General features: G+C 47.1%; 2 protein-coding genes across 18 annotated transcripts; one reads left to right on the top strand and one right to left on the bottom strand.

The window, feature by feature from the left end:
- Positions 1-12972: 12972 nt before the first annotated feature.
- On the bottom strand, positions 12973-45160 carry FKBP6 (FKBP prolyl isomerase family member 6 (inactive)). 4 transcript variants are annotated; one of them, XM_025425831.3, is made up of 9 exons: positions 45006-45160; positions 44796-44913; positions 44279-44368; positions 43349-43551; positions 42003-42122; positions 32376-32570; positions 32142-32251; positions 29928-30020; positions 12973-13455 (listed from the first exon to the last, which is right to left on the bottom strand). In XM_025425831.3, the coding sequence occupies exons 1-8, from the start codon at positions 45060-45062 to the stop codon at positions 29930-29932; spliced, it is 984 nt and encodes a 327-aa protein (XP_025281616.1). In that variant the 5' UTR covers positions 45063-45160; the 3' UTR covers positions 12973-13455; positions 29928-29929. The 4 variants fall into 4 exon arrangements, with proteins under 4 accessions (XP_025281616.1, XP_025281617.1, XP_048967019.1 ...); XM_025425832.3 differs by having other exon boundaries at positions 12973-16662; XM_025425833.3 differs by lacking the exon at positions 12973-13455 and adding an exon at positions 18452-18760.
- A 235-nt stretch (positions 45161-45395) lies between these two features.
- TRIM50 (tripartite motif containing 50) lies at positions 45396-59736 on the top strand. Of its 14 annotated transcripts, XM_025425842.3 has the most exons (10): positions 45398-45711; positions 46047-46296; positions 46408-46802; positions 50914-51325; positions 51646-51765; positions 54847-54942; positions 56539-56769; positions 56860-56882; positions 57997-58121; positions 58759-59736. In XM_025425842.3, the coding sequence occupies exons 4-10, from the start codon at positions 50927-50929 to the stop codon at positions 59346-59348; spliced, it is 1584 nt and encodes a 527-aa protein (XP_025281627.1). In that variant the 5' UTR covers positions 45398-45711; positions 46047-46296; positions 46408-46802; positions 50914-50926; the 3' UTR covers positions 59349-59736. The 14 variants fall into 14 exon arrangements, with proteins under 14 accessions (XP_025281630.1, XP_025281627.1, XP_025281626.1 ...); XM_025425845.3 differs by lacking the exon at positions 46408-46802 and having other exon boundaries at positions 45396-45711; positions 46055-46296; positions 50918-51325; positions 58002-58121; positions 58759-59009; XM_025425841.3 differs by lacking the exon at positions 46408-46802.
- Positions 59737-64496: the final 4760 nt, after the last annotated feature.

Here is a 64496-nt window from a genome sequence, read left to right on the forward strand (position 1 = left end):
ACCCTTTTCGAAAACTAAAGGACAGTTAGGATAATCATGCCTAAGTCTCAGGGCCTGGTATGACATTTGGAAAGCCCTGGCCCTGTTTTTGCTTGAGGTGGGAGTCTCTCAAAATGTCTTGGTATAATCTTGAAAAATTTCTCAGGTGAACGGTGGCTGGCTGGTGACAAGTTCCCAGGCACTGTTGTGAGCCCACCCAGCTGGCATCTAGAGGATATAGTCTCTGGACACAGAGATCCTGCCTCCTTCTCTGTTCATTGCTGGGAGGACAACCCCACTGACCCCACCTGATGGCAGACCCCCCACTGCCCCACCTCTCTGCCCAGTCCCGGCGGGGACCCCGTGAGAAGGCCCCCGCTCCCTCCTCACCGACCTTCCCAAACTGCCCGTTCACCCTGGGCTTGGGGTGTGGGCGGTGGCTGGAGGAGAATCCCCATCCCCGTCCTCCTCCCCCAGACCCCCGCCGCGCGGGCGGACACCCCGGGAGGCCCCGCGCAGGAAGAAAGGCATTTCTGTCTCGCTCTGAACCCGCCTCGGGTTTCGCACTTCCCCTCCCCGGGACAATCCCGACCTTCACCGTGGAGGAACTTTTGCAAACACACACGCGCGCGCATGTATTTTTGGAAGAAGGGGAAAAATTCCAAGAGAACCTCTGCTCGGTTAGAAATGAAGTGAAGATTATATTAAGAATGAAAGGCGAGCGGGGCCGCTGGGCGCACACAGAAGGCCCTTTCATCGCGCCCGGCCGCGCGCCGCGGGCAGCTGCCAACACAAACGCGGGCGGAACAGAACCTGCGGAGCCGCCGGCCGCGCTGCCAGGGGCCGCCCCGCCGATGCAGGCTGGCGCCGCGCCCGTTTCCGCTCTGCTGACGCGCGCGAACCGCGGGCGGCGGGGACCCCGGGGCCGGGCGGGGCTGCGGGCGGCGTCCCCCGAGCTCCACCTGCGCGGGGCCCCCGGAGCCGCCCCGAGGCTGCCCGAGCGTGGACCTCGGGCCACGCTGCTGCTGCCGGCCCGCCTGCCTCGCTGGGAGCCCGCCGCCCTCGGCTCCGGGGCTGCTCGTCCTCATCTCGGGCGCCCCCCGCCCCCCACCCCCACCCCCGCATGGGGAGCGGGAGCGCGCAGGGGGCTCAAGGCCGCCTCGTGCCTGAAGCCTGCCTGGGTCATCCCTGCGCTGGACTCCGGCAGGGCTTCCTCGAGGTCCCGTTAGTCCGTTAGGTCTGAGCCCCCCTCAGGGTCTGTGTCCCTCCCGCAGCCCTTTACCCTGGGCGAGCCTCCCCCAGCCCCCAAACAAGTTGGTGGGATGAAGAAAGAGCCGACGGGGGCAGCCTCGATGGCTCAGCGGTTTAGCGCCACCTTCAGCCCAGGGCGTGATCCTGGAGTCCCGGGATCGAGTCCCACGTCGGGCTCCCTGCGTGGAGCCTGCTTCTCCCTCTGCCTGTGTCTCTGCCTCTCTCTCTGAATAAATAAATAAATAAATAAATAAATAAATAAATAAATAAATAAATAAAATCTTTTAAAAAAGAAAGAACCCACGCCTGCCACAGGCCCCTGTCGCGCAGTGCTGGCCCCCAGTGGAAATCCTGCTGGAGGCTGGATGGGCAGTCTAATGGTTTGCCAACTGTGAACTAACTCCCATTAATGTTGGGAAAGCCACGTAGCCTCACCCAATACATTCTGTTATTTGGAATTGAAAAAGTCTCACCTAGTATCTTACCATATCTGAAAAGTAAAGCAGAGCACTTTCACTTGGTATTTATTTGTGGCCTTCACAATGTGCAACCTGCTTTCCTCTCTGGCCTTGAGTAGCCTTATGTTTGACAAGTGCTTGCCATTTACAGAGAACTTGCAGACGTGAGCGCATGAGATCAGAGGTAATCCCCACCACAGGACCGGTGTGGGATAAGGAAACAGGCTTCAGTATTAAGTGCCAAACCCGAAGTCACATAGACATAAAGGATGTCAATGAACTGCAGCCAAGTTGTCTCAGACCAGGGCACCCAGGCACGCTCCCGCTGTGCTCCTGCCCCCTCCTACTCACCTCACCTAGGACTGACTGCTCCTGAACCCACACTCGGGGTCTCCAAGGTTGTGTGGCTCTGGTCCTCCGTCTTCCTCTTTGCTGACCTGGGTGTGTGCCCACCTGCCCACCCCTCCTCTGAGCCTGCAGCCTACCGTGGGTCCTTTGGCACCTGTGCTTCTGATGCTATGGGCTGGGATCCTGCACCCCCCTCCCCCAGCTGCTCCCTCTGTGCACAGCCTGCCCTATGCTGCCTCAGATTTGCCTTTTTGAATATGTAGGGGGCAAAAGCCAAAGGTTGAGACAGTGGATGAGATTTGGGAATGAAGGCAAGAGAGAGGACACAAGCATGGGGGCAACTAGATTTGCTCCTGTCTGGGATGTCACCACTAGCTAGCCTCAGGAGCATGAGAGAGAGGAGAGAGCAAGGAGGGGTGGTCTCAGGGTCCCTGCAGGTACAGTGGGTACCCTGCTGAAGGTCCCAAGAAGGTGGTGCTGGAGAAGGAGGTCTGGGAGGTTATGAGGTAAAGATGGAGGTGAGGTCTTGAGAATCAATGAGCTTGCTCAAGGGGATCCCTGGGTGGCGCAGCGGTTTGGCGCCTGCCTTTGGCCCAGGGCGCGATCCTGGAGACCCGGGATCGAATCCCACATCAGGCTCCCGGTGCATGGAGCCTGCTTCTCCCTCTGCCTATGTCTCTGCCTCTCTCTCTCTCTGTGACTATCATAAATAAATAAAAATTAAAAAAAAAAAAAGATTTCAATGAGCTTGCTCAAGATGAACTATTCATATGCAGGAGAAGATGACCCAGGACAGGATCCCAACATTTAAGGGATTGGTAAGGGACTGGGAGAAGATGCAGGAGGGGAGGAAGGGAAAGAGGAAGATCAGTGAAGGAGGCAGAGAGAACAAGAGAGTGGTTTGTAAAACTGGCATGAGAAGGAATTTTTTTTTAAAGATTTTATTTATTTATTCATGAGAGACACACACAGAGAGGCAGAGACACAGGCAGAGGGAGAAGCAGGCTCCATGCAGGGAACCTGACGTGGGTCGATCCCCGGTCTCCAGGATCAGGCCCTGGGCTGAAGGCGGCGCTAAACCGCTGAGCCACCCGGGCTGCCTGAGAAAGGATTTTAAGAAAGAAAGGAGTGTTTGAAACTGGTGGAAGATCTCCGAGGTCTGTGGGAACCTTTCCAGAAGTTACATGCTCACCAGTCAATTCAGGGGTTGCTGAAGACCCAGATCAGAGTGGTGTCCTTAGCGTGGTGACAATAATGGGCCAAGGGGCAGGAGCAAGAGCAGACAGTGGAGCTGAAGCCTGGCTAGTTCGAGCTTAACAGACAGGAGGAAGGCACACTGGAAACTACAGGTAGAACCAAAAGAAAACAAAGGAGTCCTAAATGGAAAGACATCCATGTTCATGGATTGGAAGATTAATACCGTTAAAATGGCAACATTCCCCAACTTGATCTAGATTCAAATCCATCCCTACCAAAGTTCCCCCCAAAGCTGCTTTTGAGCAGAAATGGACAAGCTGATACTAAAACTTGTATAGAAAAGTCCAAAGAACCTGGAATACTTAAAACAAAAATTGAGGTGGGGGGGACAATGCTGGAGAACTCACAGTTCCTGATTACAAAACTTACCAGAGGGCTACAGTAATCAAGACTGTAATCATGAGGGCAGCCCAGGTGGCTCAGCAGTTTAGTGCCGTCTTCAGCCCAGGGTGTGATCCTGGAGACCCAGGATCGAGTCCCACATCGGGCTTCCTGCATGGAGCCTGTTTGTCCCTCTGCCTGTGTCTCTGCCTTTCTCTCTCTCTCTCTCCCTCTCTCTCTCTGTGTGTCTCTCATGAGTGAATAAATAAAAGCTTAAAAAAAAAAAAGACTGTAATCATGAGAATATAGACTTGTAGATACATAGACTAGTAAAATAGAATCAAGAGTTAAGAAAGAAACCCATATATATGTATGGTCAGTTGATTTTTTAAAAAATATTTTATTTACTTGAGAGAGAGAACATAAGTGGGGAGGGGCAGAGGGAGAGGGAGAGGCAGATTCCCCACTGAGCAGGGAGCCCGATGTGGGGCTCCATACCAAGACCCCGAGATCATGACCTAAGCTAAAGGTGGATGCTTAACGGACTGAGACACCCAGGTGCTCCATGGTCAATTGATTTTTGACAAGGGTGCCAAGACCATTCAATGGGTCTTGAATCATTTATTCTACAAATGGTGCTTGGAAACTGGATATCCATGTGCGAAAGAATGAAGTTGGACTCTTACTTCATACAATATACAAAAATTAACTCAAAATGGATCAACCTAAATCTAAGAGCTAAAGTTATAAAGTTCTTAAAAGAAAACAAAGGCAGATTTCATGACCTTGGATTTGGCAATGGTTTCTTGTATATGACATTAATAGCATAAGAAACAACAACAGAAGATAGGTATGTTTGGACTGCATCAAAACTCTTATGTTTCAAAGAACACCACCAAGAAAGTGGAAAGGCAATCTACAGAATGGGAGAACATTTTTGTAAATCATGAATCTGATATGGCACTCGTTTTGGAACATATAAAGAACTCTTACAACTCAGCAATAAAAAGGCAAGTGACCCAATTACAATATGGTCAAAGGATCTAAGTAGACATTTCTTCAAAGAAGATATACAAATGGCTAATGAGCACATGAAAAGATGCTTGACTTCAGTTGTCAGGGAAATGCAAATCAAAACCACAATGAGATGTTATTTCGCACTCACTAGGATGCCTGTATTAAAAAAGATGAAAAAAAAAAAGAATAAGTGTTAGCGAGGATGTGGAAAAATCAGCACACACATACGTGGCGGATGGTTCAGTCTCTGTGGAAAACAGTAGGCTGGTTCCTCCAAAATTTATACATGGAGTTATCATATGACACAGCAATTTCATTCATAGGTGTATACCCCAAAGAAGTGAAAACAGGTGTTCAAATAAAAATATACATGAATTCTTGTAGTAGTATTATTATTTATAATAGTCAAGAAGTAGAAACAAATCAAATGTTGACCAGCTAATGAATGGATGAACCAAAAGTGGTGTGTCCATACAATGGGATACTATTCAACCAGAAAAAGGGACAAAGTCCTGATACATGCTATGACGTGGATGGATGAACATTATGTTTAGCAGAAGAAGCCAGACATGAAAAGACAAATGTTGTTTGATTGCCTTTACACGAAATCTCCAGAATACACAAGTCCATAAAAATAGAAAGTAGACTGGTGGTTGTCAGAGCCTAAGGGGAGGGGGAAATGGGAATGTTTGCAAATGGCTCTTTTTGGGGTGACCAGAATATTGTCAAATTAGAGAGGATAATGGTTGGACGACTTTTGTGATGATGCTAAAAAAAACCCAAACCATGAACTGCATACTTTATTTTTTTTTAAGATTTTATTTATTTATTCATGAGAGACAGTGAGGCAGAGACATAGGTCCCAATGCGGGACTTGATCCCAGGACCCTGGGATCATGATCTGAGCCAAAGGCAGACGCTCAACCACTAAGCCACCCAGGCATCCCTGAACTGCATACTTTAAAAGAGTGAAATTCATGGTATGTGAATCATGTCTCATTTTTTCAACAAAGGAGAAATATATGGAGAGATCCTTTTGTAAAAATTGTGAACTCCCTTGGCCGAGGGGGAGAAGGGACTGGGATTGCGGTGAGGGGTGAGGATTGACTGAATGGTTGACATTTTCAAGAAGTGAGTGAGTGAAATAAAATAAAAGCAGTCTGGCTGTGGCTGAAGAGAGGTTTGGGACTGAAGGAGTGTTCTGGTAGGAAGCAGAGGCTGGGCCGCGTGCAGAGGAAGGAGAGAAGCCTAGGTGGAGTACACAGAGGATGGCTGATGACCAGCATGAGGCCAGGGCCAATCGCACAGACCACAGCCGGCCAAGGGGCATAGCCTTCCAATCCCGAGGACCTGGGGAGGGGACGGGATGGACAAAGATCCAGAAGAGGTAGGGGTGAGGAGAAAGTGGGTCCTATTTCATGCCTTATGGCCTTTACTGTCTCTGTAGGGGTTGGAGGCCAGGTCTCTGGGCCCGGAGAGTGGAGTAGGGGTGCTTGGAAGGGAAGGGGGGTTCTGAACATCAGGGCGAGGTTAGGAAGGGCCTCCTCATGGAATCGATAAAGGAACCAGTGACGCATGAAAGGCTGCTGAGTAATTCTGAGGTTGGAAATGCACCTTGGTGATTTTCACATCCGTTCCATGGAGCCTGAGTGAGGCTCTTTGTGTGCTGGGGACACTGTACTATTGATGGCTGGTAGCTATCGGCTGTGGCCATGTAGGGGTTGGCCTGCCTGGGTGTCTGCTTTACCACACCCCCCTCCACCTGTCACCAAGAGGGCCCTTTGCCCTTGCAAAGGAACATGGTTGATGGTACCCAGGCAAGTGACCCCTGGGCTGGGGAGTCGCTTTATCTCTGGGTTGGGGACTGAATGGTTAGGGCCATGAGAAGAGGTAGCTGACACTGCTGTGGTCTTCAACCTTCCTATCCAATCCCATCCAATTTCCCAGCAACTGGTTGTTGTCCACTGTGGCCCCTAGGGCTCTCCAGACACCCAAGGATGCCATCCCCTGTGGCTTTCACAAACAGCATAGAGGGAGGTAGTCCCTCATGGTGGAGAAGCAGGGCACCGGGCATGACTTCATCCATGTGCCCACAGCCCTTCTCTCGGCTGGTGACTGTCCTCAAATCTGGAGCCCACAGACCTGCCTGGGGTCTGTGCCAGCACAAACCATGGCCCCCACTTGCTTTTTGGGTGCTGTCCCCAAGCCTGCCCTCAGCAGCACCTGCCCTGCCCCTTTTAGCAGTCCTTGCACCCACCCTCCCACCCCATGAGCTCACAGTCTTAGTCACAGACAAAAAAGGGTTTTTTCCATGAAGGGTCCTTGGACCAGATTTCCTTGACATGGTAGACCAGTGCAGACCTCATTTCCAAGCACCTATTCTACATTTTCTGACTTGTCCATAAAGGTTTCATAATGAGATCTATGTATTCTTTCAACAAACTGGGGCTCGTGTCTGTCAGACGGTGCTGAGGAACAGGGAACCCAAGTCGGGGGAAATATTGTCACTGCCCTTAAGCAGCTCTCACTCCTGGGGCAGTTGGGCCAGACCACAGGATTACTGCAGTGAGGTGGGGACCCAGGCCTGGGCATTGTGGAGGTAGCGCTGTCACGGAGGTCAGGAAAGGAGGAGGTGAGAGTTAAAGTTTTTTTCTCTCCCCTTTTAGGGTTTCTGCATGTATTTTAAACTATCTTATATGTGTGATTTTGTATAAAGAAAACAATTTCTAAAAACATGAGGAATATTTGGATAATGAAGAGTGAAGTTTCTGTGATTTTATTTGATGGTTTGGGGGCTAGAAAAATTCACTCTTATGCTGAGCGGCTCCTTTTCCAGGCTTGCTGGGACCACCGATGGTAGCTGGGGACAAATGTGTCTTCACTCCCAGTTCTGCCACTGGAGGCTTGGGAGATTTGGGGGCTTCCACGTGAAAGTCCTATCTTAAACTAAGCTTTGAAAAAGGAGTGGGAGTGCAGTCTGGTTAGAGCAAGCGCAGAGGTGTGTGGCTGGAGGGGGCCAGGCCTTTTGTGCTAAATCAGGGAGTTTGAACTTTATCTCAAAGGTTACCGGAGCTACAGGAACTTTAAGCCAGGGCGGGACAGAACTAGCAGGTGGAGGAGGGATGGTGGAACCCAGACTGGACCGGGGACCGGGGAGGCTGGCTGGGAAGGTGAAAGAGGTTGGCATCAGATTCAAGCATGGTAGAGATGAAGAGTTAGGGACGATGCTAAGGACATCAGCCCTGGAGTCACGGGATGAGGCTGAGTGGGAGGAAGAAGAACAGGAAAGGAGAAAAGGTCTGGCTCAGGAGACTGGGCAGGGGACAGGAGCAGCAGCAATTGAGGGAAATGACCATCTCACCTCTGCCAGGGTGTTGAGGCACATTCTCTCTCTGTGGGGGGGGTCTCCTGAGCTGGAGTGGGGTCCTCCTAATACAGACCACACTGGACAAGTCTGAATGCGTTAGCAAAGCCTAGTCCTCAAGTTCAGGCAATGATGCCAGAGTATCCTACTTACCTACCTCACAGTTTACTCCAAAAGGTTCTTAGAAACCAACAAGAGGTTTCCCATCCGGAATTAGGATTCAGATTCAGGTAGCGCATGAGGAACACCCATTGCTGAGTGAACACCCCTCCTGGCACAGGCCCTATAGGGCGCTACAGACATATTTGGTGACTTGGGGTTAAGTTTGGGGTTCCTTCTGAGGTCACATGGCCCCTTTTCCAGAATCCCTCTTTTCTAAACCAGCCATTTGTCTGCAGTCTCCCGGGCTCCTCTTGTTTCCTGGGATTTCTCCAAAAGCAGCCCAAAGCCACACTCAACCCCAAACCCAATCTCTTCTTGGATGTGGATCTTCTGGGTGTGAACGCTTCTGGGCGGTTCCACCTTGATGTGAGTAGTGATGGGAAGGTCAGTGGGAGGGAGCTGGTAAGGGAGCAGGATGAGGAGGTGGAGATCTGGCTGGAGTCCCTCCCCACTTCCAGCTGTGCTTTTGGTTTGAAGGGAATCAAGAATATCATGTTTATAAGAAAGATAAAACAGTTTTTGGTTTATTACAATATTGGTATCATATTGTATTATCTGCTGACATTTCTTTTTCTAGAATGTTTGCCTCCAAGGCCAAAATCATGAATGCATGTGTACAAATATGCATGTGCATGTGCACACCTATGCGCACGCACACACACACACACACACACACACACACACACACGGGCATTTTTTTTTTTTTTTTTTGCTTAAGCGACGCTTTGGGTTAAGTCAGACTGCTCCTATCGTTACATCATTATGACTGAATTGACCAAAAAGATTAGAGAGGTCAAGGTCAGCTTCTTAACCAGGTGAGGAAGGAAGAGAGAACAGTCTCTCCCTGCAGCCAGCCCGGCCCGTGGGTGTGAGAGAATGAGTGTGGCTAGATGCCCCCACCCCGGAAGGAGAGCCTCAGGGCTCCCACTGGTGATGGGAGGGTCTGGGTCTCTCAGCTGGACACACACACAGCCTTCCGGGGTCTGATCTGCCCACATGCTCCTCAAACCTCCTGCTGCTTTGTGCCTAGAGCAGCTCCTGGACATCAAGTGGCTGCCCGCTGCTGCAGCCCCTCCCACCTTGGTGCTTAGCATTGACTGTGTGGGCTGCCCTTTCCTCCTTAAGGCCAGAACCAGACTACTGTACACGGAAGCTGCCGGATACCCAAGCGCAGGTCCCTTGCTGTCACCTAGGTGGGCCACAGTTTCTCTGGGCCTCCCTGGCTTGCTCTGGGAAGCATACAGTGGGTTATGTCGCCACCTATTGCTGGGTGGGTTTGCTCAGCAAAAGCCAGCCAGGGCCTTCTGGCTTGGTAGAGGGGAAAGAACTCAAATCCTCTTTTTGAGGACAGCACCTGGACTTGGGTGGGTAGAGACTGAGGTGAGAGGTTCTAGACCACCTAGTGGAAGTTCACCCAGTCCTAGCTCAGCTCTAGCCACACATCCTGGGGCAAGTTCTTCCTCCCCTGGGCCTTAGCCACCTTCCCTCCAATGAGAATCTAAAAGGCATGGGTGCTGGCAGGTCAGCACAGGGAGGGTTGAAGTAAGGAAAGCAGGGCCTCCCAGAGCTGGGGCTGAGTAGGAGGCTGTATGGAGGCCAGAGGCCTTGTTCCAACCAGTTCCACAGCAGCACTGAGGCAGGAAAGGCAGCGGTTACACCCAGGCTCTGATGGGGAAGTGTTGGCAGCTCTCGGTTAGTTCCTTTTTTGCAGGGGTAGGGGGGTGGGGGGGAGGGAAGAGAGAATCTCAGGCAGGCTCCCTGCCCAGCGTGAAGCCCAATGGGGCTCCATCCCACAACCCCAGGACCATGACTTGAGGTGAAATCAAGAGTCAGACACTCAGCTGACTGAACCACCCAAACGCCCCTCTTGGTTAGTTTCTTGACCTCCCTGAGCCATTTTCTTCCTCCCTTGGTAAGTTCACCTCAGAGTCACCCCAAGAATGAGGGTCCTGGCCAGCCCCAGAGACAGCAGCTGTCATTACTGGGACCCCACACTGCCCAGGAAGCCGTGGGGAGGCTGACTCCATCACACCTCCTGATGTACACATCTTGTGAGAATGCAAGACAAAGACATACATGAAGGTCAACACGGCTGTCTATGCGAGAGGACACGGGGACGAGAGAGAGGAACAAAACATGGGGGGGGGGGGGTCGTGCACAGATTGGTGGTGACGTGCCATGACTAGCTCTGTTCTCCACACCTCCATGCCTCCAAACCCATGTCAGTTGAAGGCTGGCTTACTGAGAGCAAACCACGTGATGTGGCTAGAGGGGGCCAGTGCCACCTGGAAGTCACCTTAGCTGCCATGTGCTGCCCACTGAGGAGCCCTTTCAGAAGTTGTTTTGGAGATTGGCAATATCCAAGCTGGTTTCCTTGTTCATCAGGGGCCATATGTCCCCTTGGCAGAAAGAGAGGATGCTGCTGTCCCACTCAGACACACAAGGTAGGTTCGGAGCAGCCGGCTGGTCTTCCTTCAAAGTCCCACCCAGTGCCACAGGCTGCCGCTGTCTCACAGTCCCAGCCCAATGCAGATGAAATGCAGCCAGTTCCCTCAGGGCTTGAGGACACTAATAACACGTGGATATGTTGTAAACTGTACAGAAGCCTCAATCTCCCAGGGTGTGCTGGCCAGAAGGGCCGCTGCTACGTGTGAAGCACACTCTTCCCGTTCTTTATTTACACACATGAATGTATTCAGACTCCATGTGTTATCCTCCAGGTTCTATCTTGGTCCTCAAAGTCACCAAGTGTCCCCGTGGGAGCGGCACTGTGATCTCTCTTACACTCCCCTTTGAAGGACTCACAGTTGCTTCCAATTTTGCCACATCCTCAACAGTGGCAGACGTGCTTTTAGCCCACAAGTACAAGTGGTTTTGAAGGACAGAGTCCTACAAGGGGGACTGCTGGGTTAAACTTTTAATACTTTCAAACGGTCTTCCCAAAAGTCTTCAAGGCAGAGTGACTATCCTCACACACCCACCTCAGGCCACCCCCCTGCTAAAGCTTTCAACAAGTCTCCTCCAAGGGAAAGCTGGGGAAAGATGGCAAGCCCGGAGTGGGGAGTGATGGGGCACCCCACACATGGGTATGCGGGCATTGTTGGGGCGCAGCCAGGCTGGGGACAGGAGAGAAGCAGTGAGAGCAAAGGCTGAGGAGGTCAGTGAAGGCTGAGGAGTCGAGACAACCCAGAGGCACTTATGAAGGCATGGCTGTGTGGCCACACCAGAGGCGAGGATGAAAGGGCAGCTGGGTGGATGCCCTTGCCAGCTGCAGAGACAGGCCGTGGCAGAGGGGCTGGGTGGGGTGCGTACATGGGGTAGGGCAGTGGTTTTGGTCTAGGCCCTCCTGGACCTGGAGGAACTAAGGAATGTCAGACCCCAGGTGATCCCAGGTCCAGATCCTGAGGCCTGGAGCAGACCTGGGAACCATCAGTAAGGTGTTTGTGGCCTCTAGAGAAAAACATGCTTCTAAGGCTACCACTCCGGTACTCTGGATTAAAGGAAACATGGCGGTGGGGTAGGGGGTGGTCAGGAGTCACCCAGGGGGACTGCTCAGCACATGGGACCCTGTAGCACCACCCTGCCCTTCCTCCGCAGGCACAGAGGCAGCACCCAGCCTGCCCCGTGAGGATTTGGTTTCTGCTCTCTGAGCTGATCCTGTCAGGAAGTTGAGGCACCAGAAGGTGTGGCACAGGCCAGGTGCCTCTTGGGTCAGGGAACATGCCCAGCCCTCTAGCCCTCTAGCCTTGTGGTCTGGTGGGGTCACTTCTGAGTGGGTGTTGATCACAGGAACTAATCTGAAATGCTCTGGGTGTTTTTTTTTGTTTTTGTTTTTGTTTTTTTGTTTGTTAAAGATTTTATTTATTTATTCATGAGAAACAGAGAGAGAGAAATAGGCAGAGGGAGAAGCAGGCTCCATGCAGGGATCCTGACGTGGGGCTCAATTCTGGGACTCCAGGATCATGCCCTGAAACGAAGGCAGGCACCCAACTGCTGAGCCACCCAGGGATCTCCGCTCTGGGCGTTTTTGAAGGGGGAGGGGGAAGACGGTGGTAATGAGAAGGGTGAAACCAAAGGACTGCTTAAGGAAAGTCCTTGGGAGGAAATCAAGAGCTTCCAGCTAGGAAATTCAGGGAAGAGATAAAGAGGGCAAAGACCACTGGATTCGACTGCCATGAGGTTGGGGCGAGATGGCAAGATGGCAAGGAAGGCAGCATGCTGGGGAAAAACTGGGGGCCACAGTGGAGAGAGCCAGTGTCGACAATACCCTTGAAGAAAGGTGGCCAGGAACGCAGGCAAGGGTCAGGGAGGGTGAAGAGGGAGGACACAGGGTCCATAAAAGGATCCTATGGCCATGTGGATGCTGCAGGAAGGCCTGAAAAAGCTGTGGAGTAAAGACGGTAAGGGTCAGGGGTCGGGAGCAGAACCCAGGAGAGGGCACTTTCGGCCTCAGCCTGCAGGGGAGACACTGGCCTGTCTGCTGGGAGTCAGGATCCAGCCCTGGGGGAGCCAAGTGCTAGAGGATTGGTAGCTCCAAGATTTGTCCTGGATTCATCCCATAGCAGCAGCTCCCCACAGAAGGGAGGATACAAGGGAGCCCCAACCCCAATGCTCAGGCATTTCCTTATTGGGTACATTGGAAAGAACTGCTCTGGCTCTAGAAAAGAAACCCCAGTTCTGGCTCCTGCTGATCCAACTGGTCTTTTTTTTTTTTTTTTTTTTTTTCCAACTGGTCTTAATGAATGGCTGTCCCTCTACCCCACCTACTGACTTTACAAGTTTAGTTGAATTCACACAATTAATTTATACTGGATCTTGCAAGGACAGGAAAAGGTTTTATTTATTTACAACAGAAACATGTGTAACATAATTCTCTCTCTAAAACAGAAAACCCTATAAAATAAACAAAGTAATCTCTATTTGTATTTACCCAGGGACATTAACAGCCGGAAAGGGGGCTGGGACTGGGAGAAAAGCCAAGGACTAATTCCATTTAAAAAAAGAAAAAAAAAAAAACTGCCTTTAAAAAAATAGCATTTTTCTACTTGTCAGTAGCTACACTTTCCCCTACTCTGTGTATGAAAACGTGAAACAGAAAACAGCACCTGTGAAAACACATTTCAGCAGCGTCAGTCAGAGATGAGGCAACGGCCCAGGGCTGTGGAATTCCAGCTCCAACTTCCAGGCGTGTCCCCACAATAGCATGCACTGGGGAGTTCTTTCCAGAAAGCCCCCTAGCCCCACTGACAGAGAACTCCAGCAGCCTGGCCGCTCTTGTCTGTAGTTTAGCTGAAGAATCTAGGATCAAACACAGCAGTTAGAAACATACCAGGACACAGCTGCCCAATGTAGAGCAATCATAATCTGGATGTTCCATATGTGCCTGCAGCCACAGGTTAGAGCACCAGAGCCAGCCCTGGGTCTGCAATGATGACCCTAGGAGAGTTTGGGGGACAGATCCCATGGTTGTGCAGCCCCTACTGGGTGGGTTCTGGGTTAACATGGTGGCCCTGAAACTTCAAATCAATAATACAGGACAGTCTCAGAAGATCAGAACAGAAAGGATTCTAAGATCATCCAGCTCAACTTCATTTTTCAGAGGAGGCCTCAAAAGACTAATTTTTGAATGCAGGTAGAGCTTTACTTATTGGATTTCTCAACTGTTCCCCAAGGAGTGACACTTCCTTAGCCATTTACAGATGGGAAAAAAGCCGATAGAGAAGCAGCTGCTTTTTAACCAGCGACCACAAACACCTGTCGTACACACTGGGGTGGCACAACCCACTCGGAATGCAACCAAACCAGGAGCCGGGACAAACCTTTCACGGGCAGCTCCATGGTACACCTGGCATCACACTGCCAGACAGACAACACACACACTGATGTGGAGAAATGGTGTGGTAGTTTATCCAGCACCAGGGGACTACAGTTCAATCCTTGAGTACCACCACACCTCCACTCTGTGCTCCTTCGTTTCTTCATCTTTACAATGTGCACAACAATACCTCCCAAAACTGCTGCAAGGTGAGTGTGAAGGTCATCTGAAGGAGGGCACCTGATGGATGCTACAGTAACAACCTACTGATGGTTCTGCAGTCTCTGCCTGCCTAGCACCCCTCCTCCCTGATTCCCTGGAGCCAAACACTGGTCCTAGAGCCGCAAAATGCTGGTACACGAAGGGCTGGGAGGCTGGTGGGCATTCCCAGCAATGGAGAATGCAGATGATGTGCGAGTACAAACATTTCATTCCCTTCAGGCAGAACAGCAGTTTCTGAGAGGAGGAGAAACTTGCCTGTGCCATTCCTCTCAATGCCCAGGCTCCGCCCCCCTGCACCGCCCCCCCCCCAGCAGCAGCAGGAGGTGGGTACAGTCCAGGGCGGGAGGAGGAAGGTTAATAAGGCTTCCTCCTCAAGCTGTGTATGTTGTTTCTCATTTAAATCTACAGAATGCTTTTTGTCGCTATAAATACTATGGCACTCCAGTGGTTAAGCCTTTGTTGGCTGGCCTTTATTACAAAGTACAGAAAAATATGGTGCCAGTAAAATTCAACTTATAAATCTTAAAGTCACCACTCCGATGGAACTCATTTTTAGTGGGATAAATAAAACACAAAAATAGAAGTACTATAAAAAAATAAGCAGGCCATGGGGGTACAGAATGATACAGGTTTTTAACATGAGGTAACGCAAAGATCTCTCTGAGGGGCCAATTTAAGGAGATGGAACTCCATGAACAGGCAGGAGAAGGGCTTTCCAGGCTATAGAATACTGACACAAAGGCCAGGAGTCAGAAACATGATTAGAGCAAATGAGAAACCTCAGAAAGCCAGTGTGGCTTGGGTGGAGTGCACAAGGGGAGGAAAGGTAGACCACGACACTGGAGTGGCAGCAAGGTGCCAAGTCACTGGGGCCACAGAAGCATCAGGCAGGACTTTTAGGTTTTACTTTGAGCACATTGGGAAGCCATCAGAGGTTCTGAGCAGAGAAAACAACTTTTTAAGAAAAGAAAGGTTATTCTAGCTGTTTTGTGGGGAAGAGATGGTAGGGGCATAAGAACAGCCCTGAGGAGAAAGCAGTCCCTTCTCACCTGGGCTCTCAGCCTGCTCTGTCCAACACACCAAGGTGGCAGCTGCAAGGCAGTGCCAGGTTCCTGGTATGGGCCTTTGGAGACTGGCAGCTTCACTTTCTGTTGGGCAGCATCTCACATCCCATTTATTCCTCCATGAACCCAAGCTGCCATGCAAGTGCAACCATTCTAAGGCCATTGTACTGGACAGGCCACATGTGGGCTCCAGTCAACAGTCCATTCCTATGCCTGACTATAATGAGGCCCCCTGCCCATGGCCACCGATGTGGGAAGCATTTGCTGTACTCTCCTAGGCATCTAGACAAGGAGAGGATGGGGGAATGACCACACAGGACGCATGAGGGCAGAAACATCAAAAGCACTTTCCTGTCCAAACCCAAGCAAAGTCCTGGAGAAACAGCATGCTGGCAATAATATCTTAAGGATCTCTGATGCAATCACACTGAGAAATGTCCATTCCTGGGACCAAAGCCAATTTGATAATCCCTCTGATCACTTGCAACTTCTACCCAGCTCAGGGCCCAGCAGGCCTTGCAATGTTCAGGCCCAGAACCTACTGGTGAATCAAGACAGAGCTCAAACCCTAGAGTCAGTCAGGGGAGAGGGAAACTCATCGGAGCACCCATGGAGCATATCTAGTCATTCCACTACTAATGCTGTTAGTTATACAAACAAGCAAGAATCATTCTATCGTTAAAGTGAAGGAGTTAATTTACCCGGTATAGATGTGAGCCCTTTGTTCCAGGTATCAGAGGTGGCATTTTAAGTCCATAAACAGAAATTTTGGTACAAAATCTTATTTACTTTATTTAAAATAAAATCTTAGAAAACAAAAATCTACATCCAAGTGGAGCTCGAACCCACAACCCTGCAACCAAGAGTTGCACACTACTGACCAAGCCAGTCAGGCATTTAGTACAACTATTTAGATATTTGAATACAAAATAAAGATCTAGATCCCTACTTCAAGTTAAGGATGGAAATAAACTACCAATAGTTTTAAAACTCTAAACATAAAAAAGAACTCTAAAACTACTAGAAGGACACAGATGTTTCTTGTAAGTTGTGAGAAATGTAAATAAACAATAAGCAAATGAGGAGATACTTCCCAAGTAATCAAGGAAATACAAAATTCAAACACCAGAAAGGTTGGATGAGGCCCCTCCCACAGGTAACTGCACTCCCTGAGCTCTAGTCCACAGGAACAGGAGCACCTGTGGACCGGTGCCTGGAGCCTGGGTAAAGCTGGCCACCTTAGCCCACCTGGCTGGGGAGCCCTTCCTATCCACAAGTCCACAAGGTTGTGCTCAGGCTCATTGTACCCCTCTTCACGGGGGTCTCGGGCTCTCCGTTTGCTTTCTTCTCAAGTCCAGAAGTCCCCTGCACTCTTCCCTCTCAGGCATCAAGCTGCCTATTAACCTGGGAGGAGGAGTAAATTTAGTTCCCTTTTACTTCAAACTCTCCTCAGTTTCAAGGTCTTTCATTACACAATGTCCCGGAGATGAGCTTTCTCTGGGAAGGAACCATTCTTTGTGCACAAGAACCTCTACTGTTCTCCCAAAGCAGCCAATTAAAAATGCACAATATTTCTATCCCTGCCACATCAAAGATTCAATATTATAGAAACCATAACAGCAGGTCAAAGGGTAAAAAAAAAAAAAAAAAAAAAAAAGCTTATCTTTGTGACAGGAAGGCGTTTGATACCAGTTCCTCCTGATAAAAGCTTTTAATAAAAACATTTCCTTAACATGGTAAAAAGACTATCTCAACCAAAAGTCTGCATCACACTTAAGAGCTAAGAGTGGCTGGTCCAGCACAGCCATGAGAGACGTGGATGTGCAGCACTGTCACCCAGCACTAGCCTACATGCTTAGATGGGCTCTGGGTAAAATAAGAAATGTACCTGGTAGAAATATTTGGATACAATGATCATATATATACCTAGAATATCCAGGGAAGCAACTAACCAACTAATGTAACTTACTGACAGAATTATGAAAAAAACTAAAAAACTCACAAAGGTGTTTGGTTACACAGAAATAGCAATATTTATAGAAAGGACACTTGACTCTGTAAACATGTGAAAAGATGTTTAGGGACAGGCTAATACTAATAACAAGATTTCCTCTCAGATGTACCAAACTGGCAAAGATTAAACAGTATAAATGATAGAAAAGCTATGGGACATAAGCTCTCAAATGCTACCAGAGGGTCTGTAAATTGGTACAGCCACTTAGGAGATCAATTCAGCAATACCCAGTTCAGCTGAAGAAATACAGATCACAACTCAAGAACACATTTACTAAGTGTCACAGAAACTCAGGTGTGGGGGCCATAAGTACAGTACACCTCCTGTTACTATTAAGAATTTTACAATACTCTCCTAGGATGGAATGCAACTCACCATTTTTTTAAAAAATGAGATGGTAGTTGAGTGCTAACTTGGTGATCACCCAATGTATTTAAGTTTTATTTAACTCATCTCTATGCCCAATGTGGGGCTTGAACTCATGACGCCAAGATCAAGAGTCACATGCTGTTCCAACTGAGTTAGCCAGGCACTCCCCCAAAATGTACTTAAACACATTATTGTACAAAATATAGGATACTATTTGTAGGGATTCTATTTGCATATATACCCACAAATATTTACAAAAATATTCTCAAATATTCACAAAAAACCCTTTAGGAAGGATACATATAAAAACATCAACAGTGGTTATCTGTCAGTGGGGGGGTGAGCTTGGGGACTGGGAGCTTTTACTTCAACTCTCCTCCTTTTTTTTTTTTTTTAAACTGTAAGCATGTAGCATTTTAATAATTTAAATACTGACAAAAAGTTGTAGGGTAGGGTGGGTAGAGGAAACTGAACCTAGAATGCTGATAACTGTCAGGTGGATAATGCATACGTGGGCAGATCAGCACGCCATCTTTTCCTACCTTCAGGTTTGAAAACCTCCATAAGAAAAAGCTTAATAATAATCAAGTGAAAAAACAAAAACATGTTTCAAGGGATCCCTGGGTGGCGCAGTGGTTTGGCGCCTGCCTTTGGCCCAGGGCGCGATCCTGGAGACCCGGGATCGAGTCCCACGTCGGGCTCCCGGTGCATGGAGCCTGCTTCTCCCTTTGCCTGTGTCTCTGCCTCTCTCTCTCTCTCTCTGTGTGACTATCATAAATAAATAAAAATTAAAAAAAAAAACAACGTTTCAATCTAGTCCATGTTCTGTGAAATGACTTTAGACATAAATCCTATGATTAATGTTCCCTCAGGGAGTAGACATTCCCAGGAGCACTGATGGTAGAGACAATTGCCAAGATCAGACATTGGGATTTTAGGAGGTTCAGTTAGTTGAATTTTCAAATTGCAACCAATAAAAAGTAATACTTTAGTATAAATTAACAGGTATCAAAATGGAAAAGTTCACATTTTGCAAATCCAATTCCCTTAGGATCCTGAGGTGTAGACAGAGAAAAAGGTCATCAGGTCTCCACGGCTCAAGGAAAGAGAAGCCGAGACCTACAAAGACAAAAGCAGCCAGACTTAGGCAGAGAACACAGACCAAGTTCCAATAGGCAGTCTCCCACTGAATATATGAATACTGAACAAGTGGCTTCCGAGGAGAGCATACCCAGACCTGGGGAAAAGGCAGCCAATGTGAAATACAAACTCCAGCAAGGATATGATTGGTGTCCACAATAATTGCACATAATAGCGAGTAGTAATCAAAGAAGAGTGTGAAAGTGTAACAGAGAAGCCCAAGAAGTGATGTAATCCTGGAAGCCTGAGCCGGAGGCTGCAGAGCCCAGGATGTTGATGCTGGAGAGCGGAGTACAAAGCCCTGGGGCCGGGCAGGGTGAACAGCGTTCCCACGGAGTCAGATGCCAGCCCCGCCCTGTCTCCCAACCTTGTCCGTGGCACATCCCTCTAGGGCCACAACAGGGAACCAGAGTGAACAGTCAGCCTCAAGTGGCATCTGTGAGAAACGTTTGCAACAGTGGGTCTTTGAAAAATGGATGAAAGCTGTGGATCCCTCTTCAAAATCCCAGAAAATGCACAAACATTGTAAATAAAGGAGAAGATTCATAGACCCTCTCTACAGCCATTTTCTTAACTGGTTCTCTTTCTTGAAACACATTATTCAGGGATGCCTGGGTGGCTCAGCGGTTGAGTGTCTGCCTTTGGCTCAGGGTGTGATCCCAGATCCTGGGATCAAGTCCCACACCGGGCTCCCTGCATGGAGCCTGCTTCTCCCTCTGCCTGTGTCTGTCTCTCTCATGAATAAATAAATAAAATCTTAAAAAAAAAACCCACATTATTCAGCCAATTGGAAGAAACTAGTCTGGCTATCTCAAGTAATTCCAGCTGAAGGAGAAGAATTTTAGAAGGAGCCCTAGCCCATTCATACTCTGCTATGTGATGTTCTGGCCTGTTTGATCCATCCCTCCTGCTCCTGTCACCCTATAGGCAGTGGTTCAAAGCAGACACTCAATGCTGGGCCCTCTTTTATCTGTCCCTCCCCAACTCGGCCCTGGTTCTCTGGCTCCACATTGATCCTATCATTGTCCAAGGTTGGCCTCCTCCAGTGGTCCTCTGGCTCAGCGACCTGCCCCTTCCCTTGGCTACATCCCTGTACTTCTTACTGCTGGCATGAGACAGGGGCCATTCAGTGGTGTTCCCTACCTGCTGGGAACCCTGTCAAGCTCTCTGAGTGGTCCCCCAAGCCTAGCTTTTCTAGGCTTAAACAGAACTAGAGAGCACCCCAGAGCCCTCCCCTCTGTGGGGGTGGCTAGGACCCAGAGCACAGCCCTGCTGTACTTCTCCAATGACAACTGTCAGAGCTTGTGACTGTCAGTTGAAGGCAGCAGGGCATATGGTCAAAGAGATAAAAAGTGCCACCCAACTGCCAGCTTCATTTCAAGACAAGATTTGTATTTAAAGATGCAATGGAAGCCCAGAGGTGTTAATGGACTTGGCTAGGATCACAGCAAGGCAGGAAGATGGAGAAGCCACATTTTCCATTTCTTAACCCTGTTATGAATGGTAAAGGGCACTTCCATAATCATGGATTTTGAAAATTAGTAAAAGGAACCTAGTTGTCTCCTGAAATTTAATTAAGTAGCACTCAAAGATACCTTATCCACAAAAAAACACAGAATCCACTGAAGTGAACCTTGGGAGGAGGCAGGTTTGGAGCCCATTACACCTGCCAAGACAGGATGTGAAGAGAAGTGAAGGGCCAAGAAGACTCTGCCAGGGGAAGTGCTTTCTCAGGAAGGGAATAATGAAAAGGTGCTAGCCTAAGTGGAGTTATTTATAGTTACACAACAAAGGGATGACTTCAATGATACCTCCTGAGCTGGGAGAAAAGGCATTTCACAGATATTCAAAAGATCAAGGGACTGTGTCTAACAGTTTGCTTGGAAAACGACATGGCCCTCATCTGACAACAAGAGAATGCCTGGCTGGCCCAGTTACCCTTGAGAAAATACAACTACATTTTGAGGGGAAAAAAAAGTAGAGATTCAGAGAAAGAAAATTTGAAGAACTAATAATATGTAAAATTACCAAAATACTTTTTTAAAAAAAGATTTTATTTATTTATTCCTGAGAGACACAGAGACACAGAGAGAGAGAGGCAAAGAGAGAGGCAGAGAGAGAAGCAGGCTCCATGCAGAGAGCCTGATGTGGGACTCCATCCTGGGACTCTGGGATCACGTCCTGGGCCAAAGGCAGATGCCAAACTGCTGAGCCACCCATGCGTCCCCCAAAATACCTTTAAACAAGTTATTGTTTGTTCAGGACTCAGAAGTGTCTTACTGGAGGCATGAAATACCTATCTACTCAAGAGTAGATTTGAGAATTTCTTCTTAATCTCTTTGGGAAGAGGGGGATCAAATAGATTCGTCATCTAGATCCAGTCACATACTGTGGGGAAAGGATGATTTGCTCCTAGGATTTTCCTGGCAACTCACCAACCTGGCCTGGACACAGGAAGACTATTTTGGAACAAGAGAACCCTTGACCCCTGAGGACACCTTCAGCTTCAGTGCTGGCACCAAGCTCTGTGGGGCCTGCTGCTTTAGTGCTCACTTCAGGCCAATTCTCTGAACCAGGACTAAATCCCAGAACTTCAGCTAATAAGAACATACTCTCTGTAGCATGGACTTTATTCCCACTGAAGCCTCCCAGGAGCTGCTCTGGCTTCCTGGAAAACATTTAAACTGTTTTCTTTTCTTCTTTCTTTCTTTGAGAGAGAGAGAGAGAGAGAGAGAGAGAAAACACACGCATGTACAAGTAGGGGCAGGAGCAGAGGGAGAGGGACAAGTAAACTTCACGCTATGTGTGGAGCCTGACTTGGGGCTCCATCTCCTGACTCCTAGACATCATGACCTGAGCTGAAATCAAGAGTTGGACACTTAACTGACTAAGCCACCTAGGTGCCCCAAGAAAACATTTAAAAAAAAAAAAAGAAAAAAGCCTGTTAACTCTTTCCCTGAGGCTGCCCATGCAAAATGGCTCAATCATCTTAATTCTACAGCTCAAAGGCTTCAGCTTAAGTATGGAAAGCGGAGAAAAAGAAATTCCTAAACATCTAAGAGAGGGAGAAAAATCCAGGGGCACCCAGCGGTAACACTCCAAATGAAAAAAGCCGATGAATATACTTAAAGCTTCAGATATCATCTGAGGTTTAGATTTAGATTTCGGATCCAATGAAAATGGTCACAGTTGTTTATATGTAAGTACAAGGACCTCCATAGGGAAAGGGTCTTATTCTCTGAGCTTCATTCCTTCCCAAATCTGCGAAGTGGAAACGATAATTTCTCCCTCAGAAACACTGGGAAGATTAATTGGTTTGTGAGTATTATGAAGCACTACAGACATAGAATAATGCTCAGACCCTAGGAGAACTGTTGAAAAGCCTTTACCCTGAGCACTTCTGCTCACTCAGTTACAGACCTTGGCTTACTCTCTCAGGTCAAACATAAGCATAATATAAATTCCAAAAACCATACAGAAGCAGTGACGCACATAACTATATACATACTCAAAACAGCTGGAAGAACATATTTGAACTTATATAACATTTAATTAACATCCTTCACATAGAAAGGGATTCTTACAAATCAATAATAAAAAAGACCCAAGAGAAAAACAGGCAAAGGAGATCAACAGGCAGTTCCGCATAAAGAATATCGATGGCCGATAAAAACACAAAAAGCTGCTCAACTTCACTAGAAATTTGGGATATACAGATTAAGATGACATAGCACTTGTATCCACTATTTCAGGGGGGAAAATCCACCTGAGGAAAAATTGAAGCTGCAAAGCCCCTTCCAGTATTTAAGGATCCTAAAGCATTTGTTGGCTTCCACCCACTCAGCCTTAAGGAGAAGAAGGAGTGGGTACCCTGCCCAGGTGTAAGGACTGCCCAATTTTTCAACTGCTACCTTCTTAAATGTGAATAAGTAACCAAGAAAATACCAACTATTTGTGGAAAGTCTGCAACATGGAAAAGTGAAAAGTCAAATAGGCAGAAAAATAAACATTTCAGAGAACAAGAGAAAATGTACAAGAATGGTCCTTATCTCTTAGAGATACATAGGGAAATGGGAAATCCTGTGGATGAAATGATAGCATTACTGGGATCCATTTAAAATTAACCGTTGGGAGGAAATGTGTGGGTCAGAGATGGAAACGCTGGCTTTATGGTATAATTGTTAAAACTAACTGCTGAATACATGGGAGAATCCTATTCACTCTACTTGTCTGAGACTTTTCATAATAAAGTGATGGGGGGGGGGAGTGGGATACTATGAAAAAAGGAAATTTGGAAAGATCTTCTGGTTTCAAATATTTGATTGCTGAAATGAATAAAGCCAACAAGGGAGAGTTGGAAAATGAGGTATGTTTTTCTGGAGGGTGAGAGAGGTGGAGAGAAAATGTTAAAGAGACATAAAGGACATAGAGAATCCCTGCAGAAGGTCCAACACCCAATGAACAGGAGTCCCAGATCAAGAGGAGAGGGCAAAAAAGGGAGGAAAATGTAATTAAAGAAATCTGGGATTGCTCAGCTCTCAAGAAACTGAACCTCTAGAATTAAAGTACCTATATAAAGACTAAGCATCTGGGGGCACCTGGACACGCTGTGAAATTTTAGAGAAGGTAAAAACAAAGAAATATACTTTTGCCAACATCTGGAGTTGATGGTGAGGAGCTCTGAAAGGGGAGAGGGGTACTGTTAGAACAGCTGTTCGGGACAGGGCACCGGTAGGGGCGGGGAGCTGTGAGGGCTAGGTGTGGAAGGAGGCACAATCTGAGAGCAGAGATCTTTTAAGTGGGATCAGGCAGGCAACCTAATTAGGGGGTAAATCCTAATAGGGGGATAGTTTCTTTCTTTCTTTTTTTAAAGCTTTTATTTATTTATTAATGAGAGACACACAGAGAGAGGCAGAGACACAGGCAGAGGGAAAAGCAGGCTCCCTGCAGGGAGCCTGATGTGAGATTCGATCCCAGGACCCCAGGATCACCACCTGAGCCACCCAGGTGCCCTGGAGGGGATAATTTCTAATGAGGAAGGGAGCTTTTGACTAGGGGTAGCTCTAAGTGGGGAGGGGGTTGTTTTCATTCTAAAATATATATGCAACTATATGTAATCAAGTGTGAGTTGGACATTTATAAGGAAGTAAAAATTTTATCTCTTATATATCCAATTATTGGATGTTACTTGAGAATATCAGAACAAGGAAGTAAACCAAGAAAAGAGATCCAATAAATAATGGATTCAACCCAGGAGAAAAAAGAAATCCCAGAAGGGCAGTTATGCAGCAAGCCTATGGGATACTCTGTACAGACTGTTACATAAACGGGAGATTTCTAAGGGGGAGGTTCCTGAGAAGAAAGGAGAGTCACAGACTAAATGGTAGAACACAATTTCTGAAGAGGTAATGATAAAGGTTAATAGTTCAAGAAACAAAAACAAATGCAGTTTGAAATGGTAGAAAAAACAAAAGCTCTTAAAAAAAAGAAAGCACAGCATTGGCTTTTCAATTAGTAATATTCTCAGCATACAAGTGGATTATAGGAAATACTGTCTTTAGCTTATGAAATCAGAAACACCACTGTATTATTTTCATTACAATATTCTAACAAAGGGTAATAACAGTGACAGAACTATAAAGGAGCAAAAAAATGATATTGTATCATGTCACAACAGAAGTCGACCAATACAAGTCCAAAACTGACAAAAATCAAGAAATTGCAATGTAAACAGAACATTTAGCTCTTTGGGATGCAAAATATTTAGTTATGCAGAAGAATCCCCAAGAGAAACAGAAGTTAAAATCAGTTTCCTCTGGTAAATGCTTTTTTGTTTGTTTTTTAACTTGGTGGTTTGGGACAAAGGTCCGACTCTGCCTCTTTCACTTACTAGCTACACTACCTTGGCAAGTTAGCCTCATTTATGAATGGAGAGGACACCTATGTTATAGAGATGCTGAATTAATCCACATAAAACATGTAAGACGATGCCTGGCATGTAAAATACGTTTAATATTTTGATCAAAATTAAACTAAGAAAAAAATGAATGGAAGCAACATTACCAAAAACAATCTGGAAGAAAAAGAAGACACATCAGAAGCCAACAACATTAAGATTATGCCTAGATAAGATGGCCATGAAGGGGAGTCCCCTCAGTCTATCCAACCTACCAGTTAACCTTGTAAACTAGGTTCTACCTCCTTTAGGAAGCCTTCCCCATCACTCCTGGTATGCACCAGGATCATCTTGGAACTCCCAGTTATGCGCTCCCCCAAGCTTCTCTTCTCTAGAACAGTTTTAGTCCCTTCTACCATTGCCCACAGGTCACCCTGTAGAGCATTTGGCATATGGTCCTCCTCCTCCGGCTAAATTCCCACCTAGCACTAGAATTCTCTTGACAGAAAGCACCCTCCCAGCAATTCCAGATGGGAGGCCTCATGCTCCTGCCTCCTTTCCATCCCTGCTTCTGCGTTTACCTCCAGGCTGTCTTTGCCTCTCCAATTCCTGCCACCTGCCAGACTTTGCCCTTCAAATGCTCCCTCCCCCTGCCCTCCTTTAGAGCCTGCTTAGCATGAGCTGGCTGGATCACATCTTGCCCCTCCTCTGATACCTACAGAGCACAGCCAACACTCCAAAGAAGACTGAAATGCTGGGGCAATACCTGATCCACGGCTCACCTCAGCTCTGGATTCCTTGTCTTTTCCCCACCCCTCACATCTGGGTCCAATGCTGCTGCTTCCCTCGCCTGTCTGCCTGCCAGAGCTTCTCTCTGATCAGGAGGCTCCCCCACATACCACTCCTCTTGTGTGCTCTAGGAGTCCACAGACCACCCCGGCCTCTCCAGGAGAGCATGCTCTGCAGACCAGAGCAGCAGGAGCGGGACTGGACTTCTCACATGCCACCAGCACCCACCATAGTGCTTGAGAACAGTCCATGTTCAAGAGGTCCTTGGAGCAGGAGTGAGGAATGAAAAAGGGCCGCCGGTGGCCTCTTCTTTGGCAGCTATGCCTCTCATTTGGTCCAATTTGAACCAACACCATTGCTCTGCAGCCAGGCCTCTCCCACTTCATTTCCCTCTGTGCTTTTTCTAAAGCTAAGCACAAGACTTCATAGGTCATTCCCACTAAAGTACTTTAAGGATGGCAACTACCAAAGGTAGAATGTAGCAGTTGGAAGGACCAGGAAGGTCACCTCATCACAGTCACCCACCTCAAAAAGGGCCTCTGGCGGCTCTGACTAGATAGACCCTAATGGAAACACCCCAGCTCCTAAGACTACTCATATTTCCTCAGAAGAGTGGAAAAGCCTGGCCCAGGAGCAGATGCTCACTACAAAGCATTCTTTAAAAAAAAAAAAAAAAAAAAAAAAATCAGTCAAAAGTAGTACCTTTTCTTTTTTTAGATTTTTTAAATTTATGAGAGAGAGAGAGAGAGAGAAAGAGAGAGAGACAGAGACACAGACAGGCAGAGGGAGAAGCAGGCTCCTTGCTGGGAGCCTGATGTGGGACTTGATCCCAGGTCTCCAGGATCAGGCCCTGGGCTGAAGGTGGCGCTAAACCGCTGAGCCACCTGGGGTGCCCAGTAGTACCTTTTCTGTGTGTGCTCTCCATATTGGAGGAACTTAATGACATGTAAGGTAAGACAATCAGTACATCTTTCATGTGAAGCCAAATTTTCTTTTCCTGTTAGAGGTCTGCTATACTGGTCCTGCCCTTTGGAAATGACAGGATAAAGTCACTTATTTTATGTCAACCATTTAAATAGCTGAAAATAGCTATAGTGCTCACTTTACATCTCTTTTCCAGACACAATAAAGTATGCAAGGGTTGCAGATGCTAGCATATTAGGACAGGAAGGGCACACTCAAACTCTAACTGAAGACCCAGAGACAGAATGAAGAAAAATGTTAGAACACCACTCCAAGTGGTGTTAGACACATACTAACAGTCTCCAGCCACGTTGGCAGTGGTTATAAAAGCTCTCTGGTGCCCTTGATGAAACCACTAGGACTGTGGATAGAGCTATGGGAGGTCTTAACCAAGTAGGTAGTTAGGAAACATTTAATAAAGTTTGAAGATAGCAAATACAAACACCGAATTACTGCCTTCACTGCACTGTGAACCACAGGGAAGACAGCTTCAAAACAGTTTATCAAACACTAGCTTGGGGTTTGCTGTGAACCTTTTAGGTCTTCCAATGTGCATGAGTCAAAAGATTGACTTCCAGCCTGACTTAGCTCATCCCAAGAATACGCCCATCCAGGAGTATGTGTGTTTGATATGCCCTCTGAAAATCCAAACTAAGGAAAAAGATGGTGCTGTGGAAGTCATAATGTGTTTGCTCCCTTGCACTGCTGAGTTGCTGGCAGAGCAGAAACCGCAAGAGATTCCTCATTTGATCTACTGGCTCTACTAGAGTGAGATGAAAGGTCCCACTCAGGAGAACAGTGAGTGTTGCAATAGCTAAATACCCTTGCTGGGCACCTTCCCTTCTGTCTGCCCATTCTCTTTATCCCCTTGATCTCTGGGACAAACAGCTTCTTACTTCACAGTCATTGCCCCCTCCCCTGCCCCCACTCTGTGGCGCTGGGAAGGGGTGCCCCTCATGGGCCTCTACATACTCCAAACAGACCAGAGTCCTGCTTTGGGATTTTTCAAACTGGAGCCCTGGCTCATGCAGGAAGAAGAGCTAGGTGTGGGGTAAGGAAGAGCTGGCTCTCAAATAGAAAGGCTGTGGAAGGGACTCCTGGGCATTCTTTATGGTGGGAGAACATGTGGCAGAGGGGAGACAAGGTCCTTGAGGCCTTCAGAACATTAGGTCTCCACCTGCCCAAGTACTGGCTGTTTGACCAGTCCAATTCTGTGAGCTCCCCAAATCCCTCCAGTGAATCTTTTCTAGCTGCTACTAGCTGAGGACAGGTTTCAGTCACTGGCAAGAATAGGCAACCTCACAGCCAATATGAGAGCCAGCCTGGAGGCTATGGTTTCAAAGAGGCTGGTCTAGCACTTCAGCTGTTTTACACTTGATCCAACCAACATTTACTGAGTGCCTGCCAATCATGTGCCGGGCATAGTTCCAGAGGCTATAAAATACAAAGACCAAAAAAGATATGGTCTCTGATCTCAAAAAATGTAGGAGAGCATGACAGAACACTAAAGACCCAGAGGCCAAAATATGTTATAATCTCAACAGTGGTGGGAAAGGGACAAGAATGGCCATTTTAGACCTAAACACCTGGGACTTAGGAATATCTGGGAAACTACCTAAAAACTCATCAGGTCCAGGGGCACCTGGGTGGCTCAGTCTGCTAAGTGTCTGCCTTGGGCTCAGGTCATGATTCCAGGTCTTGGAATCGAGTCCCACGTCAGGCTCCCCGCTCAGTGGGAAGTCTGCTTCTCCTTCTCCCTCTGCCCCTCCCCCTCAACTCACACATGTTCTTTCTCTCTCTCTCAATTAAACAAAATCTTTAAAAAACTCCCAAATAAAATCTTAAAAAAAACCCCAAACTCATCAGATCTAAAATGCCTCAGAGACAGAGAAAGCTGGGGGTGAGGGGGGTGGGGTAGAGACAACAAGAAGTAGCTGCCCTGATGGATTTTCCAAGGCCTGTTTCCAGGATGGACCCTGGAAGAACTGGGTCTTCGCTAAATGGCAGGACATGCCAGATGACTGTCAAAAATGTCTGGCAAAAAGCCGGCAAAGCTCCCTTCCTGTTGGACATGAACAACAGCCAAAGAGGAGAAGCCCTTTGGCTCATGTCTCAGTTCAGAAGACCTACAAATACTCCAATGTCCCCAAAAGACCTGAAGGCTGAGGTCACAGGGTCGGAATCCATGATAAAGGCAACACTGACTTCAGATACCGTCCGGTTGTTTTTGACAGGGCAGAGAACAGCAGTTTTTAGATCACTTGTGAAAATGGGATGAATAGGTCTTTTCACTGCCTTTCTCTCTTTTGTAGAGAGAGGTAGGTAGCAACAAAGGGGAGATTTATTACCATGAGCCCATTCGGCAGCTGTTTTCTTGTTGCTCCTTGTTTAACTTCTCTCAAGAGAGCAGAGTTAGCTACCCAGCTAAGCAGGTGTTTAAGGCAGGTGATTTTGTTTCCATTAATTTTCTTAAGTAATAGTAAACCAGACTAAAGACTCCGCTCATGAACTCCCACGGAAACCTTAACCCTGTGCCTGCTAGACCACAGGGTGTCTGCTGCAGTAGGAAGGTTAGGTTCTGATCCTGGGTAGTTCTAACTCCTTCTAGCCCCTCATACTAACAGTAAGCAGAACTTAAGAGTCCCTGACCATCCCTGCCTCTCGACATCTGGATTTTGTCTTCCTTAATGTGTTAGATGTAAAGTGCTACTGAAGCTTTTGGGAAAAACCAGATTAAGAAAAGCAATTCCGGGGATCCCTGGGTAGCTCAGTGGTTTAGCGCCTGCCTTCCGCCTAGGGCGTGATCCTGGAGTCCCAGGATCGAGTCCCACGTCAGGCTCCTTGCATGGAGCCTGCCTCTACCTCTGCCTGTGTCTCTGCCTCCCCCACCTTCTCTGTCTCTCATGAATAAATAAATGAAATCTTAAGAAAAAAGAAAAGAAAGGCAATTCCTGGGTGCCTGGCTGGCTCAGTCAGTTAAATGTGTGCCCTCGGCTCAGATCATGATTCCAGGGTCCTGGGATTAATAAGCCCTGAGCAGGAAGCCTGCTTCTCCCTCTGCCTGCCGCTCCCCATACTTGTGTTTTCTATGTCAAGTAGATAGATAAAAATCTTTAAAGAGAAAAGAAAAGGCATTCCTCTTCATTTCAAAGTCCAGATAAACTATCATATTAATGACTATACTCACAGTTCCATGTTCCAAGCTCCTATGAGGGCAAGGTTAACAAAACATAGAAAAAGTTTTTTAATTTTTAAGCTTAATACCTCCTAAACCTATAAATTTAACCTCCAGCTCCAGCTGGACTTTCCAATCTCCACGAGAAGGCCCATGGTATGTGTACTCCACACAGTCACTGTGCCATTATCTCCCACATGAACTTTCTATTCCTTCTATCTATGCTCAATTGTAGACAGCCAGTATTCACTGGTGGACTGAGAACCACCCTTCCATATATTGGACAAAATTCTGAAGCCTTTTTGCTTCAGCCTTTTGATTACCTTCAATTTTCTCCTACTGTAGAGCCGTTATCATTAGGAGTGAACATTCGGTGACACATTTCTTTTTCTTTATCTGTGTAGTCCCTGTAGTAACTGCAGAGAGAAACACACATTAGATAAGTCTATCTTTGTAGGAGGTGACATCTGGTGGCTGGAATACCACATTCAGGTCCAGAAATACAGAAAATCCAGTAGGTCTTGAACTGAATCCAGAGGGGATGGAAACCACGCTGGGGAGGTAGGAGAGCCACGTGAGGCTCCCAGAGGCCACTCAAGAAGCCCTTTGACAAAAAGCCCATAATGTGAAGAGTGCAGCTTTAAAAGTCTGGGAGCCACTGTGAGAGCTGCCAGGCTGAATCTTGTCAAGTGGCCTCATCATACTCCATGGCCTCTACTCTGAGATTTCTGTGCTAAAAAATGGTGAGATTCCAAAATTTCTATGTCTAATTTATGAGTACCCTGGGTAGGATACTTTTATTATTATTATTCTTGGTACCCTAGGTGGGACTGGAAAGGTACTTTTTAAATTTTTATTTTTTAAGATTATATTTATTTATTCATGAGAGACAGGGAGGGAGGGAGGAGGAAAGAGGGAGGGAGAGAGAGAGAGAGATGCAGAGACACAGGCAGAGTGAGAAGCAGGCTCCATGCAGGAAGCTCGATGTGGGACTCGATCCTCGGTCTCCAGGATCAGGCCCTGGGCTGAAGGCAGCACTAAACCGCTGAGCCACCTGGGCTGCCTGGAAAGGTACTTAAAAAAAAAAAGAGAGAGAGAGAGAGAGAGAGATTTTATTTACTTATTTGAGAGAGAGCAAGAGACAGCACACACATGTGTGCGCACAAGCAAGAGGAGAGGGAGAGGGAGCAGCAGAGAGATCCCTGCTGAGCAGGGAACCAGACATGGGGGCTAGATCCCAGGACCCTGTAATCAGATGCTTCACTGACTGAGCCACCCAGGTGTCCGACAAGATACTTTTAAAAATCAGAAAAACAGGGGCATCTGGCTGGCTCAGTTGATAGAACACGCAACTCTGATCTTGGGGTTGTTAAGTCTGAGCTCCATACTGGGTGTAAAAATTACTTAAAAATAAGATATTTTTAAAAATTTAAAAAATCGTTTCAGTTAAAAAAGAAAAACACAGAAGAAATTGCTGGACAGTTCTAAAAGGCCTAAAATGTGACAAATGGATCCGAATATAAGAGTTGCACATACCTCGGACTTTTTTTTTTTAACATCAAAAGCTTTAACTAGCAATCTAGTGTAAATGCTTAATGTCAACGAGAGCAATACAGAAGGACCAAAAAAAAAATCTAAAAAGTGGATTTTGAGGTATTGGAATTACACACTATTTATGTGTTTTTTAAAATATTTTATTTATTCATGAGAGACACACAGAGAGAGAGAGAGAGAGGCTGAGACGCAGGCAGAGGGAGAAGCAGGCTCCATGCAAGGACCCCGATGTGGGACTTGATCTCGGGTCCCCGGGATCACACCCTGGGCTGCAGGCGGTGCTAAACCGCTTCGCCACTGGAGCTGCCCCTATATGTTAATAATATATTCATTGTAGAAAACTTTGAAAATAATGTCCATAATCACAAAATGTTGTATTACTGAAACACTGGTATGTATGTTACGTGGGTAACAAGAATGTTACCCTATTGGCATGGGTCAGACTGGAAAGACCCCTCTCTTCAGTCTGTTAAGAACAGTGTTTTGTTTTTTTAGATTTATTTATTTATTCATGAGAGACAGAGAGAGAGAAGCAGAGACCTAGGCAGAGGGAGAAGCAGGCTCCTCGCAGGGATCCTGATGTGGGACTCGATCCTGGATCCTGTGATAACAACCTCAGCCAAAGGCAGGCATCCAACCACTGAGCCACCCAGGCATCCCAAGAACAGTGGTTTTCAACTGGTGACAAGTAGGGAGGAGTAGCTTAAGAACAAGACCCTTTTTACAAATTACATGGGCCCACCTATTTTAGGATGCTTACTTTGGGGATAGGCAGTGGGGAACAGGGAGATGGGAAATGATCCCGACTTAGTCTGGAGGTCTGCCCCACCTTCTCACTGGGAGCTGTTGGTTTAGCGCTTCATAAAGCCAGCTCTAGGGGGCGCTGCCTCCCAACACATGCTAGGCAACATTTCCAAACCATCCTTTTCCCAGATGGTCACTGGCCTCTTTTTTTGGTTTGCACTTCTGCAAACAGGTCTCACCTAGCCAGTTTCTTCAGTTCATTATTGATATCATGATTGAAGGGTTGTTCCTTCTGGGCTCGCACTAGAAAATCTCGGGCCTTCTCATACTCAGTCATGAAAAGACAGGCCTGCAAAGGACAGAGTTTTAAAAACATACTTGGTTAGGAAAGAGCATTTTTCTAGTGCCCAAGTTGAACATCACTGCTTTCTTTTCTTGGGTGCTTGTTCTCAAGTCCCTGGCCTCCAACACACCTGTCCACACCGGAAGAGGGCCTTAGCATTCTTCTGGTCAATGAGCAGAGCCTGTTCTCCATAGCGCAGAGCCGTGGTGGGTCTCTCCAGCCTCAGGTATGTAAAGGATAGGTTAAGGAGAACAAGAAGCTTAGCTGCTTCCACCAGGTGCTGCTCTTCAGGAGGAGCTGATCGTCGGTGAAGAAGCAACAAGGCCTGTGAAGAAGGAAGACAAATACTCAAGATGAAGTACATAATATTATTGAAAGCCCTAAGAATCCAGAAAAAAAATACTAGAGGTAAAAAACAAAAAACAAAAAACAAAAAACAAAACCAAAACCAAAACTGAGCTCAACAAGTTGCAGGACACAATTTCAATATATGAGAGTTAGTTGCATGTCTCTAATCTAGCAGTAAACAATCCAAAAATGAAGACTACAATTCCATTTACAATAGCATGAAAGGAAGCCACAATAAATTTAAATTGCAAGAATTGTATGTTAAAAACTACAAAATACTGAAGAAATTAAAGATGATCTAAATAAATGGAAATACATCCCCCCCCAAAAAAAAGAAATACATCCCATGTTCATAGATCAAAAGACTTAATATAGTTAAGAAGGCAATAGTCTCCAACTGATCTACAGATTCAAAGCAACCACTACCAAAATTTCAATAGCCTTTTTTGCAGAAATGGTCAAGCTGACCTGAAAACTTGCATGCAAAATCAAGGGATGCCAAATAGCCAAAATATTTAAGAAGAGAAAATGGAAGACTCACACTTTCAAATTTTAAAGCTTATTTACAAACCTATAGTAGCAAAGCCAGTGTGGTAACAGCATAAGGAAACACATAGGTCAATAGAACAGAACTGACAATGCAGATTGAAAATCCAAAACAAACCCATACTTCTGTAGTCAATGGATTTTCAAGAAGGGGACCAGCCCCATTCAACAGGAAAGAGTAGTATTTTCAATGAAAGGTGCTGGGACAACTGGATGTCAACCTGTGAAAGAGTGAGGTTGGATTCCCACTTCAAGCTACATAAAAAGTTAACAAAATGGATCATAGACCTAAATGTAGGAGCTAAACTGTATCACTCTTAAAACATTAGGTTTAAATCTTCATGACTTTGGATTTGATAATGGCTTCTTAGAAATTACATGAAAAGCACAAATCTCCAAAAGGAGATTAAACGGACTTCAAAAGTAAAAACTATTGTGTTTTGAAGGATGCTATCTGAACACAAATAAAAAAATAAATTTATTATTAAAAAAATGAAGGATGTTATCAAGAAAATGAAAAAAAATGAAGAAAAGTCACTATAACCATCATTTACTGGTTTAAGCTGATAACATAATGGTTTACTACTGTCATTGTCCAAACCTACAGATAATTCTGTATTTTTTAATAAAAAGATATTCTACATTCTTGAAAAGAAAAAAAACATGAAAACACAACTCACAGAATGGGAGAAGATATTTGTAAATCATATTTTAAAAAAACCTAGTATACAGACAATATAAACGAACTTTTATAAGAATAAAAATACAGAAAACCCAATTAAAAATGGGCAAAGGATATGAATTGACATTTTTCCGAAGACACGCAAATAGCTAATCAACACATTAGTTATCAGGAAATGTAAATCAAACTTATGAGATATCGCTTCACACCCACGAGATATGGCTAGAATTTGAAAGATGGAAAATAAGTGTTGGTGAGGTTGTGGAGTAATTGGAACCATCCTACCATTGGTGGCAATGTGAAATGCTGCAGCAACTATGGAAAACGGTTTGGCAGTATTTCAAAAAATTAAACATGACAGTTACTACAGGACCTAGCACTTGTGCTCCTATGTACAAACCCAAGGAAAATGAAAACCTAGGTCTACACAAGAACTTGTACACCAATGTGAAAAGCAACATTAATCATAATAGCCAAAAAGAGGAAAAAATCCAAATGTCCAGTAACTGATGAATGAACAAAACATGGAAGGATCCACATGACATACTGCTCAATCTTAAAATGAAAAATTTGGTATATGCTACATGGATGAAACTTGAAAATGTTATGCTAAGTGAAAGAAGCCAATGACAAAAACAAATACTGTAGGACTCCATTTATATGAATACCCATGGTACACAGACAAATTCCTAGAGGCATGAAGTAGAATAAAGATTACCGGGGCTGAGCAGCCCAGGTGGCTCAGTGGTTTAGCACCGCCTTCAGCCCAGGGTGTGATCCTGGAGACCTGGGATCGAGTCCCACATCAGGCTCCCTGCATGGAGCCTGCTTCTCCCTCTGCCTGTGTCTCTGCGCCCCACTCCCACCATCTCATGAATTTTAAAAAATCTTAAAAAAAAAAAAAAAAGATTACTGGGGCTGGAGGAAGGGGGAGAATGGGGAGTTTTGTTTAATGGCTAAACAATGTGTGGGATGAGGATAAAGTTCTAAAAAGGGTAGTGGTGATGCCTGTACAACACTGAATGCACTTAATGCCACTGGCCTGTATATCTGAAAATAATTAAAATGATAAATTTTAGGTGATGTTTTTACCAAAATTAAAAGATAAAAAATTTTAAGACAGAATGGAGTATTAATACACATTACAACATGAATGAACCTTGAGAATATTTTGCTAACTGAAAGAAGCCAGGCATGAAGCACGATACATTTGATGATTCTATTTTACATAAAATGTCCAGGAATAGGCAAATCCATAGACACAAAGTAACATAGGGGCTACCAGGGCATGCTGGGGGAATGGAGTGTAACTGCCAACACGTATAGGGTTTCTTTTTGAGGTGATGAAATGATCTGGAATTAGTGTCGATAGATGCACAACATTATGAATACACAAAAACCCACTCACTTGTACATTTTAAAAATGAATTTTATGGTATGTGAATTCTCTCAACAATAGCAAAGGAAAAAGACATGATGAAGACAAAGTGTGAGCAGCGGCAACGTGACTCACAGGGAGGATTCCTTTTGAAAGAACTGGAAAACACAGCAGGCAAGATGGTGCCATAGGTAGAAAGCCACCAGCCTCCCTTCACTTTCTCTTTCATCTCTAAGCCCTGGGGATTTGTCACATAGTTTCTGTCCATTGCCTTCACACCTTCTGAACTGCTTCAGGTCTCATATCCCCAACTTGAATCTATCCCCTAAGCTCTGGTCCCATTCTTAAACAGAATCATGGGACATTCTGCCACCTGGAAACTGTCTTCTACAGCCACCTTTATCTGGCTACTCTAATCAGTAAGCAAAACTGAAGCTGACTAGCCTCTTTCCCAGTTATTCTTGTTTAAAAAATTCTCAGATGACAAATCTTCAAGTAATGCTATTCTTTGGTTTTCGTTGTCACTTATAAAAAACTTCATCAGGGGCTCCTGGGTGGCTCAGGTGGTTAAGTGTCTGCCTTCAGGTTAGATCAAGCCCCAAGTCAGGCTCCCTACTCAGTGGGGAGCCTGCTTCTCCTTCTCCCTCTGCTCTCCCAACGCCCCGCTCATGTTCGCACTCTATCTCAAATAAAAATCTAAAAAAACAAAACAAAACAAAACAAAAAAAAACCTTCATCGAGTCTAGTCATTCAGTTCTGAAAATAATTCCACCTGGATGGCTCAGCTGGTTGAGTGTGTAGCTCTCGATTATGTCTTAGATCACGATGTCAGGGTTGTCAGATGATGCCCTGAACTGGACTCTGTGCCGAGCATGGAGCCTGCTTAAGATTTTCACTCTTCCTCTACCCTCCACCCTCCTCCCATCCCCCCAAAATCACCACCAACTCCAGAACTTTTTGTTTTATCTTTATGAGTCCTACATTCTGAAACATTGCTGGATCTCCGTGACAGGTTTAGCTACAACATGCCTAGTGCAGTGCCTAACAAGGAATAAATGTGCATTAACGAAAGTCTGTCCCTTTAACATGTCCTGTATATGGTGGTGTACTGGTAAAGGTTTAACCACCAGCTCCTGGGGGAAAGGGAGCCTATTCCTGTGGTGTATTTTAACCCTGGCTGATTTCAAGCTACCAAAATAACATTAACCGGCTTGCAAAACTTCCTGAGAATTTTCCACTTGGCTCTCAGGAGCTCCTGCACACCACTACCTGCATGCTACTAACTGTTGGCTCTTCCCCAAATAACAATTTTATCACCTCACTCTCCTTTCCACCACTGGTTCCCTTCCATCCTCTTCATAAAGTCCAGATACATCCAAACACATTTTAAAGTCATCTTGAGTCTAATTACCTCACCTTTATCTTCCTGGTATCCTCCAAATATAACCTGTGTTTTAGACTAAGTATCCGCCAACTGCCCCCTGAACAGGCTCTGTTCTCTACCTTTGCTTATTCTTTTCTCCTGCCCAGAATTATGTTCTGCCTCTTTCTCTGCCATTTCATCCCTCTAGACTCAGCTGAAGGCCACTTCCTCTAAGAAGCCACTGCCAGATATTCTAGCCCACAAAAATCTTCCTCCTCTGAAAATCTACAGTACTAGATACTACAGGTATTTCTTAGTTGCTGGAATACATTTTATCTTTCTAACTACATTAAAATTTTTCGAGAGCAAGGACCTTGCCTTCTGCCTTGTGCAGAAGTCTTTCTGCACGTCCACACAAGGCTGAGCAAAAGGCTGGAAACAGTGGCACGCAAATCAATGCCAATCTGCTGCTTTAAAGAATGAGGACATTTCTAACATGAACGTAGCAAAACTTCTGGCTGAGCAAGATAGACTTCACACACGTCCTTTAGGCTCTCCTGCCCTTAGGATTAGAAAAGCAGACTCCAAAAAGAGCGAAGAATAAGAGGCTTGGTAGCAAACCCAGTATGTCAGAATGGATGGCAGAGTCGGGTCTGACGTGGCAGAAAAAGTGCTAATATATGAGGGGCTGGCCGGCAGCTCAGGGTCCTGGGAACTGACAGAACTAGCAATCAGGCTGGCACACAAGTGGCGTTGAATATGGGAGGAGGAACTCCAGTTCCCTCTCACTCCCTGGCCCTATGCATCGAGGTGGCCACGCCTCCCCACCACCTCTGGAATCAGTCTATTTTCTGGAGAAATGGAATCAAAGGAGCTCTGGATTCTGGGACAGCAGGTGATAGGAAGGAGGTAAACCGGCAATGGGCATTAAAGGACAGTTCCAACAACAGCTAGAGAAACCCTCTGTCCTGTCACCTTGCTCAGCTCCCAGGACGCTGGTAGATAGGCATTTATACAGGCAGACGATGGAGTGGGGTGGCTCCTGAGAAAACCACAGGACAGAGAGATGTGAGAGCCCAAAAGATCACACTGCAGTGTGGCCTACCAAGCGCTTGGGAGTTTCTCATCAGCTTCTGATGTCTCTCCCAAGTCCTAATGGGCAGCCAAAGATCCCAAGACATTGGGGGAAAGCCTCTGTGGGAAAGACAGCCTCCCATCTCAGACTGGCTGTCCTCCCATCTTCTACAGTAACAGGATTTTTTTTTGCTGGGCACGTATACAATCAGAACATAAGTATTTGCTAGCCTTCCTTGCAAATGGTTATAGCCAGAAGAACAGGTAATGGAAAACATACCACAGTACAAGGTTCACAGGTGCATACCCTTAGCCCTCTTCCCTCCAGCTGCTTGTAATTTAGAGTCTACCATCCTAAATCACAAGGCCCAGAACTCTCCTCTACAAATGGGAATACAGGGAAGTGGGAGAGTGCTAGGTATCTGAAAACATTGTGGATTCACAGCTACCAACCAGCTCTTGTCACCTCAAGCCTTTCACATGAGTAAGAAACAGTAACAGTGCCCTAGTGATAGCTAATGAGTCTAAGACCTACTACCAAAGAAAAAAATAAGACCTACCACCAAACCTGATGTAAGTGGACACAGTTTCCTACAGACAAGAAAAAAAAACCCAAGAATGGAGATATTTTTTAAACCTGAAAAGCAGAGAGAAACTTAATTATAACCAACAGTCTGAAAACGTCAGAGAAGGTGACATATGCGTGAAACAAGAACAAAAAGTTCTTGCTGGGGAAAGTTAAAGAAATGAACCACAAATTAGGAAACATGGCAAATAGGGATGCAAATAGGGTGCAGTCAGTTCAACACCCCACTCTTGGGGATGCCTGGGTGGCTCAGTGGTTGAGCATCTGCCTTTGGTTCAGGTTGTAGTCCTGGGATCCTGGGATGGAGTCCTGCATCCGGCTCCCTGTGGGGAGCCTGCTTCTGCCTTTCTTTGTGTCTCTCGTGAATAAATAAAATCTTTAAAACAACAACAACAGGGATCCCTGGGTGGCGCAGCGGTTTGGCGCCTGCCTTTGGCCCAGGGCGCGATCCTGGAGACCCGGGATCGAATCCCACGTCAGGCTCCCGGTGCATGGAGCCTGCTTCTCCCTCTGCCTGTGTCTCTGCCTCTCTCTCTCTCTCTCTCTCTCTGTGACTATCCTAAATAAATAAATAAAATATTTAAAAAAAAATAAAATAAAACAACAACAACAAAAACACCTGACTCTTGATTTCAGCTCAGGCTGTGATCCCAGGTTCATGAGATTGAGCCCTTCGTTAGGTCTGTGCTCAGCATGGAGTCTGCTTGAGACTCTTCCTCTCTCCCTCCAAAATGAATAAACAAATCTTGTGTCACCTGGGTGGCTCAGTTGGTTAAGCATCTGCCTTTGGCTCAGGTCATGATTCCAGAGTGCTGGGATCGAGCCCCACATTGGGCTCCCTGCTCAATGGGGAGTCTGCTACTCCCTCTCCCTCTGTCCCCCTCCCTCCACTTGTGCATGTGCACAGGCTCATACTCTTTAGTATTTTTTAAAAATAAAATAAATAGGGACACCTGGGTTGCTTAGTGGTTGAGCATCTATCTTCAGCTCAGGGTATGATCCTGATCAAATCTTGCATTGGGTTTCCAGTGGGGAGCCTGCTTCGCCCTCTGCCTATGTTTCTGCCTCTCTCTCCCTCTCTCTAAATAAAATCTTTAAAACAAATAAATCTTTAAGGAAAAAAAAAAGGGATAGATGGCAAAGAAAATCAAAGATAGCTCCCAGACAATGAAACAACAAGATAACACTGAAAGAAAAAAAAGGGAAAGTAGAAGCTCAATCCAGGAAGTCTAACAATTAACAGAGCCCCCCCCCCCCCCCACACACACACAAAGAAAACACAAACAAGGGCAAATTATCAAAGAAATAGCTCAAGAAAAATTTCCAAAATAGAGGACAAGTTTCCTGAATGAAAGGATACACCCAGGGCTCAAAACAACAAAATTTAGAACATACACCCATGACTGTAAAATTTAATAACACCAAAGGAAAAAAGATCCTTAATCTTTACAGAGAGAAAAGGTCACACAGAAACAGGAACCTAAATGATATCAGACCTTTTAAAAAAGATTTTACTTATTTATTCATGAAAAACATGGAGAGAGAGGCAGAGACACAGGCAGAGGGAGGAATAGGCTTCACACAGGGAGCCCGACGTGGGACTCGATCCCGGGTCTCCAGGATTATGCCCTGGGCTGAAGGCACCGCTAAACCGCTGAGCCACTGGGCTGCCTGATAGCAGACTTCTTGACAGCAATTATAAAAGCTGGAATCAAACAATAATCTTCTAAACCTGAGGAATGGTAACTGGATGCTAAAATTCCTAGAATTATATACTCAGTTATGCCAACTCCCAAGTGTGAGGTAAGTACAAGAATGTTTTTGGAAATGCAAGGATATACTTAATCAACACAAGGGGTAAGCAGAAAAAAGCAACAGTCCATAAACAGAATCACAGGAAAGCCCAGGACAAGTACTCTGAACCAGAGCACTGGAACGTAGAGCGAAAACGCTAGTGAGAACTAGAGATTCACCTTCTGAAAGAAAAAATAAAAGGTGTTAAAAAGAGCAACTAAAGCATGTCCAGTATCAACTCAAATGCCAGAAAAAGCTGCACACAGACTTAGAGGGACCAACTCTGGGGACAAGACCTGGGCAAGAGAACTAATGGTGAAAGGACTGAACTGATCTTTCTTCACTGGGAAGATTTTGCCCCTATGTGAGCAGGTTCTGTACCAAGAAACTTTACAACATTAGTAGCATCTGTGATTCGGGCCAACTGTGAGCCCAAGCCTGTACCTTGATTCTGTCAGCATTCCAAAGGACAACACACTCATGCACTCTGCCTGCCTGTCTTAAGCACACACATAGAAACCAAATTTGTGGCAGATACCATTAGCCACCTACCCAAAATCCATCTCTCTCCTTCTCTAGCATAGCCTCTATTTCATTCAAAGCAGCAGTATACAAATTAAATTGCATTTCCCACCTTCCTACACAGTTACTGGGGTCCACTGAATATGGGTTTGGCTAATGACATAGAAAAGGAAATCACTGGGTCAGGCGGTACTTCCGGAAAGCTCTTAACGTAAGTACACCAGATTCTCTTCCCCTCCCTTCTTCCTGCCTGTGTGACCATGTGATGCTACAGGTTGGAGGACCATCTGGGGATCAAAAACACAAGGATACATTTAAGGGTAGTGGAGCAGAAAGATGGAACGTGGATCCCTGATGGCTTCATGGAACTGACCTACTACCTTGGATTGCTTTCCCTCTCATTTGAAGAAAATTTATATTATGGTTTATTTTCATTAATTAATTACTACTTTAAAGTGAGCACACAAGCTTGTGAGCAGGGGAGATGCTGAGAGAGAGTGAATCCTAAGCAGGCTGCACACAGCCTGATGCAGGGCTCGATCTCATGACCTGAGCCAAAAATCAGGAGTGGGATGCTTAATCGACTGAGCCACCCCATGCCCATAAATCTGGTTTAAAGTACACTTTTTCAAGATTCTGTTGCTTGCAGCTGAATGCAAATCCTGAATGATTTAGTTCTCTTCACAAATGAGACAAAATTAGAATGCTCCTTAGGCTCTAAACTTGGTCCTGTTTGCCTCTAGAACCTAGGGCAGAGTTTGGGATACAGAAAATATTCATATTTGCTGAATGAGTTACAAAGCAAACAGTGAATTCCTGTCAGTACAACCTACGCTAGAAGTCAAACCACAATCCAAAGTCTGGTGGGAATGGAAACACCTCAGAGTTTAGAGAAATCTCTGCTATCAGAGAGACAGAAAATGAAGATGGCAAATGGGATGGAAAGTCAGTTGACAGAAGACCTAACTCTGGAACGAAAGCTTTTAAAGACTTTATACTGAAATACACATAATTACAAAAACAAGTCAACAGTTCAACAAACTTTCACAACCTGAACATACCCATGTAACCACATCCAGACACAAACACAGAACGTTACCGGGCTTCCCAAATCCCATGTCCCCTCTCCCGGTCGTTATCCCCTGGCATGAAGATTTTTTAATGAGTTTTTTCTTTTTTTTTTTTAATTTTTATTTTTATTTATGATAGTCACACAGAGAGAGAGAGAGAGGCAGAGACACAGGCAGAGGGAGAAGCAGGCTCCACGCACTGGGAGCCCGACGTGGGATTCGATCCCGGGTCTCCAGGATCGCGCCCTGGGCCAAAGGCAGGCGCCAAACCGCTGCGCCACCCAGGGATCCCTAATGAGTTTTTTCTTAATGACTGCATGTAAATAATAGGGACAAACAAGAACTTAAAAAAATGTTGTTAGGGTTTAAGTTTGTACTTCTAAAGCATCCTTACCCGTTTATATCTCACTTTGGCATCATAGAAACGATTTTGGCGGAAAAGGTAGTTGCCAAACTCCCGTTCAGTAGCTGCCACTTTTAGGACCTTCTGAAGTGGAAATTGATCTTGTTGCTCCTGAGGACCAAAGACAAGGACACCCAGCAAGGAAGCTGAAAGCCACACTACCATGATGCAAACGTTAATTACAAATGTGAATTTTTCTCTTTCAGATTTTTGTTTATTGCTGTGTGTGTGCATGTACTGGGCTTCGTGCTCCTGCAGAGGTCATCCCTGTGGCTCCCGGCAGAAGCTAAGGGAGACTGATATTACATGCTCTCGTTTTATGCACAAGAGCAAAAAGGTGGTCTACTCCTCTAGTCCTCCCAGAGATGCTCCCTCAAGAAACATGGTCACGTAGAATTCCAGAAACTGCTGGAACTTGCCAAGCATGGAAAATAGGTCTCACAACCACCACTTATCCAACAAGCATTTAATGGGTCTTTAGTCTGCCTGGGCACCCTACTGGTCTCCATGGCCACAAATGCTGGGTACACGTCAATCACCCACAGAACCTCTTTTCAAACACACATGTCCTAGCCTTGTCCCTGCCCAGAGATTCTCAATCAGGACACCATAGGTGGGCCCCAGGTATTTGTAACAATCTCTGTTTTGTGGAAAAGTGAGAAAAAGGTAAGGGCCCTCACTTGAGGAGGTGACAGTTTAGCTGGGGAGATGTCATAGCCAGATACAAATCTAGGTGGACCTCCAAGGGCACACATACAGACCAGACTGTGTGGGACAGCATGACTGTGAACATGTAAGGCTGCCGAAGAGATTACAAGCCCTAGTTCACGTGATGGGTTACGTGAAAGGCTACAATGAAAAGGTAACATTTAAGTTACGAAGGCAAAGGCCATGTGTCCCCATTTGCCTGGGACTTTCCTAGTCTACACCTGGTGTCCAGTTAAGAATCTTTTCTGTTCTCAAGTATTTTAGATTGGACAATAAAATCTATATTCATCTTAGTCAACCCCTACCAATGTTTGATTTGCTGGAAACCAAACAATGTTGAGAAGCAAATGGTCACGTCTTACACGAAGAACTAGGCAGAGGGTGACTAAAAGCTCACCTCTGTTGGTCTAGAACCCAAGGTCAGGGCTTGGCTTAGAACATCTGCCCACACAAGAAGCACAGCTAAGATGAACACGTACCAAGAAGTAGGAGAACTCCACCACCGCCGCCACCACACAGGAGCCTCAGGGTGGAATGTGGGGCAGAGGATCACCTTCAGGGTAGGGTAATTACCAAAACCACAAACCCATTCTCCCTATAAAATACGATGTCCGTACTCCAGAACTTACAGCTGAAAGGGCACAAAACTTGTCTGACTCAGCAGAGTCCAGGAAGTCAAGCAGCTCAATCTCGAATAGGACAGTGGTGTTTGGGGGGATCAAGGGAGGGCAGCCCAGCGTTCCATAGGCATAGGTTGGTTTGAACAGAAACCTGGCCAGCTCTCCTCTCCGCATGCTTAGAAGGCCCAACTCCATGCCCCAGAGGGTAATATCTGGAAGAAGGGACAAAGAACTTGAAATTTGCTGAGCATCCTGATCCAACGTCATCAATTTCTTCCCCCTGGAAATTCAAATCCTTCCACATACGCCAAGCCTTCTGCATTATGGTCCCAACTCACTTTTCAGTTGGTTTCCCACTACACCATTCCCAAACTTCAACTTCTGTGGGCTCTGCAACAATCTGGCCTACCACTGTTCACGAAGCTCCTTCCTCCTGCGAGGAAGTTCCTCCGGCCTAGCTTTTATCCTGATTGAAATCTTACACAAACTTCAAGGCTTGTTTCAAATGCCCCATTCCTGAAGCCTTTCCTGATCTTCCCAGCTGGAATCAACTGGGCCTTCATTAAGCACTCCCAAAACACTACTTATGCCCCCAGGACCTCACTGGATTCTGTGAATGTGCTCAATCTCCTCCACCACACTAGCCCACTAGTTCTAATCATTTGAGGAGTACATCTTCTCTTTTCACCCTGCATGATAGATGCTAAACCCTCAATAAATGTTCAGTTAACAAATGAACACGCACCATAGTTCTCAGGATGCAAAGGTAACGTTGCCAGGTAAACCATCACCCGAGTGTCTAGACCTCAAGGGGAAACGTGGACAAGAAGGGCATGGTTTAGCAAAAACCCACCTCAGAAAAACCAACTCAAAGTCTTTCATGCCTTGAAGAATTCCCTCAAATATTTCCTTATTTTCCAGCTGCTCAGCTCAACTTACCCTCTCCAAGTTTCATCAGCCGGGGGGTTTTCCTAAAGCAATTAGAATCAAAAGGCTTATCCATGTGCTCCAGATATCCAGAATATTTCACTAGGACAGAAGAAACGGTACAAGAAAATAAACCAGGAATGTGCACACCTCCTTATCAACTGTTACCAAAAAACAACAAGAACAATAACAACAACAAAAAGGATGAAATTCAATGTGCTTTGCCTGCCACCCTGATAGAAAAAAACCTTTGCTCAACGTTTGGACGCCTGCCCTTTGGCTGATTCAAGAGCTTGGCTGGTGGGCCTCAGCGTCCCTTGTTCACGGTGGCCTCATGCAAAGGAGCGATGGGTTCCTTCGCTTTCCCTTAAAAACCCGAATTGTAACAAAATGAGCGAGTTCCACCCTTTTTGTTTTTATTATTATTATTTTTTAGACACAGCCTTCCCCTCCCCACCTCCCAAGGTAAGGTACAGAAAACCGTTAAGGCCCAGCACTCCGCCACTGTCAGCTAGGAGGCAGGTGGTACCTAGCACGGAAGCGTCCGGGGTCACCAGCTCTCCAGCACCCTCTCGGATGACGTCCTTCAGCACGCCCCGGTCCCCCGAAATGTCCAGCATCCTCCGACTTAACCTCTCATACGGTGACTGGCAGGGAGAGACACAAGACCTCAGAGCGCCGGCTTGCACCCCGACTCCCGAGCCCCGCGCCCAAGACTCCACAGCGCGCAGCCTCTCACCTGGCCGGAAGCGTTGTCCCCTTGCAGGACCCTTGGGCTCCGCGTGCTCCCCCCCATCCCCAGGCGGCCGGGCCGCAGCGCGCGCCCTCAACCCCCTCGCCTTCCCAGCAGTGGCCCAGCCACCCCTTTATAGCCGGCGCGCTCCCGCTCCCGCTCCCGCTCCCGCTCCGGCTCCCGAAGGCGGCTCAGCTCAGGGGCCCCGCGCTCAGCGTTCAGGGCCAACCGCCGCCAACCGCCTGCCCGGGGGCCTAAGGCAGCGCCCTGAGCACGCGGCGGGGACTCACGGCACGTGGCAGGGCACGTGATGGAGAGGCGCGGAGCATGATGGGGCACGTGACGAGGAGGCTGGGGCATGATGGGACTCGCGCCGGGAAGGCGGGGAGCGCGAGGGAGCTTGTGGGAGAGTCACGCAGGGCGTGATGGGGCGCGGCTTGGGGACCCACCATGTGAGATGGAGCACGCTGTGGGGACATACTGAGCGTGAGGAGGAGGCACATGAAGGGGACACCAAGTCCCCGCGGCGGCAAGTGTGTGTGTGTGTGACCGGCATGTGGAGGGGAAGCACAGACCCTGATGGGGCACGTGACACACTGAGGGACACACCGAGCGCGTTGGGGCGCGGAGCTTAGTGGGAGATTGGGCGGTGGCTCGCGGAGGCTGCTGGGCGAGCTGGAGCGCCTGGCGGCGGCTGCAGGATCCTAAGGAGGTAGGTGGGGGGGCTCGTGAGGCGCGATGGGGAACATGAAGGGTTCGCGTGTGGCAAGATGGGGCTCGTGAGGGGAACGCGGGGAATGAGAAGGGGCATGTGGCTGGGATGTGGAGGGGGCGCTGGATGGGGTGCTGGATGGGGTGCTGGGTGATCGCGGGCACCTGGCCGGGACGCGTGGGATGGCCTGGGGACTGGGGGCAGGGGCTGTGGCGGGAGCACGCTGGGGAGCACGCACTTCCAGAAACGGTCTGCTGCCAAAAGCATCAGGCCTCGCACAAGTGGGGTATGTTGTCCCTTTTCCATTTTTCCTCATCTTCCTTTTTGCGTCGGAGACGTTTAGGCACAGACAGGCCTTTAAAGCCAAAATGCCCAGTTCATGAGAAAATAAGACCACGTCCCTCACATTTCCCGTCACTAAATCTACGGATCTGGACGTTACCCCTGAGGACGTGCAAAGCACGGATGACCCCGACCGCGGCCCTGCGGCTGGTTCCCCGGATCCTTCGTTGCCTGCCTGCTCCAGGACTGAGAGGTCGCCCCCTCTTCCGCAGCAACCTTGCGTTGACTACTGGGTCAGTGCAGGTAGTTGACTTTCTGCAGTTTCGATGTGTCCTAGAAGGCCTCGCCGTAAACAAGTCCCCAGCCCCCCTTGTCCCACGTCTCACAGGTGGCTCCCTTTCCTACTCTTCACAGGAAAACTTTCCACAAGAGTTGTTTGGAAGGCTTTCTCAATGATTTTGTACCCAACTCCATTTTCTCTTCAACACCGCTTGTTCCTGCTCAGTGTCACCAACAGTGCTCTGAATGCCACAATCCACAAGACACCTCTGTCCTCAGATTACTGCAGTCTTGTCAGCGTCTGATGAAGCTGACCTCTCCTTAACATTTTTCTCTTTTGTATTTGTTTCCTACTGTTGTCATAATCAATTACCAGAAAATTAGCTGTTAAGAGCAACAGGTATATATGATCTCAGCTATTTGTCATCAGTTTTGGAGGTTAGAAATCTGACGCTAGTCTCGCTGGATTAAAATCAAGGCCTTAGCCTTAATAGAGGCTCTGGGGAAGAACCTGAAGCCCATTCATGTTGGTAAGTACAGATCCTTGCAGCAATATACTGGAGGTCCCCATGTCCTTGCCAGCTATCAGCCAGGGGCCTCACTTAGCTCTTAGTGGCCTCTCTCCGGCCCTTGCTCATGAGCTCCCTGTACATCTTAGTATTAGCAACAGCGTGCTGAATCTTCTCAGGCTTTGAATCCTCTTGCCTCTTTTTCTGCATGTCTTCCTGATTCTTGCCTGGAAAAGTTCTTTATTGTTTCTTTTTAATTTTATTTAAAAATATTTTTATACAATATCTAAAAATATTTAAAAGGATGTCTAAGATATTTATTCTTGGGGAATGAGCATGTGCACAGGGGGAGGCACAGAGGGAGAGAATCCTCAAGCAGGCCCACCACTGAGTGTGGAGCCCAATGCAGGGGTCGATCTCAATGCCCTGAGATCATGACCTGAGCTGAAATCAGGAGTTGGATGCTTAACCGACTAAGCCACCCAGGTGCCTGGAAAAGTTCTCTATTGGCAAGGGGTCATATCGATCTGCTTCCTGGTCACCGTGCTCTCCTGATTTTCCTCCTACCTTACTTGCTGTCTCTTTTCAGTCATTTTCCTCTTCCTGATCTCTACACAGTAGCAATCTCAGGGCTCTGTCCTTGGACTCTTGCCCTTCTCTGTTCATCCCAGAGAGATTCCAGCTATTCCCACAATTTAAATATATGATGTACTTAAACACGTGGTGTATTCCTGATGAGCCTAGAGTTTCCCCTGAGCGCCACAGCTCCAGCCTGCTGTACCCAATTGCCTTTTTCAGTGGCTCTCAAAGTGTAGTTACCAGACCAGCAGCAGTGTTGTCTGGAATTTCTTGAGCCCGACCCTGAGCTCCTGAACCAGAAACTCAGGCCAGAACCCAGAAATTTGTGTTTTCACAAGCGCCTCAGGTGATTCTGTTAGCTGAAGCCTGCAGACCACTTCTACTCAATTGCTCCACCTGGATGTCCTCAGGCTGTCTGCCTCTAGATTCCCCCACCTACCATTTCACCTTGAAATTTTCTTTTTTTTTTTTTTCACCTTGAAATTTTCTATATCAGGCTTCACTATCCACTGAGATGCTAAAGCTACTGTGATCCATTATCTACACAGTGGCCAGAGTGGTCTTTTCAAAATACAAGTCAGACTCTGTTCCCTTGCCTTAAAACCCTCCAATAGCTCCCATTGCCCTAGAAATTGTTATTTTAAGTAGGCTGCATGCTGGGCCCCAATGTAGGCTCTAACTAAAGACCCTAAGATCAAGACCTGAGATCAAGAGTCAGATGCTTAACTGACAGAACCATCCAGGCGCCCCTGCCTTTGAAATTAAATCTAAACCTTTGCCCTCCTCTGCAAGGCCCTCTCTGCCAACTCCTCTGACTTCCTCCTGGTGTTTCTTCTCACTATGCTCCAGCTACTCAGGTCTCCTCTCTAGTGTATCTCATAAATACTGAGCTCTTTCTAGCCTTTCTAGGTCTTTGCTGCGCATTGCCTGGTCTGCCCTCCTGTAGTCTTCTAGGTGGCTGGCGTCTTTGTGTCCTTCAAGCCTCAGCTCAACCATCCATCCTCAGAGACTCTGCCCTGCCCCTTTGTGACATGTTCCTCAAACAACTCATTACCTCTTGCCCTTTTTGTTCTTCATATCATTATTTCCTGCCAAGGATTTTATTTTTTTAAGATTTTATTTATTGATTGATGAGAGACACAGAGAAGTAGAGACACAGGCTGAGGGAGAAGCAGGCTCCATGCAGGGAGCCCGACGTGGGACTCGATCCCGGGTCTCCAGGATCAGGCCCTGGGCTGAAGGCGGCGCTAAAACGCTGAGCCACCCGGGCTGCCCCTACCAAGCATTTAATATCATGATGTTGTCTTGTTTAGATCCTACCCCACACCTACTTCTATTATATTACAAATTCTGAAAGGATGGAAACCTCATAGGTTTTGTTCTTTGATGTCTCCCTAATGCTCAGCTTACTGCTTGATACATAGCAGGTGCTCCATATGTGCAGGTGCTCAACAAATATTTGTTAAATTAACAAATCAGTTAGCTTTCCACATGCCTGTGCCAGACCTTGGTCTTGCTTGTCATGGGGTAGAGATTGCCCCAGCTGGCAGAGAGGGATGCTTAGGCCTATAAGGATTGTGTACTGCTGGTCTAGAGCCTATAAGGATTGTGTACTGCTGGTCTAGAGCTCTTGTTTGTTTCTTTATTCATTTAAACGCTTTTTTAAAAAAATATTTTATTTATTTATTCATAGAAACAGAGAGAGGCAGAGACACAGGCAGAGAGAGAAGCAGGCATCATACAGAGAGCCTGACGTGGGACTCAATCCAGGGTCTCCAGGATCACGCCCTGGCTGCAGGCGGCACTAAACCGCTGCGGCTGCGCCACCGGGGCTGCCCTAAACACTTTTTAAAAAAAAAAGTCATGAAGGGGGGGAGGGGCAGATCGCGAGGGAAAGGCAGGCTCCCTGTTGAGTGTGAGCCTAGCACAGAGCTTGATCCCATGATCCGTGAGATCATTACCTGACCCAAAACCAAGAGTTGGAGGCTTAACTTACTGAGGCACCTAGGCACTCCTAGAGCTCTTGTTAACACTCCTGGACACCCATTTTCATCTCTTTTCCAATAACTTTTTACCACACCTACATAATATGCATAGTGTGTTAAGACTAATATTTATCGACTGTATAAAAGAAATGTTTAATTCTAAAACTTTGAAAGATTTTATATAAAAAATTTCGTAATTCAAAAATACTGAGTAAAGGAAGTGAGACAGAAGAGCATGTGCTGGGTAATTGTTTATCTGAAATTCAAAACCATGGGATCCCTCGGTGGCGCAGCGGTTTGGCGCCTGCCTTTGGCCCAGGGTGCGATCCTGGAGACCCGGGATCGAATCCCACATCGGGCTCCCAGTGCATGGAGCCTGCTTCTCCCTCTGCCTGTGTCTCTGCCTCTCTCTCTTTCTCTCTCTGTGACTATCATAAATAAATAAAAATTAAAAAAAAATGAAATTCAAAACCAGGCTACATTAATCTATGATGATAAGAGTCAGGTTAGTAGCTATCTTTGTTAAGGGGTTTTGACTGGGGAGCACATAGAGTGTCTTCTGGGTGCTGGAGATATTCTGTAGATCTTGAGAGTGAGTATACTCTCATGGAATGTGTACATTCAAGCATGTAGTTAAGATTTGTGCCCTTTATAGAACACCTATCTCAAAAACTTGAATAAATAAAAATACCTTCAAAATATAGATTCAGAAAGAATTGTGTTGAAGCATGAGTCCACACCTGATTGGGGTCTGTTAGGTGTGGCTGGGGGCCCACTTCCTCTGTCTCTCCCCCTTCCCCAAGGTGTGGCCAAGGTGAGCACCTGAATGTTGGGATTATCAATGCTGCCAGGTGAAAGGAGTCTGCCTCCCTGGTCCCGTGATGTGGCCCAGGTTCCACCTGATTCTGGGTGACCTTGACACGGGTATTGCTGGAAAAGGAGGAGGAGCTAAGGGTCAGAGACTAAGGGTGGAGCAGGCATTCAGTTGCAGTCCTCAGGTCTCTTAGCGGCTCTGTCGCATCCTGGGGAGAAGACAAGACTGAGCAGATCTGGTGGACATCCCAGTGGACTCTGAGAAAGCAGGTAGTTCATTTAGAATGACCTGGGGGTGTTTGTTGTAAATGCAGATTTCTGGGGCTCTTGGAAAATGTGATGGGTGACTCAGCAGTCTTTTATCACTGTGCTTCCAATGGTTACTCACCAGTTTGAGAACTGATCTAGAAGGTGGGAAGGACCTTTGCTTGTTTTGGCTGTCCATTTCTGAGTCAGGATGCTTGCTGCTGCTAGAGGGCACATTGTTGGTGTCACTCCAAAGACCCTGCAGAGACGGCCCTTTTTGTGTTTACCTCCAAATCGGAGTGAAATATATAGAATCCTATATCCAAGTGAGTTTCCCCCAATTAAGCCCTTTGGTTTAAAGATAGAAAACAGGGCCAAGGTCACAGGGGTTGGGATTGGAATCCAGGACTGGAGACCCCAAGGCACTCTGATTTCCAGTGGCACTTGCCAGGGTGTGGGGCCACAGGGGGTGGAGGGAGCAGGCTTGAGAAAGCTGCCCTCTGTTCTAGCCAGGCACTGTGGATGGCGTGGCAGGTGAGCGTGCCCGAGCTGGAGGACCGGCTTCAGTGCCCCATCTGCCTGGAGGTCTTCAAGGAGCCCATGATGCTGCAGTGTGGCCACTCCTACTGCAAGGGCTGCCTGGTGTCCCTGTCCCGCCACCTGGACTCAGAGCTCCGCTGCCCAGTGTGCCAACAGGAGGTGGATAGCAGCAGCTCCCCGCCCAATGTCTCCCTGGCACGGGTGATTGAAGCCCTTCAGTTTCCTGGGGATCCAGAGCCCAAGGTCTGTGAGCACCACCGGAATCCGCTCAGCCTCTTCTGTGAGAGGGACCAGGAGCTCATCTGCGGCCTCTGTGGCCTGCTGGGCTCCCACCAGCACCATCGTGTCACACCGGCTTCCACTGTCTATAGCCGCATGAAGGTGGGCAGTGAGGCTGCTGGGGGGTTGGGATCAGGGACCCACCAAGCCTAGCTCCTGCACTCTTTGGGTGCCATCACATGGCACCGAAGGATTCCCTCCAGCCCTGTCCTGGAGCAGAACTCGTAGAGCATGCATCCATCCATCATGTTCTGAACAGCTGCTCCAATCTCCAGCAGGTGTTCAGGACTACTGACTTGCATGATGGAGAGCCCCTTGCCAAGTGATAGCCCATTCCCCTGCTCTGTTTTTCTTTGTAGCTCTCATTTATATTTTGAGTGCTCCCAGAATATGCATGAGAGCAAGCACTTTTATTTCCTCAGGAATGTTCATGCCTAGAGCCATGCTTAGCATATAGTAAAAGCTTAAAAGCGTATTTGCAAAAACCGTGTATTCCTGGTCTCATGGATTTTTGCCTCAGATCTAGCAGATCATCATTTAAGGTGAATATTTTAGGTTAAAATGTTGATCTAAGATTTATGAAGGGTGGGGTTATTGTTGTACTTTACAAATGAGGAAACCGGCTCAGAGAAGGTAAGGATCTTACCCAAGGTCATACAGTTTGTCAGTGGCAGAGTGAGGACTCAGACTGTGGCCAGTTTTCTTTCTATTGCCAACAGAAGGGTGGGAAGGATTCTTGGAAGTGAATTGTTACAGGGTACCTGGCATAGTGTTTGGGAGGAAGGGAGAGTAAAGGTAAGGATTGACAAAATACAGGTGATAGGGGCAGGGAAAAGAAAGAGCATCAAGATCTGGAGGCAGAGTTGCAGGGATTTCCTGGCTGAGTGCCCTGGGCAGTGTTTCTTTGCTTCTTCAACCCTGGAAGACAAGTATGAAAATGTGCACAGGGCCAACCCAGCTATCCACCAGCCCCTCTTACCCACAGATGTGTATCGGCACCTAATGTGTGCTAGGTGTTGTACTAAAGCCAGTGTACAATAGTGAGCAAGAGGTTTGCCCCACCCTGGGGAGCTCACAGCCTGGGAGTCTGGCAGAGAGTCCCATGTGTTGGGTGCTATTGTCAGGGTTAAGTATAGGCAGTGAGGAGATCATCTTGAATGTAGCTCCTGCAGGATCTCAGATGGTCAGGGAAGGAAGGTTTCCTGGAAGAAGCAGACTGTTATACCAAGACCTAACCATAGGGAAGACTTGGTAGGAAAAGAAGGGGAGGAAAGCATTCCATGTATAAACACAGCCCTGCAAAAGATCAGGAGGGAGGGATATTTAAGGAATTATAAGTTGTTCTGTTAGGCTCAGGGGAGAGTTAGGTAAGTGGAGGCCAGGTCATGGTAAGGCTTATGTGACACATGAAGGGATTTGTAGTTTATTCTGAGGACCATTATGGTGGTAGGGGCACTGGAGGGTTCTAAGCAGAGTTGTGATATAGTCCACACACTCTGCTGGAAGGTGGACTGGAGAAAGAGGCTGGGGGTGTAGGACTGGAATAACTACATATAGGTGGTAATTGAAGCCACAGGAGTGGAGAAAACCAACAAGGATAGTCTGCAGAGTGATAGGGAAGACATAGATGATACCCCCAAGGAGACCAGGGTTTAAGATTCGGGTAGATAGAGCACCCCAAAAGGGACAGAAAGAATCAACAGAGAGTACGAACACTGGCTGAATATGGCCTCCTGGAAATCAGAGTGTTTTAATGAGAACAAGATCACATGTGTGAAATGCCTGCTGGGGATTGGAAAGAGTCTGTAGGATTTAGCAGTAAGAATTGATTATCTTGGCAGGAATAGTTTTAGTGGAGTGTGACAGGAGGAAGCCAAATTGCAGTGCAGTGAAATTGAGCCTGTGTTTTATTAGCCCAGGAAAGAGGAAACACACAGGAGCTTGCTCATCATTTCTGGCTTGGAGCCTGGGACCACTTGGGTCCTGGTTTTAGATGTGGGTGTTTGTGATCCCAAATTCTTCTCTGTGATGCAACAAAATTATGTTCTTATTGGATCCTTTTCACGCATTCCTGTTTTCCTCCTATTGATTGAGATCTTGAGATTATTTATTTGTATGATTCTGTTTCCTCTCACAGTGACCCAGTATACAGGAAAGAGGGAAAGAATAATCTCATCTCTCTGTGCCTCAGGAGAATTACCACTGGAATTCCATTCTTGGGTTGCTGGAAGATCTTCCAATGCCTCATTATCCAGAGCAAGATTCTGTGTACATATACCCCTACACTGGCTTTATTCTTTATTCAGCTCATTTTCAGAAAGGTTTTTGCAGCTGGATTCCTTTTTTTTTTTTTTTTTTTACTTTTATTTATTTTTTAGTAATCTCTACACCGGCTGTGGGACTTGAACTCACAACTGAGAGATTAAGAGTCACATGCTCTTCCAGCTGAGCCAGCCAGGTGCCTCTTTTGCTGATGATTTCTTCTTTGGAACTATCTTAAGCCAAAGATCATGTATGCTCCATGTGCACAAACCAGCAGGGCTCCACTTAAGTAGTACAGCTGGATGGGGTTGTAGGTAGTCCTGGTTGAACCCTTAATAGTCAGAGGGCGCCTGGGTGGTTCAGTTGGTTAATCATTTGCCTTTGGGGATCCCTGGGTGGGTGGCGCAGTGGTTTGGCGCCTGCCTTTGGCCCAGGGCGTGATCTTGGAGACCCGGGATCGAATCCCACGTCGGGCTCCCTGCATGGAGCCTGCTTCTCCCTCTGCCTGTATCTCTGTCTCTCTCTCTCGTAACTATCATAAATAAATAAAATATTTTAAAAAATCATTTGCCTTTGGTTCAGGCCATGATCCCAGAGTCCTGGTATGGAGCCCTGTGTCAGGTTCCCTGCTCAGTGGGGAGTCTGATTCTCTCTTTTCCTTTCCCTCTGTGTGTGCTTGTGCTCTTTCTCTAGCTCTCACTCTCTCTGAAATAAATAAAATCTTAAAAACAACAACTCCAATTTGGGGCCAGGGAAGCCTAGGAGAAGTAAGTTTATCAGCCTGGGAAGGCCCCAAATCCCAGCTGGATCCAAGCCTGCTAGGGAAGACTTAGGTCTTTACAGGGAGTAGGGACTCCCTAGGTAAACCTGGACAACTGCATACACCATTGGTCTCTCTTGGGGCCGGGCTTTTTGTGATACCTTGATCAAATGCCTACTGATTCTAGACCTGCTGGTGACCAGAGAGTTTACTTAGTTGGTACCCAATGGCCAGCATTCCATTCAGGGAATGTTGGCTTCAGAGTGATCATCGCCCCTCTTGGATATTGTGTAGTGACTGGATATTGTGTAGTGACTTCCAAGTGGTTATAGTGTTTAGCATCCATCTCCATGTTCTGAAGAGGGATGACCTGGAGATCCTTTTCTATCTGGGTAATTCCTGCCCTCAATGTGGAATATTCTTGAATAATCTTAACCTATATTGGAGTCAGGAGTACCCAGCTAGCTCTTTCCCTGTTTCCACTGGGATGCTTGTGGCCATTGGGATGCTGCCTGGAAGGGTGAAGCTCAGGGCTTGTCCCAAAGAGCTGAAAAGGTGAAGGGGTCCAGCTACTCACAAGGCCATGGTACATTGCCTCCAGGAGGAGCTAGCGGCTCTCATCTCTGACCTGAAGCGGGAGCAGAAGAAGGTGGATGAGCATATTGCCAAACTGGTGAACAATAGGACCCGGATTGTTGTGAGTGCCCTTTTCCTCTGTACCCTTACCCTGGGCCTGGCCACCTTCCCTTTTCTTTTTTTAGTATATGTGCTGCCGAAGCGAGCACCACCTTCCCTTTTCTACAGAGCCCAGTTCTGATATGTTCTTTACAGAAATCCATGCCTTCATATAAAGCCAGAATTCAAAGTATTCTAGGGCAGAGTGGGAAAAGGGCAAATCCCCTCAGGGAAATCAACTCAGTTGTTCGGACTCTGTCCAAGTTGGCTGTGTCCCTCTTGTCCTTGGGACTGAGATAACACAGAACCCAAGTCCCAGAGGTAAACAGCTCAAAGTGTGGGCATAACTCTTCTGCCCTCTGTGCTTCACCTTGGCAGTCTATGTGGTGCCCACCTACTACCTTGGAGCAAAGGTGTAGAAAAGCTTGGCTTTCTGCTTTTCCGGAGTGACAAGCACACTGGGGCTAGGAGTATTCTGAACAAAAGATTCACAGCCATATTCTCAGTTTTGAAGGGGAGAAAACATTTTATGGATAGTATTAAAACCTAATAGAAACAAGAAAAAGGAAATGCGTGCTTAGATTAGGGAGGGCAATCAATAGAAAGCAGTAAAGGAGAATAAGACACAGTGACATCAGATCAGACACTTACAACAGCCAACCTCCTCAGCGGGTGAAGCCTGAGGGAGAGGCCTGGGTGGAGTGTCTTTTCATCAAGTGAGACTTGCAACTGGCCATCCCCATAAGGGTTGTATTTATAGGGCAAATGACAGTCTGAAGTTAAACATTTGTTCATCTCTGCAGTTTGGAGTGAGCTGCATTCCTCTGTTACCATGTCTTTACATCTTCAAAGAGCCTGGGCTAGGTGTGCTTGCCCCTTCTCCCAGATTCCATTCTGGGGGGCCAGCCCAGCCTGGAGTTGGAGGGAGATGTAAAGCAAGATTTACAGCTCTTGGCGTCTAGAGGCCAGCTCACGTCAACTAATCAGGTTCCCAAGGTCACTCATGCAGCACAAGTCTCACAAACAACATTCTTTCACCTGCCTGGTAAGTGCAGGTTGGGGTGGGGTAGTTAGTTATTCAGGACAGATAGCAGAAATCTTCATCCATATGATTCAGGAGGGTATGGAGCCCAGGCCCTGCAGGCATTTGTGAAACAGGAGCAGGAGGCCTGTGTTCTCTGAGAATCACCTTGGTTAACCCTCCTCACCCTGAGAGGTGGCATTATCCTTGTCTGATGGAGGCTGAGCTCAGAGTCACTCAGGGAATCCTGACTGTCTGAAGTCTGCTCTCCCAGGGCCTTGCAGACTTTCCATTTGTGGAATATTGTACTAAAGCTAAATCTTATGTGCACATTTAATAGTTAAGGCAGTTGAAAGCAGAGCCACTGTATTTGAAATGGGAGCTGGGAGCCCAGTCTCTCCCCTGCCTCTGTTCCCCTCCCCATGGCTGCATGTGGGATGCCCAGGCACAGCATGAACACTGAAGTCTACTAGAACCAGCTCCAGTTGGGGAGGCCCAGGAAGCTCTAGGCTGCCAGGGCAGAGGGACACTGATGTCAGCCATAGCCAGGCAGTTCTGCCTGAGGCTCCAGCTGTAACCAGCCCCTTCTTGTCCCAGAATGAATCTGATGTCTTCAGCTGGGTGATTCGCCGTGAGTTCCAGGAGCTGCACCACTTGGTGGATGAGGAGAAGGCCCGCTGCCTGGAAGGGTTGGAGGGTCATACCCGTGGCCTCGTGGCCTCCCTGGATATGCAGCTGGAGCAGGCTCAGGGCACTCAGGAGCGGCTGGTCCAGGCTGAGCGTGTGCTGGAGCAGTTCAGTAATGAGAATTACCACAAGTTCATCCAGGTGAATGGACAAGGGAGCGTCCCCCATGGCAAGGACCCCAGGGCTCCAAGAGCCTCCCCCATGCCTTAACCCTTCTGTTTTGTCTTCCAGAATTATCACTCCATGGTCTCCAGGTAATAACCTTGGAAGGAGCTCTCAGCTTGGATCTGGTGGCTCCTCTCCACCACTTCCTGCTTTCAGCTATACCAGTGCCTTGGCAGCAGCTGCCCACATCTGACTCTGTACTGAGCTCGGAGAACATGGAGATGAATGTCATGCCCCTGCCATTAACGGTCTCAAAGACTGGTGGGCAGCAGATGGTGAATTGTGGTTACATCACTGTGGGTACCTAAAACCATAAAAGTTCACACATGAGCTACAGAAATAACAGGAGATGGTTTGGGTTTGGGGGTGGGGGGATTGGCAAAGCTGATGCACAGGTGGGTGAGCTTAGGATCGAGAATGGGTGTTGGCCAGGCAAGCAGAGTGGGGAATGGTCACATGAAAGGGTGAAGTAGGTCGTGGACTTGGGAGAATTATGAACTTAGTACAAGTGCTGTAAAACGTGTGATGCAGGGCAGAATGGGTGACAAATGGGAGAGGTGGGTAGGAGCCAGAATGAAGGGCCTTGAATCCTGCACCATGGTGTGGGAAGGGATTGGATCCATGTTCCAGTCCCAGCAAAAGAACAACCATGCAGTTCCTCGGCCTTCGTCAGACCATAATTGTGAGGAACTCCTTGTTTTTTTTTTTTGTTTGTTTTTGTTTTTGTTTTTTTTCAAATTTCCTTTAGTCTTAGGGACAATCACTTCAGGAGCATTGGTTTAAATGAATGGACAGTGAGGCTGTTGGGGAGCAGGTGTGTACTCCAGCTGTGGCTAGGGGCCGGGGTCGCCCAGTATAGAGAAGCTGTACTCAAACGTTAGTGTGCATCAGGACCACCTGGAGGGCTCATTAAGTCATCACTGGGCTCTAGTAATCACTTTCTGATTCAGCAGGACTGAGGTTGGACCTGAGACATTTCTAACAATCCCCCAGGTGATGCTGCTGGTCTCATACCTGCCCTGATATAGAGTGTTTCTCCTTCCAGGAAGGGGGCAGGCCCTCAGAGCAAGGTGGAGGGGAGGGAATGACTGGCATCTTGAATGCGCAGTCTTTGGAGCTGCAAGAGGCTTGTTGAACGTGGGTGAGAATGAAGGGGTGGGGTTGGTGTGCAGCTCTGCCATCATGGTGAACCATCACCCTCAGCACAGAGCTCCAGCAGGCCCGGCCTTTGGAAGGCACCTTCAGCCCCATCTCCTTCAAGCCAGGCCTCCACCAGGCGGACATCAAGCTGACCGTGTGGAAAAGGCTCTTCCGCAAAGTTCTGCCAGGTAGGGCTCTGACCCTGCTCTCTTCCCTGAAGACTGCCCTGCAGGATGGGCAGCAGTTTGTCACTTGTGCCAGGGCTTAGGGCCCAGAAGACTGGAAATCTGTGTGCATGGGTTAGTGGTAAGAGCGTGGCTTTGGGGTTCCACTAGACACCCTGGGCTCAAGCTCAGCTCCATGTCTTATTGGCCAAGACAAGTTGTGTAACTCCTTTTTTTTTTTTTTTAATTTATTTAAAGAGCCAGGGCTCAAGTTGAGGGAGGGGTAGAGGAGAGAGAGCATCCCAAGCAGACTCATCACTGAGGACGGGGCCCAACACAGGGCTTGATCTCACACCCTGAGACCATGACCTGAGCCAAAACTGAGAGTCCGACACTTAACGGACTGAGTTCCTTAAGCACCCCAGGTGGGTGCTCTTTCCCTTAGCCAAGAATGCCTCCTCCACAGCTGTCCATTTTTTTCCACCCTTCAGGAATTGTTCATGCATTCAGCAAACATCTTTAGGGTTCCCTCTTCTGTGTTTGGCCCCTCCTTAGACGGCCTCTCAAATACAGGGATGAGGCCACTACAGTTCCTCCCTTGAGGAGCTCAGGGTCTGCTGCCTTCTGTGTAGCTTAAAAACACTTTTTTGATCTCTCTCAGCCCCGGAGTCCCTCAAGCTAGACCCTGCCACGGCCCACCCCCTCCTGGAGCTCTCCAAGGGCAACACAGTGGTGCAGTGTGGGCTTCTGGCCCAGCGGCGTGCCAGCCAACCTGAGCGCTTTGACTACAGTACCTGTGTCCTGGCCAACCAGGGCTTCTCCTGCGGTCGTCACTACTGGGAGGTGGTGGTGGGCAACAAGAGCGACTGGCGCCTGGGAGTCATCAAGGGCACTGCCAGTCGCAAGGGCAAGCTGAGCAAGTCCCCAGAGAACGGCATGTGGCTCATCGGCCTGAAGGAGGGCCGGGTGTATGAGGCCTTCAGCTGCCCTCGGGTGCCCCTGCCTGTGGCTGGTCACCCCCACCGTATCGGTGTCTACTTGCACTATGAGCAAGGAGAGCTCACTTTCTTCGATGCTGACCGCCCCGATGACCTGCGGCTACTCTACACATTCCAGGCTGACTTCCAGGGCAAGCTCTACCCCATCCTGGACACGTGCTGGCACGAGAGGGGCAGCAACACACTGCCTATGGTGCTGTCCCCGCCCAGCGGGCCTGTCCACCTCACCCCTCCGCAGCCCACCAAGCTGTAGGGTTGCTGGTGAGTCTGCCTGCCTACAGGCTCTTCCAGCAGGGGCTCTGCTGGGTTCAGCCAGCAGAGATGATGACGTCCTTTACTCTTTGGGAAGGTCTTCATGCCTGTATATTCCTGGAAACATTTAATGATAAGAAGAAAAGGACCATAATCCCTTCCCTATCAGCCAGGCGTGTATTTATTAACCTTTTGCTGGTCATTCACCTGCTTATGAACCAGCAGAACCAGGCCTTAGTGTCCTTGGGTTAAGATAGACTTCCCTTGATCCCTCCTAACCATGCTTTCTGCTTGCTCTTTTAACAAAAGGTGGAAACATTCCCATGTATATTTTCTGTCAACGTGAACTTAAGAATAATAAATTTGACATGATCTTTCTCTTTATTAAACTGTTGTATGTATATACTGCTTTATGTAGGTGTTTAAAAGCAGCTCTAGTCTCTGGTGGGGCCAGAAATCCCCTCTACCTCGGGCCGGCTCTCTCTGGTTAAGAGTCACGTCAGTCACTCTGTTATTGCTGTTTTCAAAGACCCTGATTGCATCTGCCTCCCCATTAGTTGAGATGGAAATAACACTTCAGAGCAGAAGCAGGTAGGGTCCAGACAGGTGTGGCCTATCTCTGAAAGCTGCTGGGCATGTGGGAGTGGGTCCAGGGTCCCCATCTGTTCATGAAGAGCTGATGGTGTCCCCTCCAGACCACAGCTGTGACAGCTGAATTCTCTCCCAAGGATTGGAAAGTTGGAAGAGAGAATGCTTGGAGCTGGATCATCTGAGACCTGGTGCTTTAGAGAGAAGCTCCTCAGCCTGTGCTCTGTGGAACTGCCTGAGAGACTTCCCTGGGGGAACCACTTTGCCCCAGTGCCCTAGCACGCACCCACATTGACCTGACCTTCAGCCCATCTGAGTGGTCCTCCAGGGACTGGAGAGGATGGGGGGCTCATGAGGCACTAACCCAAGGCCATCTCCAGTGACTTTGTCCCATTGGAAACTGTCAGGAGATGTGGCTTCCCAGGCTTTGAAATGTGAGACTTTCTGCCCTACCACCTTCCAAGTAGAGCTGTAGACCATAAAACAGCTTAACTGCATCTAGAACTGGCTTTTTTTAAATTTAATTTATTTATGAGACACAGGCAGAGACGTAGGCAGAGGGAGAAGCAGGCTCCATGCAGGGAGCCCAATGTGGGACTCAATCCAAGGATCATGGGATCACGCCTTGAGCCAAAGGCAGGTGCTCAACTGCTGAGCCACCCAGGTGTCCCCAGAACTGGCTTCTTAGGAATAGGAGATCCTCCAACCCTTACTGTAGTCATCCTTCTGTTGTGTGCAACAAGGACCATGTGGAGCTGGCATCTTTGGCTAATCTGCCTGTGTAAGTAATAAGCTGTGTGAATCAAAAAGTGCTTGTATCTTTACTGGCTGAATTTGTCGGGTGTTGGCCTTGGTTGCCGTCTGACACCTTAGAGACCTGGTTTTGGTTCTGCAGCTCTTCCTTCAATTCCATTACTGGGCAGGAGATTGTGGCCCTCTATATCCACTTTCCTCCCCGCTTCCCTTCTCCACCCTGTCTTCCATCCTGGGAGGGTGGGAGGCTCCCCTATGGGGAGCAGAACAATCTGGCTTCCTGTTGGGTTCAGCAGATGGGAGTGACTGGCAGGAGATATAAGGGCAGGAGGCGGAGGGAGTCCAAGGTGCTTATTTTTCTGGTTTCTGCCTGCTGGGCTGTGGGTTGGCAGCTTTCCTCACCCAAAGATCCTTGGCAGGTGGCTTCTTCCTCTTTGCTATCTTGTTCTTGAGGCCTGGCAGTGAGCAGTGCTGTCACTAGCCCCGAGTACTGCATCCCCTCTAGTTTCCCTTAACTCTGAGCAAACTTTCATAAATACTCCCTTCTTTAGGTTCACCTCAAGTACCACTGCGTGCTCAGCTCTGCCCCTGCCAGATGCTGACAGACACAATGACATACTTCTGCGCTTAGTAAATCCCTTTTGTTTGGCTGGCTGGAGTTAATGTCTGTGCTTGCAACTGAAAGATCCATTCAATACGGAGAAGGCAGAGGAAAGAGTTCATTCGTTAGGTGGAGTTGGCATTTAAGCTGAACGAAGTGGAATACAGGCAGAGGAGAAGAGCTTTGGGGGTGTGGTCCATGCAGGAATGCCGCAGCTGGAGCTGGACCTGCAGAGGGAGGTGGAGGCCAGACCATGGAGGACCATCAATACCACTTCAGCGTATATTAACCTCAGTCATTAGCTGAAATGGAGTAACAAGAAACAGCACTACTATTAATATGGAAACTTTTTTAAAAAAGATTTTGTTGGGATCCCTGGGTGGCACAGCGGTTTGGCGCCTGCCTTTGGCCTGGGGCGCGATCCTGGAGACCCGGGATCGAATCCCACGTCGGGCTCCCGGTGCATGGAGCCTGCTTCTCCCTCTGCCTGTGTCTCTGCCTCTCTGTCTCTCTCTGTGTGACTATCATGAATAAATAAATAAAATCTTTAAAAAAAAAAAAGATTTTGTTTATTCATGAGAGACAGAGAGGCAGAGACACTGAGAAGCAGGCTCCATGCAGGAAGCCCGATGTGGGACTCGATCCTGGGACTTCAGGATCACACTCGGAGCTAAAGACAGATGCCCAACCGCTGAGCCACCCAGGCTTCCCAATATGGAAACATTTTTTAGTGTTCCCAGACTCCCCAAATTAGCTGCTTTTAAGCTTTTCTTACCTTAGGATATATCTTGCGAATGAATGCATATGGTCAATCAAGAAAAAGCACAGCTGCTCACACAGTTCAGAGCTATGAGGCTTGATGCTGAGATGCTGCATGTGGAGATTTTGGGGAAGGAGCTTGGCAGCACCACTCTCACTGCTTGGGGCTGTGTGCTGCCTCCTGGAGCTCAGTGCAAGGCAAATACTATTTATTTTTCCTCTTTTTTCAAAGTGAAAATCCTCTTAGGATTTCTTTCAGTTGACGAAAATAGATACTAATGTAGGTCTTTTGTAAAAGTGAAGTGGTATAATGTAAACTAAACTTTCAGAAAGTGGGGACTAGGGGTACCTGAGTGGCTCAGTCAGTTGAGTGTCCAGCTCTTGATCTCAGCTCAGGTCTTGATCTCAGGGTTGTGAGATCACACTCCACACTAGGCTCCATGCTGGGTGTGGAGCATACTTAAAAAAAAAAAAAAGGCGGGGGTGGGGGGATACCTGTACTGGATTATAACTCAAGGTATAAAGTAAATATCCATGAGTCTATACTGATAGATGATTGGCTAATTAAATCCAGGAGAAGAGACAATTCTGCAGAAGAATTCCAAATAATTTATGTAGCTCCTTTGCCCTAACCCCTTACTCCTTAAAGGGTGGGGTGTGCATAGTGACGTCTTTCCAGAGGGAACAGAGGGATAAAGACTAGTTTACAGTGAAGTATGAAGAACTCTACCTTAGCCAGGTGATCAAGGGTAACATCAATGGCGAAGGTCATGTTGATACAATATGCCCTTGATGTGATCCGATGAGGATGGTACTTTACTTGTAGTCTTGCAAAACCTGTAACTCCAGTCTGATCATGAGGAAAACAAAATCCGCCAAATCCCGATTTGAGAGACATTCTACAAAATGCTTACCAGGATAGTTCTCAAAACTATCAAGGTCATAAAAAATCAGGAAAGCCTGAGAAATCATCACAGCTAAGAGTTGCCAAGGAGACATGACAACGGAATTTAATGTGTCCTAGATGAGACTGAAGGACAGAAAAAAAGACAGGTAAAAGCCAAGGAAATGTGAATCAATTATGGACCTTATTAATATTGGTGCACTTAACCACTCACCTGAAGGAGTGGGCATTAAGATTGTTTTAGGATGGGTTAACTGGCATAGCTGGCTGTCCAGCTGTCCACATCAGTTTATGCTCCATTCACTCCTTCACTCATGCAACAGATACAAGGTCCCTCACTGTGAGAAGAACACTGGTTCAGGAGGTAGGGATAGATGGGTGCCAAACAGGATTTGCCCTCCTGGATTCAGCTAGAGAATAAATCCTAACTACATATGGAATGGGTGCTATGAAGTAAATAAAATAGAGGATATTCAGCTGCAGGTGGGGGGTTTCCACTCACAGATCACAATTAACCAACCTAGGCCCACAGGACCGGGTTAAACCTTTAAACAACTCAGCAATTTTGCTAGACTATCTTGCAAAATAACTTGCTGACGTGCTGTTGGCAATACAGAGAACGTACAGGCAGGAGGACTGGTCCATGGAGGCCTGTCTACTTGAGTGCTTGGGATACACATATACTGGATTTATTTAATCAACTTAATGTGTACCAGTAACCACATGGGAGCTGGGGACAAAGGCAAACCCACAAAATCCCTGTTCTCCCAGAGGCCAGGCTGGGGAAACTTTGCTATAAATGAATCACTGCAATGCATGAAAAGCCAGCCATTTGGAAACCGAGCTCTGCGTCACATCATGTGCCCAGCTGATTTCTAAATGGGTTAAAGATTTAAGTGTGAAAAAACGAAGCCATGGTGATTGCTACCTTGTAAAGGTATAAAGAAGGGGTTTCCAGGCGTGACACCAAAGGCAGAAACTAAAAATGAAAAAGTGTCCCAAAGTATAAACCACATTAAAGGGATCCCTGGGTGGCGCAGTGGTTTGGCGCCTGCCTTTGGCCCAGGGCGCGATCCTGGAGACCCGGGATCGAATCCCACGTCGGGCTCCTGGTGCATGGAGCCTGCTTCTCCCTCTGCCTGTGTCTCTGCCTCCCTCTCTCTCTCTCTGGAACTATCATAAATAAATAAAAAAATTTTAAAAAAATTAAAAAAAAAATAAACCACATTAAAAAGCAATAGTAGGGGGCGCCTGGGTGGCTCAGTGGTTGAGTCTGCCTTCGGCTCAGGTCATGGTCCCGGTGTCCCGGGATCGAGTCCCACATCGGGCTCCCTGCAAGAAGCCTGCTTCTCCCTCTGCCTGTGTTTCTGCCTCTCTCTGTGGGTCTCTCATGAATGAATGAATAAAATCTTAAAAAAAAAATAAAAAAATAAAAAGCAATAGTAAACTAGAAAAAATAGACCCAGGACGAGTATATACATCAATATACAAAGGGCACCAGGACATGGTAGAAGAGGGACCAAAAACCACGAACAATACAAAAG

This window comes from Canis lupus, chromosome 6 (genome assembly GCF_003254725.2).
Source record: "Canis lupus dingo isolate Sandy chromosome 6, ASM325472v2, whole genome shotgun sequence".
Taxonomy (NCBI): domain Eukaryota; kingdom Metazoa; phylum Chordata; class Mammalia; order Carnivora; family Canidae; genus Canis; species Canis lupus.

Excerpts from the sequence above, each read along its gene's own strand:
- FKBP6 (XM_025425831.3), bottom strand. The coding sequence starts at position 45,062 with ATGGGGGGGAGCACGCGGAGCCCAAGGGTCCTGCAAGGGGACAACGCT. Across the intron at positions 43,552-44,278 it reads GCTGATGAAACTTGGAGAGG|ATATTACCCTCTGGGGCATG; the intron begins GTAAGTTGAGCT and ends CCCTTCTTCCAG. Across the intron at positions 42,123-43,348 it reads AGTTTTGTGCCCTTTCAGCT|GAGCAACAAGATCAATTTCC; the intron begins GTAAGTTCTGGA and ends TTTGGTCCTCAG.
- TRIM50 (XM_025425836.3), top strand. The coding sequence starts at position 46,177 with ATGACCCCGACCGCGGCCCTGCGGCTGGTTCCCCGGATCCTTCGTTGC. Across the intron at positions 56,770-56,859 it reads ATTACCACAAGTTCATCCAG|AATTATCACTCCATGGTCTC; the intron begins GTGAATGGACAA and ends TTTGTCTTCCAG. Across the intron at positions 56,883-57,996 it reads TATCACTCCATGGTCTCCAG|CACAGAGCTCCAGCAGGCCC; the intron begins GTAATAACCTTG and ends CATCACCCTCAG.